Below are 72,089 nucleotides of genomic sequence, written 5' to 3'. Positions count from 1 at the left end.
AGAGCAAGAGAGAGAGAGTCAGAGAGAGATAGAGATAGAGGAAAGTGAGAGAGAGAGAGAACATGTGAAGAGAGGTGTAAAGCGTGAAGAGAAAAAAAAAGTGAGTCAAATGTTATAGGGTGTATGTGAACAGAGAGAAAGAGCATTTGTGTGTAGAGGGAGAGAGTGAGTGTTTGTGTGAAGAGGGAGAAAGAGAGTGAGTAAAGGGAGAGAGAGAACGTGAGTGAAGAGAGAATTTATCTCTCTTATCTCCTTCATTTTTACTGATAAAGTGAGTGAAGGGAGAGAAAGAGAGGATTTATCTCTCTCCAAATCTCTGCCTCTATCAATATTTTCTCTCTTCCCCTGGTTTTTCCATCCCAACCTCAGGGTCCAGACATAATAACCCAAGGATGACCATGAGCAAGGGGCCAGTTTCCAGGATTATGAACAATTCTTTTCCATGATTATTCTTCCATTTCCATACATTCTCAGATGAAATATTGGAACAGTGGAATTCTCTTATGTATCAAATTCACTGATTAAGTGATGTAATATCAATTATTCGGTTGAAATAATCATTTAACATAGAAACTGCGATTGAATGAAAATCAACCGTCACATTCAATGATGAGAGAGACACGGATGGCCAGCGATAAAGAATAAAGACAGAAAAGACGGAGTAAAGAGCCAGAAGACTTAAGTTAAAGAGTTATACAGGAGTATAGAAAGAAACTCAGAGAAGAGACAGACAGTGAAAGGGAAATATAACCGTAAGATGGAACAAGACGGACCAAGTTAGAAGAATGAGTCAAAAGGGAAACCAACCGTTAAAGACCATTAAATGTCAAGCTAGCAAAAAAATAGTACAACGGCATCTAAGTAGCATAAGCCAAACAACTCCGTTTAGAGAGATAGATGGGGATATGTATGTGTGCGGACATACACATGCATAAGAGAGTTGAGGACTAAGGAAGATGCGAGACTAGATGATCATGACAAGCTGGAGATAGTGCATGAGATAGGGATAGAGTGAGATTGCGGGAGAGAATGAAAGATAGAGAGATAGGGAGTCGGGATGAAAGATATATAGAGGGAGATTGGGACATGGAGTGCCAGATAAAGAGATTATAAAAAGGAGTGAAAGATAAAAAGAGATAGACAGAAAGAATGAAAGGTATATACCGAAAGATAAATAGATAGATACATAGACAGATACATAGATAGAGAGACAGAATGAAAGATAAATATAGAGAGAGAGGGATAGAGAGCTGGAGTGAAAGATAAAGGGAGGGAGATAGAATGAAAGGTAGAGAGAGAGAGAGAGAGACAGAGAGAAAGGTAGATAGATTGAGAAGGAGAAATATGGAGAAAGAGGTAGAGAGATAGAAAGAGATAGATTTGGAGAGATAGGGAGGGAGAGAGGGAGAGAAATAGAAAGAGAGCTAATGAAAGAGATTAAGATATAGAAAGAGCGAGATGTAAAGAGATAGAAACAGTGCTAAGGAGAGAGATAAAGATATATAGAAAGAGAAATGCAGATAGATAGAAAGAGATGTAGAGAGAGAGATAGAAAGAGTGCTAATGAGAGAAATAAAGATAGAGAGAGAGATGCAGAGAGATAGAAAGAGATGTAGAGAGAAAGAGAGAGATAGAAAGAGAGCTAATGAGAGAAATAAAAATAGAGAGAGAGAGAGATGCAGAGAGATAGAAAGAGATGTAGAGAAAAAGAGAGAGATAGAAAGAGTGCTAACGAGAGATAAAGATAGAGAGAGAGAGAGATGCAGAGAGATAGAAAGAGATGTAGAGAGAAAGAGAGAGATAGAAAGAGTGCTAACGAGAGATAAAGATAGAGAGAGAGAGAGAGATGCAGAGAGATAGAAAGAGATGTAGAGAGAAAGAGAGAGATAGAAAGAGTGCTAATGAGAGAGATAAAGATAGAGAGAGAGAGAGATGCAGAGAGATAGAAATAGCGATGTAGGGAGATAGAAATAGTGATAAAGAGAGAGATAAAGATATAAAAATAGAGATGTAGAGATATAAAGATATAGAAATAGAGATGTAGAGAGATAGAAAGAGTGCTAATGAGAGATATAAAGATATAGATAGAGAGATGTAGAGAGATAGAAAGAGAGCTAATGAGAGATATAAAGATATAGATAGAGAGATGTAGAGAGATAGAAAGAGAGCTAATGAGAGATATAAAGATATAGATAGAGAGATATAGAGAGATGTAGAGAGATAGAAAGAGTGCTAACGAGAGATATAAAGATATAGATAGAGAGATGTAGAGAGATAGAAAGAGTGCTAATGAGAGATAAAAATATAAATAGAGAGATGTAGGTAGACAGAAAGAGTGCTAATGAGAGAGAGAGAGAGAGTGAGATAAAGAGAGCGAGATACGGATAAAACGACCGAGACGTGGAGGGCAAGACTGAGATAGAACGAGAGAAAATAATGAGAACGAGACAGATACAGAAAGAGATAGAGATAGCAAGATAGAGGAGAGAGATGGAGAGATAAAGAGAAAGAGATAAAGAGAACAAAATATAGATAGAACGATATAGAGATAGAAAGCGAGAGATTGAGGTAGAAGGAGAGCGAAATAAAGATAGAGATATAGCGCTAGAAAGAGGAGAGAGATAGAGAAAGATAGCTAGAAAAGGAGACAGGTAGAGAGATAAATAGAGGGAGATAGAGATAGAGAGCTAGAAAGAGAACGAGATAGAGAGATAGAGAGAGAACGAGATAGAGAGATAGAGAGAGATTGAATGAAAGACGGATAGAGAGACAGAATGAAAGATGGATAGAGAGACAGAATGAAAGATGGATAGAGAGAAAGAATGAAAGATGGATAGAGAGAAAGAATGAAAGATGGATAGAGAGAAAGAATGAAAGATGGATAGAGAGAAAGAATGAAAGATGGATAGAGAGAAAGAATGAAAGATTGATGGAGAGATGGACAGACAAATAGAATGAAAGATGGATAGAGAGATAGAATGAAAGATGGATAGCGAGATAGAATGAAAGATGGATAGCGAGAAAGAATGAAAGATGGATAGAGAGATAGAATGAAAGATGGATAGCGAGATAGAATGAAAGATGGATAGCGAGATAGAATGAAAGATGGATAGCGAGATGGAATGGAAGATGGATAGCGAGATAGAATGAAAGATGGATAGAGAGATAGAATGAAAGATGGATAGAGAGAGAGAGAGATAGAGACATAGAATGAAAGATGGATAGAAAGAGAGATTGAAAGATAGAGAGACAGACAGACACAGAGAGAGAGAGAGAGCTAGAAAGAATGGGAGGTAGAGAGACAGAGATAGGGACAGAGAGATGGAAGGAAAGATGGATAGAGAGATATAAAGAAATATACAGATAGATAGATAGATAGATAGACAGACAGACAGACAGACAGACAGACAGACAGACAGACAGACAGACAGACAGACAGACAGACAGACAGACAGACAGACAGACAGACAGACAGGCAGGCAGGCAGGCAGGCAGGCAGGCAGGCAGGTAGGCAGGCAGGCAGACAGACAGACAGACAGATAGATAGATAGATAGATAAATAGATAGATAGAAAATGCAAGAAGATGGAAATCAAAAGCTTAAAAGAATATCAGGTGAAATATTTCCTTTTACAAATTTTCTTTAAAAAAAAAAATTTCTTTAACCTTTGTTTAACGTGATTGATCGATGCTCACACTGGCCCCATCCATTTACATATCCAAATATATCTATTCCTATAGCAGATTTTTAGTTAACATCAAAATTTTTCAAAACTATCATTTGACATCCCTTTACTCTATATCATGTTTAAATGACAATACCATTTTAGATAGTTAGCGATAAATTGCAGAGGAAACAAGATAGGAACTATGGTCTTCTATGTTTAATCTGGGAGTGGCAGGTACTAGTCATTCAAGGAATTAGAGCATGATCTGAGTCAATTGTAACTCATGTTGTAAGATTGGGCCAATGACGGATGTAACCAGAACAATAGTCAATGAACGAAGGAACCAAAATCAGAGATGAAAACTGGGAGGAGCCTATCAAAGTTAAATGGGGAACCATCACCAAGGAATGGAGTACAAATGAAGAAAGCAAGAAAGTAAGTGATGAAGCTATCTCCAAGAAAAGGAGCACAGAAGTATGGCGCAAAGAGAAAAAAGAAAAAAAAAGAAGGTAAAACCAAAAAACGAAAGAAACGTCATAAAACTGCTATTACCAGGGAGAAGGAGCTTACACATGCAAGAAAGTAGAAAATATTTCTATCCAAGGTGGCAAAGGTCTTCTCTTCAGTATCAATAAGATTCTCAGTCATTCATCAAAGATCGACGCTAACCTTCTTCAAAGACGTTTGGCTTTGGGAACTGAAGTTGGGGGAACAGGAGTACAAAATGAGTTTTCATTTGATTCAAATCATGCTCTAGCGATTGGTTGACAACATACAGGTCTATACCTGAGAGAACATAGGTGAAATATGGATCCGTTCTGTTTTTAAAATTCATATATCTTTTATTCCGAAAATTACATGATGGCATGAACTAATATCATAAAAAGAGTTAAATTTTGTAAAAGGACTTGTGAAGAGTTTGTCCACAACTGTTTTAGATACTTCTCTATTTCACAAGTTTGGAATTTTGTGCAGATAACTGAATACACTGGAAGACGACATAAAGGAGGTAGAGACATCCATATTATCTGGATGGTAATGTGACGAGGAAGAGATGGAAGAAGAATTAAAGCTAGATGAAGAGATAACAAAGAAGAAGAGGTGCCAACAGAAGCAACGTCAACACAAGAGAATTCAGATTATTGTCTAGAGTGGAACGCCACACAAAGATTGCGTAAGGGACATCAATGCTAAATTTATAATAAGAAAGGAAGTTGAAGAGTTAGAGGAAGAGTTCAAGCCAAATGAAGAGATATCAAGAAGAATATATGGAGCCCAAGCAAATTCAACCTAAGAGCAATGCAGGCAGCAGAACAAAGCTACATGATATGATGAAGACTGACACAAAGGATAAATGTCGCAACAGTCAATTGCACATTTGAAGAAAGTGGTGAATGCTAAATTAATGTACACCAGCATAAAGAATGTAATACCTATGGTGTTTATGCCTAAGGGCACTATTAGACAATGTATTGCCATGTTTATATCAATGAAATGTCTGTTACAAAAAAAAAAGGATAGATAGATAGCAAGATAGATAGCTAGATAGATAGATATATAGATAGATAGATAGATAGATAGCTAGATAGATAGATAGATAGCTAGATAGATAGATAGATAGCTAGATAGATAGATATATAGATAGATAGATAGATAGATAGATAGCTAGATAGATAGATAGATAGATAGATAGATAGATAGATAGATAGATAGATAGATAGCTAGATAGATAGATAGATAGCTAGATAGATAGATAGATAGATAGATAGCTAGATAGATAGATAGCTAGATAGATAGATAGATAGATAGATAGCTAGATAGATAGATAGATAGATAGATAGATAGATAGATAGATAGATAGATAGATAGATAGATTGATTGATAGATAGAGAGAGAGAGAGAGCGCGAAAGAGGGATAGATATAGACAGATAAGGACGGAGAGAAAGAGAGAGACAGATAGATAGATAGATAGATAGGGAGAAGGGAGGACCACTGGAGTTGCCTTGGCGCGTCTGTCACGAGAAAACGCAGATGGGACATGACGCCCGTAGAGAGCAAATATGATGAATCCCGCGGGGATAGTTTCGCGCAGCCGTGTGTGCCCGCCCTACCAGCTACGGCGTTTCCGTCGCATCTTCAGTGGACAAATCTTCCTCGTACAGCACAATTTCACCCTTCCACCGCAGAACCACATGCCTCTCTTCCACAGAGAAAAGGCAGGGAAAGACCCTCGTGAAACTCTCTATGAAACAAGGAGACAGAGAAGGAGATTTGGTGGTATCTCTTCTTGTTCTTTACTGGTAGCTTTACTATTGGATATGATATCCTTCAATAATTTATCAAAACTTAGGAATTATAACCCTCAAATATTTTGTGGAAACCTCCAGGTTATGTCTCCACAAGTTTATTTATATATTAATCACATAATATAAATTAAAACAAAGAGATAGGGAAGGAGATATGGTGGTATCTCTTCTTGTTCTTTACTGGTAGCTTTACCATAGGATATGATTTGATATCCTTTCATAATTCATCGAAACTTATGAACTATAATCCTCAAATATTTTGAGGAAACCTCCTGGTTATGTCTCCACAATATTTTTATTTATTTATCACATAATATAAATTATGGTGGTATCTCTTCTTGTTCTTTTCTGGAAGCTTAACCATCGGGTATGATATGATATCCTTCAATAATTATTCAAAACTTGGGAATTATAACCCTTATACATCTTGAAGAATCCTCAAGGTGATACCTTTTTTATTTATCCCATAATATAAATTAAAACAAGGAGACATGGAAGGAGATAGGGTGGCATCCCTTATTGTCTTTTCTGTAAGCTTTACCATCTGATATGATATGATATATGATATCCTTCAATAATTTTTCAAAACCGAGGAACTATAACCCTGAAATATCTTGAAGAAGCCTCCAGTTGATGTATCTACAAGTTATTTTTATTCATCACATAATGTAAATTAAGGAATTTCGTGATCATGTTGGCAAAGGCTTCCAACTATGCAGTCATGCTTTACCTTTAACTGTTACCGTAAATCAGTACCGTCCTATCACTTCTCTAAAGTTTTTCAGTCGTATTTGTGCTTTCTTTGCACAAACAGTAGGGATATTTCCATTCATTCGGTGGATGAGTATAGTGCTATATGGCTCAGGAAAAAACAACATTATAGAGGATTTTCTCCCACCATAAAACGGTTAAAAATGCATAACTTTGTTGTTTAGAAGTGACAATGCATTTTGACATGACAGAACAAACATGAATAAGCGTCATAATAACCGTCCAAATTAATTTCCTAATCACACATGAGGAGACGATTTTGTTAGGTCTTTTTAAACTTAGTTAGAGAATTAGTGATTCTTAGATTATACCTCATACTGACCAAAGAAATCCGAATTGCCTCAGGAAGACAATTTTAGTGTTTGAAACTTTGCACAAATTGTAACCCTTGTTCAACAAACAAGTGTTCTTATTTTGTCGTGGATGAAAATCTAGATGATGTTTCTTAAATTTTTACGTCGAAAAAAAGTTAGGGAATATACAGCGTTTTTCAAATATATGTATATATTTTAAGTGGAACTCATGGTGTGCACAAAAAGTATACGAATCGACTTTTCAACAGTCAACAAAAATGAAACTTAAGTTCTAGAACTCAAGAGCTTCCCCATTTATACTATTTATCACATAATATAAATGTGGAAGGAAATCGCACTAGGATGATCTTCCTCCCCACGAGTTAAACTGAAATATATATAAATAAAGTATTATTTAAACTGCAACTAATAAACCTCCGTTTACCTTCAAAATATTTTAAAGTCGTATTTAAACTCTTATTAATACAGTTGTGTTTACCTTTAACCATACGTTAATGAACAAATCTTTAAATACAAGAAACAGAGAGACAAAATTCCTCTGGCTTCATCATTGGTCATGGTTTTGAGTAAAGTATTTTTTAAACTCCTACAATACAATTACGTTAACCTTGATATCATTCATCAACGATCGAATCATTCAAATGCAAGAGGCTAGGAGACAAAATCCCTCCGGCTTCACCCATGGTCATGTTCTGCTAAATTATTATTTTAACTCCTAAAATACAATAGCGTTTACCTTCAAATCATTCATCAATGTTAGAACCATTAAAATCCAAGAATCCAAGAGACAATTCATCCGGCTTCACCTTTGGTCATGTTCTGGGTAAAGTATCACTTAAACTCCTAAAATACAAGTTTGTAAACCTTCAAATAATTCATCAACGATTGCGTTTAATTCCTAAAATACAATCTCGTTTACCTTCAGATCATTCATCAACGATCGAGCTATTAAAATGCAAGAAGCCAAGAGACAAGATTCCACCGGCTTCGCCTTTGCTCATGTTCTAGGTAAAGTATTACTTACACTCCTAAAATACAAGTTAATCTTCAAATAACTCATCAACGATTGCGTTTAGCTCCTAAAATACAAGTAAGGTAACCTTCAAATAACTCATCAACGATTGCGTTTAACTCCTAAAATACAACGGCTTTAACCTTCAACACATTCATCAACGATGGAATCTTTAAAATCCAGTAGACAAAATTCATCCAGCTTCACCTTTGGTCATGTTCTGGGTAAATTGTCACTTAAATTCCTACAATACAAGTAAGTTAACCTTCAAATAACTCATCAACGATTGCGTTTAACTCGTAAAATACAATCACGTTTACCTTTAAATCATTCGTCAACGATGGAATCTTTAAAATGCAAGAAGCCAAGAGATAAGATTCCTCCGGCTTCAACTTTGATCATGTTCTGGGTAAAGTATCACTTAAACTCCTAAAATACAAGTAAGCTAACCTCCAAATAACTCATCAACGATTGCGTTTAGCTCCTAAAATACAACAGCCTTAACCTTCAGATAATTCATCAACGATGGAATCTTTAAAATCCAACAAGCCAAGAGAGAAAATTCATCCGGCTTCACCCGTGGTCATGTTTTGGGAGAATCAACGACGACGGTGCAAGCTCTACTTGCTCTACGGAAGTGTAATCGAAGATGAATCGTACTAATTCATCGGCGGGATCGTCGACGCGTATCTCAGCCTGTTTGAGCTCCGCAGGCCCAATGAAGAACAGCAGCAGAAGTACCGCCGCTGCTGCCAAAGTGATGAGGATGGGCTCTACCGCAAGAATTATCGTTGTTATCTCCAGCGACAACGTCATCTTGAATAAGAAGAAGAATCTGGTGCAGATAGATAGATAGATAGATAGAGAGTTTTTTCTTCCTGTATTGTTGGACTCATATTTGTAAGGAGGATGAGCGAGAGATACCCATGCATTGAGCTCTTTTCTATCTCGGACAATGAAGATCTAGAGAGAGAGAGAGAAAAAGAGAAACCTTCTCTTTCAGAGGATTCTAGTGTTTACGAGAGGGAAGAGAAAGAGATCCATGCTTTAAAGTATCAAATGAGAATAAAGCGACGGGCATAGAGAAAAGAGAGAAGAGAGAAGAGAGAAGAGAGAGAGAGAGAGAGAGAGAGAGAAAGAAAGAAAGAAAGAAAGAAAGAAAGAAATGAAAGAAAGAAAGAGAGAGAGAGAAAGAGAGAGACAAAAAGAGAGAGAAAGACAGAGAGATGTTCTACACAAGTCTCGTCAGAAGCTCCCCATGAAATACGTGAATGTAAAGTTCAAAAGTCAAGATAAAGAAAGTGTATATATTTTATCGCTTTCTTTCTCTTTCACATTTTTTCTTTACCTCTCTCTTTTTCGCTTACTTTCTCAATTATTTTCTTTTTACTATGTCATTTTCTCTCCCCGGCTCCAAAAAATTCAGCCAGTGAAATTATTCAGGTTGGCTTGAGAGAATTTCGATGGTTAAAGTGAAGCTCTTAGCATGTAAAGAGTGTGAAAGGAAGAAAGGAAAACTTCAGCTAGGAAGGTATTCCAATAACCATTTGTGGTAGGTGATTGCTCAGGTATCTATCTTTTCAATTTATTGAATTTCAATTTTCGAGGATTACAAGAGGGATTTTTTCAAGGTAATTTATATGTTCTTGGGATAGCTGAGAACTATGAACCTTAAATCAGGGCACTATCGGTTGGTTGACCTTCTCTGATGGCCAGGTTAGCAGCCTCCACCAAGGTGCCATGTATTCCACACGAATAGCTACAAAAAAAAAGAATAGTCATTTAAAAATGGGATCGTTTGAACTAGAAAAGACTGAATTATTTTGTTCATTGAAATGTTGGTCATATTTTCTTGTATAATTTTATTTGAAGCTGTCTTAGAAGTCCGCAAAAAACGGAAATAGGGTTTACTTAGTACTTTTATAAATTTAATAAATATTTTCCTCCTCTTACACTGCTTATCAGCTTCCCTGGACAAATTATTTTGGTTAGAATAGTCAAATCTAACTCATATTGTTGAAATAATTATTCTTCACTTGAAGATAAAAATATCCAGATACCTCGAGTTTTTTTCTGACTATTAATATCTTTAAGACTGGGCATCGAAATTGATAATTGGTATTGAAATGAAAATTGATAATCTTGTAATAAAAACCATCAAATTAAAAATTAAGACTATTTTGAATAGACTTTTATCTGGCCATTCATTAAGATTTTAATATATCTTGGGATCTAGGGATTTTTGGGATTTAAAACCACATAACAATTGCGAAGAAGTTAAACCACCTAGACAACTCATGTACACAAATATGATACACAAATAATAGAATTAATTAATAATATTTAATTAAATATTTGATTTTTAATCCCCTTGTTATTATAATTCTAGCTTTGAGTTCTGTCATGGCTTTGATACCGATTTAAAATTGGCATATGCCTTTTGGTTTTTATTTTCACAGCTATTTCTCACTTATGATCCATTGTGAGATTTTTTTCATGATAAAATGAAGTTATTAACTCAACCGTCATACATATATTAAAAAATGAAAAATCTTTAAATTTTTAATCAGTATTTCTCACCCATTCTTCAATCACATAGAACTACACTAATTTTGAAAACACAGTATTCAATCATTAATTATTGTAGATAAAACTCATTTTTTACTTCAATATCAAAGTTTCAGTCTGAAGTTAAGAATTGTTATTTGAGCTATATTTGAAATTTCCGGAAAAGTTTAACATAAATTCACATTTTTTCGAATTTTTATAAAATATAAATATTATACCTGATCCAAAATTTAAATCCCTTCAATTATTATGAGCAAATGAATAATAATTTGGAACAAAACGTGAGTTTATGATAAAAAGTTCTGTAAATTTCAAATATAGTTTTTGCCCTAAAGTGTGATATAAAAACTTCACCTAAATTGTATTTATTGTAATCAAGATTTGATTTTATTTCTTATTATTTTAACAGTGTCAAATTTGTAATAAAAACCAAAATGAATGTACATGTGTTTTACTCAGTTATTAATTTGACTGATATTTCTGTTTTAACTATAAACTACACATAAAATATATGAAATAATAAATAAAAATATTACAAAAGTTATGGAATCAATCAGGATTGAAAATAATATATTCTTTAAGAAATTGAATAGTTGTGATGATTTTATTTATGAATTTAAATATATTAAGAGAGAACACATAATTTTAGCTTTAATAACTAATATTTATATACATCATGAGTCTGTGGTCATTTTATCATGCATGAAAAAACAGAAATGAGCGATGGAAATTTTATAAGATTTATTATGAAATATGATGCCACTTTTATTTATTTTAGAAATGTTTTTCATTATAAAATTGTGGTTATGACAATACATATATCTATATAAATGAATCCTTTAATCTATGAAGACAATCAATAGATTAATTGGAAACTCCTCATAAAATAAGGGTACAACATTAATGCCTCATTTTTTATGATCACGTTAACTGCAAAAGATACAGTGATGTGATAGAAAACATGGAAAATAAGACCTCATTAGATTATAAGTTGGTATTTTGACCTTGACTAGCCACCCACAAAACTAATATAATAATCATCTCTTGACAACATCACATGCATACACTCCCGTTTAGTACTAGGCTACACTTTGGTATGAACTATCCCGACGCATTGACGATATTGATTTTACAAGATAAACATATTTGTATTGGTGTTTGTTCAAGCCAAGGACCTATCATACAACACATGCATGTTGAATTTCTGGAATACGCAATAGAGATAAATTTTCCTGCCCAGCACTATCCTGCATTTTGGCATGAACCTGCCCTGAAATTGCTCAAATAAATTCTTTATATCTAAAATATAAGAGTAATCAATATTTACCAAGAAGACCAATTTTATGACATATTATCGTGATCAATAACGCAAATTAAATTAAGAATTTTACTAAATTGGATATTTTGGCATGAACCTTCCCCCAACATTGCTGAAATATATTATTTATATCTAACATATAAGAATAATCAATACTTACCAAAAAGTCCAAATTTTTTTACTCAGGTTCGCTTTGACTTAGGGTTGACCTTATCTAAATTTGAACTTTGGCATAATCACGTAAGGTTAACCTGTGACCTAGTTGATCATTGACTTATGGCTGACTTTTGACCTGATTTTATCCTTTTACTTTATTGAGTTTTATTGTGTTGAACTTGGATCAGGTTGATCTTGACTGATTGATTATAACTGGGTCGACTATAATCTTCCAAATGTTCATAGCAATGAGGATTACATCGATTCAATAGTCTCAATGAGATATCACATATTCAACAATCAGTTGATATTTAACCAATAATCAAGGAGATAACTAATATTTAGAAAAAATAGATTTATATAATATTTCGAAAGTCTTCAGAGATGTCATGAGATAAATATTGATAAAACAGGGCTAGCAATTAATCTTCTGAGATGTAGATTATAAAAATATGGGTGTGTATGTGTGTATGTGGATTTTGATATACTGAAATACGAATATAATATCAAACAAACAGAAAAGTATGTTTAAATATTGACTAATCAATACATGCGCAAATACTCAACACATAAACAATCAACCTTGTTCAATACACCTTACGATCAAGAATTACGTAGAAACCAACGAGTGAGATAGGTACGAAAAGGTAGAAAAACTCTAACAGTTGCCCCCATTTACAATGATGTAAAAAATATGAATGAGAAAGAAACCTTTTGAGTATTATACAATGAGAAGGTACAAGGGATAAAACTGGGTACATGTCTAATATTAATTGGAAAAATCCTTTGATACACAGATCAATCAATACGTACAGAGAGAGATGAACAAGATGGAAACGACAAATTTTTGTTGAAAATTATAAATAGAGAAATACAGATGCAAAATCAAAAACTGATGATTTTTTCTAATCGTTCAAACTAGAAATAGATATTTGAAACAAAAAAAACTACTAGTGTCTAATCATTCAAACTTGAAATAGAGATTTCAAGCAAAAAATAATTTAGTTTTTCTAATCATTCAAACTAAAATTTGGAAATGAAAAACCCAACGACTGGTTTCTAATTAATCAATTTATAAATAGAGATTTGAAAATGAGAAACCCAACAGTTTGTTTTCATTATAATCTTTCGAACTAGGCATGGAGATTTAAAATTGAAAAATGCAGACACTTAATCAATGTGAATATTGTGGTTTTTGTTTTGTTTTGATTCTAATATTTGCAGGAAGGAGCTTTTGGGGACCTTTTGAGAGCTGAAACATGTGATGTAGAGGGAGAAGCGACATGAGAGGAGTACAGTTTGTTTTAGCATTATTTTTATCTATTTTCTTTTATTTATTTATCTATTCAACATTATCTAAACATTTCTTAATCCAAAGAAAAACAATGTTATTGAAATTTTAAATTAACTGATAAGAATGAGTTCGGAAATTTTATCATTTTTATCTCTCTCATAGGATCAGGATTACACCATATATGTAGACAACTCAATGCACAAAGTTCATCAAATAATGAATTAAACCATTATATTATCAATTCAAACAATATTACATAAAAAATAGATGTGTCAACAGTTCTTCTCACCATTCAATGACACAAGAAGGAGACCAAACTTTCAAGAGGGTGAGCATAAAGGGGAGGAGTATTATCCTTCATGGGCACCTGAAATGGTTGCCCCCTTAGTTGTACTCCTCTTAGTCATTTTCATAAATATCCACCAATATCCAATTATTTTATGAGTGTGTCCTTCAGGGACCATAGATAATTTTAATTAATAAATTTAATGGCCTACTAAAAGTTATTGATCAACCTTATGAATTAATTATGGCTGGATATCCATTAATTAATTAATGACTAATTTAACCCAATCAGTAAGTTCAGTATCTAGACCGTAGGGTATCAAGCTAAGCCTTGTGCTCTAACAGATACAGAGCAGTGTATCAACTCTCTCATGGAACCTTTATTGCCATCAATAATCGTGTATGTACTATCCTTCATCTGCATTAGACTCCAAATTGACTTAGGGAGGTTAACCATCAAAATATAATCAATCATTCTAGTTAGTTCTGACACATAATGAAGATAATTGGAGAACCTCTTCTAAGGTATCTCCACTAACCTAGCTGGTGAATTCAATGCATCTTCTTTCTTGAGTCAATCCCATCATGAAGATCCAATCCTCTTCATGGACTTTCTTATTGTACCCAAGTTAACTCTAGTTTCAATCCTGCGATTAGGGATTTTTAAGTCATAGCCAAAACATAGCCTCCCCATCCTCAACATGCCTTTGGCTAGCCAAGTCTGAGTATTTGCATGAATATTTATGGAAATTTTAATCCCCAAATGTTCTGGTTGTGCCACATGCTCTAACCTTCAAATTACATTTATCGTGATTTTAATCACTCATTTATTATCTTGATGCCAAGTTTCCTGTAGCTTTTTGAAAAATAGGTTGTTATGACATCAAGATTTGTGATGCCATAATGGCACATTTTCTAAATAACCGGCACATCTGTAAATTTTATGCTACCAATTGTTGTTTGTTCTTCAAATAAATGAGATAGCGGCATGGGGTGCGAGGGCATAAAATCTCCATAAGTGCCAGTTGTCTATTAAATATTTTAAATAAAGCCCTAAAAACATGTTCCACTTAGAAATTGTCTTTTTTCAAGTATGATGTCAGAAAATTCCATAAAATCCCAAAAACTCCAGAAAAATCAGAATATCGGTATACAATAGATTTTATCATTTTAAGCTTGATAACAAGGATATATACTCTAATTTGAATAAAAATAAACATATAAATTTTAGGAGATTAAGGTAATAACTAGTGTGTTCTTGCTATCCAAATCTTCAAAAACTTCCCTTTGAACCCCATAGGTGGTAATCGCAATGCAAATTCCACTCTTCTTTGACTAACAAGACTTGACTGAGGATGTCTCCAAAGCTTTTGCACAAGCTGCTCTTGCTGGAGAATATTGTTAAAATTTCAGCAATTTTATCCAAAGAAAAAAGCCAAAGCAATGCCAAAATTTGTATTATAATAATCATTGTTCAAAGCTTATCCGGGCGTTGGGTTGATGGTTCTTGTATCACATTTTTAAATAGTGACGATGGAGCTTTTTTTGATAGAAAATGGAGTTAATATTTTATGTTGCACGGTTTTTGTGCATCATGTGGTCATACTAAAGAGATGAATATCCAATAAAGAAATAGCACTTATCTGAAGGAAGAAAACTAGAACAGGATGGATCAAATTTTGGAAATAATTTTTCAAATTTTGTTCACTGCGTGTTCTGCCTTTAGGGATAAGATGAACATTTTTAAAGCATGTCAACATGTTAAACATTATAATTCTAAAAAAATGGCAGCAAACATATAGTGGTTCTGAATTGTGTTGGTGTATTCTTACACATAAAAATTAGAAATCATTCATACTTCTCTGAAAAATTGCATAAGCCTTTGCTTTCCTCAGATTTTTGGAATTGTATTTACGTGAACTAAGAAACAAAGTTAAGAGAGAAAAGAAAGCCAAAGAGAGAAAGAGAGAGAAAAAATTCTATTTGGTGCAGCTCTGCAATTTCACCTTCTCAAACAAGATGCAAATCCTAGAGAGAGAGAGAGGGCCAGAGAAGGATATTGAACGAGAGAAAAAGAGTAAGAAGAGAGAGATCAGTATCAGCTTAAAAAGAAACTCTATGAAGTTTCGAGGGAGAAAGAGATAGAGAGAGAGGGGGGAAGAGAAAAAGAGTATGAGAGAGATTAGTATCATCAGATTAAAAGGAAAATCAATGAAGTTTAGAGAGAGAGAGAAAGAATAAGACAGAGAGAGTAAGAGAGAGAAAAGAAGAGAAAAAGAGTAAGAGAGAGAGAAAGAGAGAGATAGAGAAGAGAGAGAGGGAGAAAGAATAAGACAGAGAGAGATAGAGAAGAGAGAGAGAGGGAGAGAGAGAGAGAGAATAAGAGAAAGAGTAAGAGAGAGATAGAGAAGAGAGAGAGGGAGAAAGAATAAGACAGAGAGAGATAGAGAAGAGAGAGAGAGGGAGAGAGAGAGAGAATAAGAGAAAGAGTAAGAGAGAAAGAGTAAGAGAGAGAGAGAGAGAGTAAGAGATAGAGAGAGAGGGAGAGAGAATAAGAGAAAGAGAGAGAGTAACAGAAAGAGCAAGAGAGAGAGAGAATCAGAGAAAAGAGTAAGAGAGAGGGAGTAAGAGAGATAGAGTAAGAGAGATAGAGAAGAGAGGGAGAGAGATAGAAAGAGTAAAAGAGAGAGAGAGAGAGAGAGAGAGAAAAGAGAGAAAAGAGGGAGAGAGAAAGAGAGAGGAAGAGTAGGAGATAGAGAGAAAAGAGATGAAAAAAAGAGTAAGAGAAAAAATATCATAAAAAAGTATGCTCAACTTGAAAAGATTTGTGCCCTCAAATTAAACAGGTGTAACTCACAGGGAGAGAGAGAGAGAGAGAGAGAGAGAGAGAGAGAGAAGAGGAAGAGTTGGAGATGGAGAGAAAAGAGATGGAAAAAGAGTAAGAGAGAAAAAAAGATCATAACAAAGTAGTCCCAACTTGAAAAGATTTCTGCCCTCAGATTAAACAGCTACAGACATGGTCGTTCTGTTCTTTTGGTGCGAATTTGTGCGAATTGGTCGTTCTCTTCGAATTTCCGAACAGAACAAAAACAAATTTGAACAGAACATTGAACAGACCCGTGTTCTGTTCTTTTGTTCGCTTTGTGCGAATTTTAGTCTAATTTTGTGCGAATGTGCGAATGTGCGAATTTTGTTCGTTCTTGTAAAAGAAAAAGAACCGAACAGAACAGAAAGACCATGTCTAAACAGCTGTAACTCGCAGGGAGAGAGAGAGAGAGAGAGAGAGAAATTCATCTTATAAGTTTAAGGAGGTAAATCAAACGTTCTCAGCAGGCCGGCACTTAGCCAAGTCAAAGACATCTAGAGAGAGAAAACGAGATCTAGAGAGAGAAAGAGTACCGACGCTGTCACAGCGGATTCACAGGGGAGGGAAGGCTCACAAAGAGAAAGAGGAAAAAAATTCTAAGGAATTACTACCATCTAGGAATATAAGAAAAAAAGATAGTGAGCTGGCGAAAATGGTAGAGAGAGAGAGAGAGAGAGAGCTCGGGGCAAAGATGAGCAAAGGGCTCTTCATCTATTCCTCTCAGAGACCGAAGAAGCCGAGCTCGCTCGCCCTTTCCTTCTCGAAGGTCTCGAAGTATTGGTAGATGATGGTGACTGCGAGCAAGATTCCCGTGCCGGAGCCGATGGCGCCCATGAAGTCGGCCAGCACCGTCAACGCCCCGATGCACATCCCCCCGAACGCTGCCGCCGTAGGGATGTACCGGTTCAGCTCCTTCTGCAGGTTCGACTCCCGGTGACCCGGCATCACCATTTGTTGTTCCTGCGTTTGGTCAACGCTTTTTGGTTCAGTACTTGGTCAAAGTCAACATTGATGGCATTGACTCAATGGTCAAAGTCAACATTGATGTCATTGACTCAATGGTCAAAGTCAACATTGATGTCATTGACTCAATGGTCAAAGTCAATTGAATACTATTGACTCTTTGGATTTTATTATCATGGTTAACAGTCTTGACGACAATGACGATGATGATGATGTTGGATGATGATGATTAAGTGCAACCATCGTCATCACGGTCAACGTCGATTAAATCAGCCAGCTATGATTGACGATGGACCTCTCAATCAGCTATGACTGATGATGATGATGATGATGATGATGGTGATGATGATTAAGCGCAACCATCGTCATCACGGTCACCGTCAATTAAATCAGCCAGCTAGGATTGACGATGGACCTCTCAATCAGCTATGATTGATGATGATGATGATGATGATGATGATGATGGTGATGATGGTTACACAGAACCATCAACCAACTGAACAGAACAGCTAATAATAAGAACTCGGCACTCGAGTTCAGTCACCATAGAAGTTAACCACGATTTATAAGTCAACGGTAATGATGATGGTGATGGTCGTTGGCCAGAATCCTCACCACCACTGTAGTCATCATCATCATCAACTGAATTGGGATTCGTGTTCACTATTGGTATGGTCAAAGCTGATGATGGGTCAAAGTCAACGGATATGATGATGGAGATGCTGGTTAGCCCGAACCATCATCATCAATAGAATAAAATTAGGATAGATAAATTGAATTTGCATTCATGTTATGTTCATTCTCAGACCAGGTCAACGATGACGATGGGTGTACAAATAATGATTTAAAGTCAAGAGGATGATGATGGTGCACATAGTTATCCCCAACCGCTACTATCATAAATCATCAATCGATTAAATTTGTATAGAATGAATCAGAATAAATATGCATTCGTGAACACGCAAACGATGATGATGAGCTTCACAGTCAACCTAAACGGGAATGATGATGATGATCCAACACACCAAATGATGATAATGATCATCATCATCTTTATCATAAGAAATTAGGAAATGTTATAGCATATTACCTTCAGCTGTTTGGCTACGTCCCTGGCGGAGGAGCCGGACACCTCAATCCAAGTTTTTGAGAAAAGCGCGCAGGCAGTGAGCATAAAAACGATGTAGAAGAGCGCGTGGAATGGACTGGCCGCCATCTCAGCCAAACTGCAGAAGAAATTTCACAAAAAGTAGACAAACATTAGCCGAAATATGTTACCATATGGTATTTTCGACATTATTAAAAAAACGGTTACATTAGCAAAACGGCCCAGAAATAAATACTATTGATAAATAACAAAAAAGGAAACAGTCGTAATACATTACCATACATATAAGATACGATTTGCTTGTGATATATAGGATATGATTAAAAAATATTACTAGTTCGTTTAAGTAATTCCAAAATCAGAAAGGAAGATCGCTTGATGTTCTAGGAATCGAGTCGGATTTTTCCATATAAAAAAAAACATTTTTTATTTTTATATGATACCTGGCAGGTGCGGTGATGTAGTATGCAAGACCCCCAACAGGGATAGACTGACCGCTGCCATACTCGGATTCCTTCCATTTACCGAGGAGATTCACCAGGAAGTTTCCGCTGTATCTCCTGTAGAGCAGCTGCACGAACAAATATTAAACAAAATTAGGACATTAATATCGAATCATAAACGATAATATCTTAATTAACGTCGAATGATACCTGAGAAATAAAGTAGAGATTGGAGACGAGAGCCGACTGCAAGATGATGGGCATGTTGGAAGTGTAGAACAGCTTGATGGGGTAAGAGCCCTGCTGCCCGCGGGCGTTCTTCGATCTAACGGGGAGAACGACGCGGAATCCTTGGAAGTAGATGACGATGAGGAAGACGAAGACGGTGGCAAGGAGATTAGTGACGTTGGGGAGGTTCTGGCGATAGAATGCTTCTCGTAAGGCGCGGATCTTGTCGGTTCGGGTGATGAGGAGGTGGAAAAGAGCGATGACTGCGCCTTCGAACTCTGCGCCCCGGCCAGTGTTTATGGTTGTGGGGCTGAAGGCTTTCCAGATGATGTTCTCGCTGGTAAAATAAATTAAATTAAATTAAATCAAATTGAATATTTTTCCTTTCCTACAATCCTATATACAGAAAAAAGAGTTTTCCAGATCATATCTTTCTTATGGAGTTTCAGTTTAATGGAATATATTTAAACCCGCATAGATTTTTGAGAAGAGGCTAAAGAATTTTCAGATGATTTCCTCCGAAATAAAATTAACTTAAAACAAGTGAAGGAATGTATCTTGCTGAAACCAATAATAAGTTTTCAATTTAATAGAATATAGTTTAATCCCCATAGATCTTGATAAGAGGGTAAAGACTTTCCAGATGATTTTCTCAGAAATAAAATAAATTAAATTACGTGAAAATAATGAATATTCCTGCAACCAATAAACAAGTTTTCAATATCCTATCTTTCTTTTTTTCAAAAAAAATATATATGCTATCTTTCTTCAGGATGTTCATTTGTGCAGAATATCTTTAAACCCGCATAGAACTTTGAGAGTAAGGTGAAGGCTTTCCCGATGATGTTCTCACAAATAGAATAAAATAAATTGAAAGGAAAACACTAATTCCACATGATTCTCCGAGTTCCCATTAACTAAAAAAATTCAAGAACATATCTTTCATCAAGAGGTTCATTACGATAGAAAATTTAGAATCAGATCCTAGACTTCAACTTAGAATTCAAGAATCGCCTAGACTTTTTTAGAATTAGCTCTTTTTTCAGGAGGATGCTGATGAGGGAATCAGCCAACTCACCAGATGTTTGTGGCGATGAACAGTGATATGCCAGACCCAAGTCCATAACCTTTCTGGAGCAGTTCGTCCAGGCAGATGACTATAATACCGGCAAAGATAAGCTGCAAGATGATGAGAATAGCATTGCCAGTACCCAGAAGCGCCACGCTTCCGTACATCCCAGACAGGACATAAGCAACAGCCTCGCCCACTGCGATCAAGATGCCCAGGAGTTTCTGCGCACCATTCCTGTAAAAACCACGGCATGGATCAGAATTTAACATCATAAAAGAGTGTTCTTCCTCATCTCCTCTCTCACTTATACGTATAAATCTTTACAGGAAGTTGACAGAACTAGGCATTAAGAATCGTTTGTGTGGCTTCGGAAATAAAAACAAAATTGTCATTGTGAACGTGGAAAGAAATATATAATTTGGTGGATGGTAAGAATCGCATATGAGAGGAAGATCAATCAGATATATGGATGATATGACTTCAATTAGAAGGTTGATGAAACTAGGGCACTTCGGGGTTTTCGAAAAGAATCCATTTTTTATCCCACTATGCGCATCTGGCGAAATTATTTTCTCAAAATCAAGTTTCTCACTTAAACCCAGACATGCATGATCTGTTCTACAATAATTACACTCTTGTGACTCCATCGAAGGGAAATCTGTCGCGGATAAACCCACAGAAATAAACGACTACGATAAAAAAGAGGAACAATTTCAAGAATACTCACAAAAGGGCGCGGTCCTCCCGCACGCTGTTGTCAACTTCGATGATCTTTGACCCCACGAGCAGTTGCATGACGAGGCCCGATGTAACAATGGGGGTGATTCCGAGCTCCATGACAGTCCCACGGCTAGAAGCCATGATAACACGCATCCAATAGAACGGATCGGCCCCCGTCGTCGAGTGTATCCCATACAAGGGAAGCTGGCTGCATACCAGAAAGATGAAAAGAGAGATCACGGTGTAGATCACCTTCTCTCTGAACGGGACCTTCCGATCGGCGCTCTGAACCTCCGGCAAGAACGCCAGGAACGGACGGACCAGATGCAACACCCTGAACCCACCCGCCATCTTCCTGAAACAACAATTCAATCGCAGATCCCAAAACGCGACAGAATCAGTCCCGAAAAGAGATTATTAAGATAAAAACTTCAAAATCGGACTCGATTAAAGATCAGATCCACAATTCCGAGGAAAAAAACAGCGAAAAACAGATCTAGAAACATCCGACCGCTTTTCGTCAAGAAAAAGCCCTAGAGAGCAAAATCCGCGGCGGAAAACAAAAAATCGACACTCAGCGAACGCGGCCGAGATGAACAGAGAGAATCAAGAACGAAGAAATTACCTTCGTAGCGGTGATCGATCCGCCGCCGGGCTGCGATCTCAGAACGGCGACCACGAGATTTAGGGGAAACAGATGAGAGAATTAAATATACGAAGAGAGAGAGCGGAAAGGGGGGGTTTATATAGGGGCGCCCGGCCACGTCTCTACTCCAATGAGAAAAAGCCACGTGGAAGTAAGTGGACATTCGTCGAATTGAACTGGTCTAAGTTTGCATCTCGCGTTCACATTTTGCGGAGGTGAAGTCACCGGCGAGTGAGGTTACCGCCCGTGTTTTTAGATCTTCTGTTCGATGACGCGGGACGCACGCGGGACGGGATGTGGGACGGAACACGGGGTGGGATGCGCGACGGGATGTGGGACGGAACACGGGGTGGGACGCGGGACGGGATGTGGGACGGGACGTGGGATGGGACGTGGGATGGGACGCGGGATGTGGGGCCCACGGGTATGTGTTCAATTGTTTACCTTTTCATCTGAGTAGACTCAAGGTGTAAGATCGTCTCGTCCCCGTCCCATTTTTTTGTTTGTCTGAAACTAGTCTAAGTGTTGGTCTCCCGTTCACATCTTCTGCACATGCCTTTAGATATTCCGTTCGGCCACGCAGGACGGGACACCGGACGGGACGCAGATGGGCATAAAATTGTTTACATTTTCGCCTAAGTAGACTCGAGTTGAACGGTTTCAGATGTAAGCTGTAAGTTTGTCTCATCCCCCGTCCCATTTTTTAGATCATCGTACGCAATCTCGTCTGGTGTGCCTCTGGTGTCCCCATTTCAGTCTGAAGTTGGGAATAGAAAATCATAGATTTTATAAGTCACAGTAGTTCAAAAATTCAAGAAAAAATCATAAAATGGGATTTTAGTATATTAGTCTAGTCTGTCATCCCACAGCCGGTGGTCAGGGTGGGAAGAAAACCATCCCGTCCCCATCGTGAAGATGAACTCCCGTCATGGCCTTGTCTGTGCACCTTTTGAATCACACGTATAGTGCATGGTTGCAGATGGGACGGTTTTTTCATTCATGGGATGTATAATCCGCGCCGTCTAGGGGCTTAGATTTCAGACAAGACAGATAATGTCAGGCAGAATAAGAATGGGACAATTTTTTTTTAACAAGATGAGAAACCTACTCCATCTATAGGCATTGGACCAATCTATTAATTTTTCCATTTATTATTTTTTAAAAAAATTATAATTTCAATGGACCAGTTCATCTATCATTTTCCAGTTCCCCCATGTCATACTAGATTGGGAATACAAGGATGGGTATGTTCCCCGACAAGATAGTCTTTGGATGGGATGGTTCCGGACAGAATGGTGCCCAGACGGGACGGAGTTGAATGGGATGGTTCTTGACGGAATGGTTCAGAGACGAGAGGGATTCTGGGCCAGGACTGTTTCGAACAATCCAAAAGAAAGGGAAGTGCGACTGAATGAAAACTGTATGGAATTGCCAGCATCCCCTCCTGACGATCATGCAGTATGCTAAGGCAATGACGGTTTCAATCTTAGTACTTGTTTTCTGGCAGAAGCCTAAACCAGTACATATACTTCGGTACAGTCTCACTTTAGCCAAAGATCAGTTTTGGTTTGTTAAACATTAAATTCAATATCTAAAAAAATCATAATGAAAGTCTAATTAAAAGAGTTAAATGATGGACTTTTGTATGTAAATACTCTGTTTTTTCATGGATTCACTACACAACTGAAGACAAACTGCATGTCTGCATATTTACATTTATTAATATCTGAATTTACATCTATCTTTGTGTTTGTATTTAAGTATTTACATATTTAAATATTATATATATTTACATATATGTTTTTACATATTTACATGTTAACAATATCAGTTCAGTCCGGTTCTTCTTGTAAAAAATGGCAAAATATATAATTAGCCCTAACTATACTTTCATCTCATGAATCACGTGTGGGCCCAGAAATATATAACGAAATATCTCAGATCCGTTCCGTCCCGTTCCCGGCCCTAAAAAGAAAAATATCTCAGTTGCGTTCCGTCCCGTCCGTCCCGAATCGCGTCCAACCGTCCGGGACGGGACGGGACGGAACGGGACGGGTACAGGTTCTACCCCGCATTAAATCAGATCTTACTTACTGACTCGGTAAATTAAAATATTCAGATTAAGAAAATGCATTGTCAGAATGGATTTTCGCAAGGGCGGTACACTCACCGCCGAGTCGGGTCACCGCCGCCGGCTAAATCCGCCACCTGTTCGCGACTTTACCGGAACGCATTTTGAAAATGGATTTCGCGTCAAGTTAGAATGCATTTTCGGAATGCGTTTCAAAACCCGAGAAGAGGTTTCACCCGGGAACGCATTCCACGAACCTTGGGAATGAGTTTTCACCCGGGAATGCGTTCTCGAAATTGGCGACGCGGTTTGACTGGGGAGTTGACCGGCCGCCAGAGTCAATCTCTGAGGTCGGCGTTCCTGAGAAAGTCGACGATAGGGAGCATGAGAGAGATAAGCAGTCAACGGGTACGAGGCGGCAAGTCAACGTCACGAACCTGCTGTCGCTTATGGCCGACATCCTGTAGAGGCAGACAAAGACGAGGAGGTGGAGCCCGATAGAGTAGAAGAAGATGAAGGTCCGCGCATGCCTGAGATATAAAAGTCAACGGTTAATAACTCCTAGTCAACAGGTTGCTCAATGGTATAGTCGCCCCGGACGTGGACGAAGGACGGGACGGGACGAATTTCGTCCCGTCCTAATTAATATATTAAGCTGTATTAATATATTAAGCTGTATTAATATATTAATATATGTTAGCTCAGGGACGAAGGACGGGACGGGACGAATTTCGTCCCGTCCTACGTCCGATGTTAGCTCAGGGACGAAGGATGGGACGGTTTTTCATCCACCGACAAAAAAATCGTCCCGTCCAATAATGTGGGGACGGTTTTTTGTCCCGTCCTGTCCTCCTGGGACGAATTTTCGTCCCGGAATTCGTCCCGGATGAAAAAATACATTTTATATTTTTAATATATTAATACAGCTTAAAATACAGGACTTTGATGCAGATTGTCATTACGAGGCCACGTGACAACATCTCAACATCCGGCGGTTTTCCGTCCAGATTCATCCGGCGACCTCCGGACGGACAATTTTTTCGTCCCACGGTACCAAAACCGTCCCGTCTGGTGGTCCCCGGGACGACTTTTCGTCCTGAAATTTGTCCGGTATCCTCGGATGGGACGATTTTTTCGTCCCGGAACGAAAAAATCGTCTCGTCCGCGTCCCTGCGCAATAATCACTGGGTTACGAAAAGTCCTAGAAATCGATTGACCCAAGACTTCATCATCTTCGTTGACTTCGTAACATGAATCTCGGGTCATCATCCTTATTTTTAAAAATAATAATAACTCCTTGTGGACGAGTAAAGTCCCAAACATTCATTAAAGTTGGCATATATTGTTTTAAAAATCGTGACGCATGGTTTTAGAAATCGGGTTTTTGAGAAAAATTCAAAGTATAAAAACGGTGAAGATATTGGTTCTATGCTATGAATATAAAAGCTAAAGTTTTCCGATATGTTTAGTATTTTTTAGGTCTATGGTACAAATATTGATTTTCCAAGACAAATGTGCGAATTATGTAGAGTGATTTTGTTTCAAAATTTTCAAATCGGCGTATCTGATAATTAAACAGGATAATTTTTTCTAATAGAGAAATGGAAAAGAATCTATACGGAAATTTTAAATAAAATTACTAGCATCACGGATTGGTTATTTAAGAAGAAGATGATGATGATAGTGGCATACTTGTTTCCGAGGAGAAATCGTCCACTGCTCAGCGTGATTCTATCTCGAAACCCAAGATCTTTGTACCTCTGATCCCTCTCCTGGAGAAAAAGATAAATAAATAGATAGAAATCAATAGAATTAACTGAAACTACAACTCGGAAAATTTTGAAATATTTGCCAACAAACGGTTCTATAATAAGACAGAATTATTAATATTTCAATCTATTGCGCCACTACGTATAATTTGCTTCATTTATTTGGGAAATAAAATTCTATGCGCAATGTCCTCTTCAATGTGTAATCCTGAATAATAAGAATTTTCAATATGTTTAAAAAAAATGAATGTTCAATCATTCAACCATTTCTTTTGCCAATTCAACTTCGACCAAATTAATCGAAATTTCTATTTTTCTATGCAACAAGTAACTGCTAATTAACTGCTAATTACTAATATTATTCCGGATACGGAAAAAATAATTCCATTCAATCTAACAAGTAACTTCTTTGATAAATGAGAAATCCTCTGGCTAGAATCCATTATGTTCATTGCATCGGAAATATCAGTAACCACGTAAAAAAATTTTGAGATGTTGAAAGCATAGAGAAATAGGAATTATAGAAGCGGGATATTTTTGAGGTTAGATCGCAATTAAAATCTTTAGGGTTTTTTTCATTCTCTGGCGAGTGAATAATCTGCTCTTGAAATCTAGTATTTGATTGAATCTTTCTCTTATTATCAAATCCGAAATAGTTTGAGATTGTGTTCGGCATCAACGATGATGATCATGAGAGGACAACGATGACGAAGATGATGGATAATAATCGTCATCAGTATCAGTGTCTGGTTTCCAAGAGCCATCATTATCAGCTTTTGGCCTAATAAGACGAATTTGAACATGTTCTCGTCCTCGTGATAGTCATCTGGTTTTTTAGGGCTGTTATCGTAACCATCATCCACATTCTTCATCTGTATCATCATTCGTCCTCTCATGATCTTCGTTGATGCCAGAAATTTGGAGATGACGCAACAACAAAGACAACAACAATGATGATGATGAATTCTTCATCAACCAGCTACCAACGGTGTCGTGTCGTGTCGGCTTTGTTAGATTATCAGCTACCAACGGCAAAAAAATTACCTTCTTCGAGAAAGCAGCAAAAGGATTGATGTCCTCCTCATACATCTTCTTGTACTTGGATTCGAAGTCTGAAGTTGACCCACCTTCAATATCTTCAGAAAACTGAGAAAAAAGAAATTAAATAATCCTCAAAGCAGAAAACTCATAAAAGAGAGAGGTAGAAGAAATGAATCTTATGGAAACAATTGCTTACCCTCTTCGGTCCTCTGGACACCAACTTGTCGACACTGTTATAGTCTTGAACATATCGAATTTTCTCATACAGCTTCACATTATCTGCTTTCGTTTTCTCAAGCTCGGAATTGAGAGATCCTATCTTTTCTTTCAGTTGCCTCACTTCCTAAGAATATTAACGAGATGAAAATTTATTAAAAAGAGAGAATTTCCCAAAAGCACTAGATCGCTTTAACATACTTCTTCTGATTCTCGAAGGCGACTTCGGAAGCGATCGCGTTGACCACATATCACCTTGAGCATAGAGCTCTGATCTTGATCAGGAGAAGCATGCTTTTGGTCGGAAACCTGATTTTTGGGAATAACACAAAGCATTTATCAGGGAAATGTCATTTTTTAATTTAAAGCACTTTCAGAGCATATGAATCTAGTCTCCAAGAGCATAGATGTCAATTCGACGGGACATTAATAGAAGATCTGTCATTTTTTTAAGCAAGGAATATGTCTTAACTAATATATCAGTCATGTTGGAATTTCCTACATTGTAATACTATATCTTGTCTCAAAGGGCATAAATGTCATTCATCATTCGATTCAAATGACATCAATAGAAGATCTGTCGTTTTTAAATAAGGGAAATTCCAGAAAAAGAAGATCTGTCTTTTTTTATATAACGCATCATATGAGTATATCCTGTCTTAAAGGGCATAGATGACATCCCGCATTCAATTCAAAGGGACAGAAATAGAAGATATGCCATTTTCAAATTATGGAAATATCATAAACAGAATATCGGCCATTCTTTATGTTAACTCATCAAAAGAGTACACCTTGTCTCCAAGGGCATAGAAGTCGTTACACATTCAATGAGAAGGGCATAATATGTTACCATAATTTAAAGGCCTACTTATGATAAAAAAGAGCCCAAAGAGGCCTTCTTTTTAAAGGCCTATTTAATGTTCAGTGGAAAACCGTCAATAAATTCTTGAACTCATTGGGGTATAGACTCCCCGATTGTATGGAAAATTTCCATGTAGGTTAATCACTTGATGTTCTTCAGTACAGTCCGGCTGTATCTGACAATCGTAGAGATTCTAAAGCAGCAGTAACGTGAAGAAAATATTGAGTAGCCAAAAACTGATATACCACTCAATTTAAAATGAGATATCTAGACCACTGACAGTTAAATCCTTTGAGACAATGTCTTTTGACGAGACAACTCCGCAAGTAATTGCAGAGAATGACATATATGACCGAAGATAGATTGACAGGTTCCTCGACTATTAGAAGCCCTGCATAATATAGATAGAAACATAACTCAAAAAGGGGTTAGCTTGAGAAATGTTTACCTCAGTTGCCTCAGCTGTCCCTGCATCCTGGATATCCCAGTCATGCAGAATGGGCCCTCTGTGATCTGTAGAACTGTAGCCCTACATCAAAATAAAATGAACTGTTAATGCTTTTCCAGAGCCGAGAACCATGATCCATTAGAAGTACGAATACTTAAAAAGAAAAGTTAATAAGAAACTGAAATTTACAGGAATAAGCATAGGTCCTGTCCATTCCGTGCAATCCATTGAATGAAGAATTAAAATAAAAGACCTCAAATAAAAACTTTTTCAATTTGTTGACCATAACATGCACAGCTCAATATGAACTGTGGATCAGGTTATTTCCCTCACCTGAATGATTTGAACCTACGAATATAAATTTTATTAGAAAAACTGAAAATTGATCGTCTGATATGATCCTATATCCCCTATGCCCCTCCTTGGGGCACTTTAGTTCTTTTCAGGTAGATGTTTCCTTTTAAATAGGGTATCCCTCCCTGTAGGAGGGTTGCGATGAACATTGTGGCAGCTTCTATTCTACGATGATGTCTAAACCCTATCAGCAATGGCCTTTCTATCAGGCCCGTCTCCTCAGTCCATCTCTTTCACAATATGAACTCCAGGGTTCATATCAGCATCCAAGAACTGAACTTATCTTTGACATCACGATATGTCGGTACTGAAGAAGAATGTCTAATTTTGAAGCACTGCATCCTAGGCTACAAATTTCAGGGCTCACACAATACAGCTGAGAGCTCACACAAACAGCATGATCAGGCCTGGCCTCAATCTGACCCAAATAAAAACTTCTGGTGGCTCTAAAGCAAAGAAATGTACCATCTTGCATCCTAATCATACCTCTCGAATAACCCATCATGAGTCGGCAACCTACAGATAATATCTAGAGCCAATTACAGAGGCTGAAACTCTTCTGCTTCCAACACCGGATCTACTTCATTACCAAATCATTGTCAGGCGTTCTGCATGGTTCAGCCTTTATTGCCTTACATTCATTCATTGTTTAGTCTTCTCCTGCGCTAGATGATCTGGAAGGCCAACGGGATCCTCCAGGTACTCATGCCTCATTGAACAAATGGTCAAGGACATTTAAGCCAACTAAAGGGCCTGATCAACAAACAATCAAGGCTGACGGCCACCTGTCAATTTTGAAAGATCAGAGGGAGATATTAACAGATACGATTCCACTGAGGATGTATCAGATACGAGACAAGAAAGAGAGTAACAGTGAGTAATCCCTCATTCATTACATAATGAGGGTATTCATACCCTTATAAGCCCAAGAAATGGACCAAAGAGGATTAAATCAGAATATATCATGGAACTTGAGCATCTGACAGACAAATAGAAACTTCTAGTAATTTTCAAATTAAAGCCACGGAACAAACCTTGAGAATGTCATCTTCAAGCTTTGCAATCAACTTTTGTTGTTCATTCACTTTCGCACTCAACTCCACAATATTTGCCTCAGCAGCCGCCAACAGGATTTCTTTCTCTGAAACTTTAACCTTCAAAGTGGAATTGGCAAATTTATTTAAGCAGAAAGCCTACTGTGATAGAAATCTAACAGAAATTCAAGACAGAAAAGGAAATCGTTTTCATTATTAAGAAAAAACAATACACGAATGTGATAGCTTTTGGCAAGAAAAAGTAACGCATTCCTGGTGGTCAGTGGAAGATGTATTATTATCATACAAAAAATGATTATCCATTAGATAATGTAACTTTGTCAATTTCCTGTTCTGATTTCATACCTTCAACTGTGTCAGTTCGTGCTCCATTTTTCTATTCTTGTCAAGCAGCAAAGACTCTAACTTGCTCATTTCTTCACCACTCGTAGCAAGCTCCCAATCTTCTGCCTCAATCGAATTGTATCCAACTGCCTGCACAATGGATATCAGATTCAGACAGCTCTAAATTCAACTTATATGTATTTAAAAACTCTCATAAAAGACGGGAAAAATACAACAAAGACATAAGTACAGATGAGAAAATTAAATGAATAACCATTTTTTGGATTAATTTTCAAGACTCACAACATCATTAAGATAAATGATACCCCAACTTGTAAAGAAATACGTTCATCATTGAAGCCATATTCAAGCATGAACTTAACGGAAACTGAAGCTTATTCTCCATCAACACCATCATCCACTTGAAGTCTAAAAGTTGAGAGAATTCAAAAGGCGTGAGTGCAAGCCTACGTGGCAATGGAAAATCCAAGAATGTTAGGTGACGTATGTGGTCCTCCTCTACCTTTTTGGCTAGGGAGAAGAAAGTGGTGTTGAGAACGACTTTAGCGCTTGGCATGAATTATTGCAAGAACATTGAGAAGACGAGGGTCAAAAAAAAAGCCAGTAACAAAAAGTTTGGCGTCTCTCTCCTCTCCATCCCTCTTTTCTACGACACATATTTCTTTGTAAAAAGCCTACTTTATACACTTTAATTTCAATAAGTCAGAAGCGGCTCAGGTTAGGAGCAGGAGATTCTCTCCACTTCCCGTGAGGAGGAGAAGCCTATCTCGCCAGATCCTCTCTATCTTGCTATCTCCTATCTCTCTTTATCTTCTCAATTCTTCCATCTGGTCGGAGCTCACTATTTGATCGAAGTTCTTGAAATGAATTGCACTTGATTCATGTTTGGGAAGGAAGATTACAATTTGTTTACGTAACGTTCCTGTGCTTACTGAGGGGCATAAAAATTACGAATTGGTTATTGTGAAAAGTTTCTTCCAGCCTTGAGCATCTGATAAATAGATAAACACAGTTGAAAGGAAAACACTTTCTATTGCACTAAATGAGATAGAGCTTAGATGATTCTCGGGATACCCATCATTGAGGTAATCCCCCTACACATGAATTCACGATGGGGAAATAATATTTCATTAATTCGTAAAACCAAATAGTCCTATTCTGAGAGTAATTTATAATTTGAGGCACTTGAAGGATTGAGCCCCTTGTCACAGTCGTGGACATAAACTTAATTACACAATGAAAAAGCCAAGGGAAAATAATATGGATGCCAGTGCCACGCGTAGAAAACGGTATTCTGCAACTCATTTTTTACTTGACTTCCCTGCTAGCCTATGCAAAGTGCGTTGCTTAAATTCAAGAAAAAAATCATTAACAAAGTGATTAAAAAGTAGATAGGCATGATCCATAGCACATCCTTCGTGCACATACCTGTAAAATCTTTACTTTCTTGCGAAGATCCTCCACTAGTTTTTCAGTTGGTCTTTCGTTTATTTCTTTCCTCAGTTCATCAATTAAGCTCTCCTGTCAAATAGGTAGACTGTAAGAGCGCACAAATAAAAATGACATCAAGGACAAAAAATGTGCTTCCAAGCTTTATAATCCCCGAAAAATAATGAGAATTTTTCTCCCGAAACATAAAATGATATTTGCTCATCCTCTTTGAAACAATAAGAATTCAACAAATGAGAGAAAGTTATTTTGCCTGAATTCTTCAGGGCAGCTGGGTATCACCCTCCGCCCTGCTTCTCCAAATCTAGCTCTCTTCCTGAAGGAATGTTTTTCTTCATAACTTTGATTTGTTGTATCATATTCCAACCGTCCAACGTATGTACCCAAAAATATCAATATGGGAGCTATAGTCCTGTGTAGTGGATTAAGTATCCCTACCAATATAAACTTCTTTATAGGTTGTCAGACATCAGCTTTTCTCTTTCATGATGGATATGTGGCAGAGAGAGATTGGTTAAAGCTCTGCCTAAGAGATCATGATTAAATAACCAATTCACTTACACGAAAATCATCGATAAATTTTCATTATGGTGGAGAAATTCTCATTAAATGAGCTGAAATGGAAAATCAAGATTCTTTCAACATAATAACAGAACATGATCAATAGCATGTAATCAAACTATAAAATTTCCACGCTAACAATCCCAGCATAAGAGTATAAAGAAGTGAAAGAAGGAAACCCAGACAAATAACAGAACATGAACGGATGGTTCCAAATTCAATAAAGTAATCCATCAAAAATAAGTAGCCAGAGAAAATAACCAATAAAATAACGTAAATATTTGAATATCAATCGTACATGATAATTCATGTATGATGATAACATGATCTTAACATCTCAAATCAGTTTGCTAAAAGGAACTATGGTTACTGTTGACATTATTGTCTCCTTTCCTTTTTTTTTCTTCTTTCTATTATTAGCTCCTTTCTATTATTAGCCCAATAAGGGCCCTTTCTATTATTAGCCCATTAGGGCTCCCTATAAAACCCCTTGTAATCTCTTTGTTTGACAATCAAGAATTGTTCTTTCTTCTTGTCTTCATGGTATCAGAGCCCTAACCCTAACCCTAATCCGGGTTCCTGGGCTCGACCGTAGCTCCGATCTCTGGCGTTTCTACATTCGCCACGATCTTGAGCTCCTTCTCCTTCCGGTTGGCTACCTGCTCCTGGCGGCGCAGCTTCTTTCCGGCCACATTTCGGCTTCCGCACCGCGCCCTCCTCGGCTGTGCTTCTCTCGGCAGCGCACGCTTCTCTCGACGCGCCTCTCCTCTCGGTCGCGCCGCGCTCCCTCCTCGACTCTTCAGCCGCGCACGCAGCCAATAGCCGCGGGCGTTCGTGCAGCCGTGTGCTCCTCGTGCGACACTTCATTCTGTGATCAAGATGACGGAGCCTGTATCGGTTTCCGGTGTGACGCCAGCATCGACGCCAGCATCGACGCCACCCAGTGTGGGTCAAACGTCAAATGCTTCGGAGGCACCTCTTGAGTCGGGGAATTGGTCGGCTTCACCTGGACCGTTTTCTCTGCCTCGGATGCCTCCAGATGGGATGTTCACCGGCTTTAACCTTCTTCAGTGGCAGCAATATGTCCAGATTACTCTCAAGGGATGACTGATGCGTCATTTACTTGAAGGGCCTTCCAAGACAGACTCCAAGTACTATGACTGGCTAGACGTTGAAGGGGTGGTCCATCGATGGCTTTTGGATAGTATTTCACCGAGTATCAAGGGTGAATTTCTGTCTCTTGAGTCTGCCCGGGCCGTGTGGGAAGCGGTCCTTGACAGCCACTCCAAGAAAAATAATATTGCCACACTGTATGAGCTAGTGCATCGGGCCGCCAATCTGCGTCAAGGAGACAGGACGATCATGGAGTACAGCACAGAACTCATTTCTCTGTGGAATGAGATTGATCACTACATGCCTCCGGACCCTCACTCGGTGGATCGCAAGTACACTCTTCAACTTCGGGTTTTTCAGTTCCTTATAGGACTTAACCCGGAATATGAAGCGGTACGGGCTCATCTTATACACTGGGAGAAAGAGCTTTCCTTCAAGGATGCGCTTTCAGCAGTCCCAGACGCCGGCTTCTGCACTTGTAGCACATTCGTCTTCCTCCACGCGCTCCTCGGTGACGACCACATCGACTGGAGCAGGAGCTTCGTCTCGTGGTCCATCTACTCGGACTGAGGAATCCTCCAAAGGTGATCCTTCTCTTTTCTGCAATTACTGCAAAAAGCGGGGTCACTCCAAGGAGACGTGCTTTAAGCTTCAACGGAAGCGAACACAACAGAGCAATCTCGCTACGGTTGCACCTTCTGTCAACCAAGTACCGATGCCTGGTCAAGTCCCTCTGTCCTATGGTCTTCTTCCAAGTGGAGCGTCTTCGGCAAGTGCTTCTCTTCCCGGCTTTACACTTGAAGAAGTGGAACGTCTTCGCGATTGCTTGACCCTCCAGTCGTGGGCTCGTGCTCTCAGCTAACGCGGTATGTCCACCATTCCTTCTCCTCCTCCTTCACCATCTCCGTCGTCATCATCATCCACTTGGCTTCTTGACTCTGGTGCCACTGCCCACATGACACCCAATCCTAGAGCTTTTGTGACCTATGAACCCGTTTCCGGCTCCTCCACAGTTAAAACAGCTTCCGGTGATCTTCTCACTGTGGCTGTGATTGGTCGTGGTCTCTCTCTCCTTCGATAAACCTCACTAAAGTCCTTCATGTTCCACGGCTTGCTCATCATCTTCTTTCTTTATCCCGCCTTGTTCGTGATCTGAACCAAGATCTTACATTCACTCCTAATACCTGTTTTTATCGTGATAAGGTGTCGGGGAGGACGATTTCCATTGCTGAGGAGCATGAGGGTCTCTATCTTGTTCGATCTCCCTTGTCTCCCCTCGCTGTTGCTGCCGCTGCAGTTCCCCTTTCGGCGTCTCATGAGCGTTTGTGGCTTCTCCATCGACGCCTTGGCCATCCATCCTTTGCTACTCTTTATCGCTTATTTCAAAACTTTTCCAAGGCCACTCTGTGGACCGCTTTGTTTGTGATGCTTGTCGAATTGCTAAACATCATCGTACTCACGATCCTATTTCTTCTTCCCATTTGACGACTCCTTTTGCTCGCTCACACCGACGCGTGGGAACCCTCCTGTTCATAGCACGTCCGGTGCTCGTGGTTATGTATATTCATTGATGACGCTACTGCTTCACGTGGGCCTATCTCTTGAAAAATTAATCAGAGATCTCCTTGTTATTCCTCAGTTCTACTCTCTCATTCAAACTCAATTCTGCACTTCTATTCGTCGCCTCGCTCCGACAATGCCCGAGACTATGTCAATTCCACGTTAAGTACTTTCTTCCAAGAAAAGGCATCATCCATGAAACCACATGTCCTTACACCCCCAGAAAAATGGAGTTGCAGAACTAAAATTTCACACATTTTTGAAATGGCTCGGAGCCTCTTGTTTCACATGCCTGTGCGAGAGTATTTTTGGGCTGGAGCTGTCCTACCTGCCTTTCTTCTTCTCAACCGTCTTCCGTCTCGCGTACTTAACTACTCTACTCCCATTGATTGTCTCCAGCATTCCTTCCCCAACATTTCTCTCCGAACCAATCTTACCCCTCGTGTCTTTGGGTGCGTTTGCTTTGCTCCTAACAACCATCTTGGTCGTGACAAGCTTGATCCTTGGGCCATCCAATGTGTCTTCGTCGGCTATGCTTCTACTCAAAAGGGTTATCGATGTTATCATCCACCCTCTCGTCGATTTATTGTCACCAAGGATGCTACCTTTGACGAATTCACTCCAGATACCCTCTTCTTCTCCACCTTCTCCTTCTTTACCACCTCAATCAAATCCCCTTGAATTTCTTATTCTTCCTAACTCATCTCCCTCGTCACCAGTCCCAAGTCCTTCCTTGCCTGTTCCTCTCGATGAGCCTCCATCTGATATTCCCATGAACACCTTGTCCTCTGATCCTCTGCTTGCACCAATCCCAAATCCACCTGTCCTTACTAAAGATCCATCCTCTACTTCATCGAACCCTCCTGCAAAGTCCCCATCGGATCCCTCTATCCCACTATGTTGTGCCCCTTTACCTATACGCCATTGCCCGCCAGAAAAACGCTATGGTATCACTCTTGCTCGTCGCAAGCCTCGTGTTCCTCCTACCCCTGAAGCTCCCTCATCCTCCTCATCCACTCCTCTTGAAAATCCTTCATTAGCACTTGTGTCTTGCCCTCATCCTTCTCCATTGTATCCATTAGCCGCATCCATCTTATCTCATTGTCTTTCCCCATCCTACCACGCTCTTCTCACCTCCCTTGACACTATCTCCCTTCCAAAGACGGTGGACGTAGCCCTCTCTCTTCCTCATTGGCGTCGGGCAATGGAGGAGGAGCTACAAGCACTTGCCCTAAATGACACATGGGATCTGGTTCCACTACCGCCGGGCAAGCACTTGGTTGGCAGTCGTTGGGTTTATGCTGTAAAGCACAATTCTGACGGCTCTATTGAAAGGCACAAGGCACGTGTTGTGGCGCAAGGGTTCACCCAACAGTATGGCATTGATTATCAGGAAACGTTTGCCCCTGTGGCCAAGATGAACACTGTCCGGATTCTCTTGGCTCTTGCCGCCGATCGGGGCTGGATATTGCAGCAATATGATGTCAAGAATGCTTTTCTTCATGGTGATTTGACTGAGGAGATCTATATGGCCTTACCTCCTGGATATGCCTCCTTAGTGCTGTCTACTCCGAGTTCAGTTGTTTGTCGCCTGAAGAAAGCGCTGTACGGTTTGAAGCAATCTCCTCGTGCTTGGTTTGGCCGTTTCACCATGGCCATGAAGAACCGGGGATACCGTCAGTGTAATGGAGATCACAAGCTTTTCTACCGTCATTCCACGTCCGGGGGAGTGGCTATTCTTCTCGTGTACATGGATGACATTATCATCACGGGTGATGATACGGAGTCCATTACTCAGTTGGCTATGTATCTGTCGTCGGACTTTGCCATACGTCATCTTGGCCCATTACGATATTTTCTTGGTATTGAGGTGGCTTATTCTTCGAGTGGGATTTTCATCTGTCAGCTGAAATATACAGTGGATCTTCTTTGCGAGCTGGGAAAGGAAGACTCCAAGCCTATTTCGACACCGATTGATGTGAGTCATCGACTTGGTGCGGATGAGAATGAAGATCCGGCTGAGCCCGGACAATATCGAAGACTTGTGGGCAAACTGCTCTATCTCACCCACACCCGTCCCGACATTGCATATACAGTGGGTGTTCTAAGTCAGTTTATGCAGAACCCTTGAATGAGTCATCTTCATGCTGCCCATCGCCTCCTCCGTTTCTTGAAGGGCACCATTGGCCGTGGATTAATGTTTCGTCGTCACAGTGGCTGATCGTCGGTCGACCTCTGGGTACTGCACCTTCTTGGGAGGCAATCTTATTACTTGGAGGAGTAAGAAACAGAAAGTGGTCTCTCGATCAAGTGCTGAAGCGGAGTTCCGTGCCCTTGCGCATGGTCTTTGTGAAGCACTTTGGATTACCCAACTGCTTCGTGAACTAAGGTGTCCGGTTTCTTCCCCTTTTCAGCTGTTCTGTGACAACAAATCGGCTATCAGCATTGCTCATGATCCCGTCCAGCATGATCGTACAAAACACATTGAGATCGATCGACATTTCATTAAAGAGAAGCTTGAGTCGGGAAATTTCTGCATGCCATATGTTCCGTCAGCTGAACAGGTTGCAGACATCTTCACCAAAGGGCTTCATGCCCCTCGGTTTGAGGATCTCTGTTCCAAGCTGGGTGTGGAAAACATCCACGCTCCAGCTTGAGGGGGAGTGTTGACATTATTGTCTCCTTTCCTTTTTTTCTTCTTTCTATTATTAGCTCCTTTCTATTATTAGCCCATTAAGGGCCCTTTCTATTATTAGCCCATTAGGGCTCCCTATAAAACCCCTTGTAATCTCTTTGTTTGACAATCAAGAATTGTTCTTTCTTCTTGTCGTCAGTTACAAATTTTGATCAACAAATAAAATGAATCGGCACCAGATCATTGAATAAATGGCATATTCTCGTTCAACAACATAATGCCCATTCAGTACAGGCCACTTTAATACCCACAAGCAATGGGAATCAAAAAAGGATTGTCCTCGCGAAAAAATCTCATATTAGCATCATGAATCTTTACTTGATCGAAAAATGAAGACTAAAAAAAGGATCCCTGAACCATACCTTCTCAATGAGTAAGGAATTCAACTTCTTTATCTCACTTAGGTGTGTCTCTCTTTCACTTGACAAGGTCGATTCAATCTGATGAAGCTCCATGCTTAACTCAGAAATCACCTTTTCCTTTGCATTTAACGTACTCTTGAGGATCTGACTCGTGTCCAAATAATCACTGCCATCAAGCATGATAATTAAATTGCATTCATACAAAGGACAAAACTAGAAATTAATCATCAATGAATATGTCTTCTAAAAGACTTCCTAGGTACATTCAATTAAATAAACCCATGGTTTATGACCCATTTCTCTTCAATAGTGATGCGCATCCAATGTGTTGCCCAATTCAAGGAGGCCCCAAGCCAGTTCCTCCAGAAAAAATACACCATCATACAGTACACTATCACAAAATCAGCCTTTTGGCAGAAGGTAAACAGAAAACAAAGTACAAATCAAACAGCCTTCTGAAGAAGGTTGCTTTTCTATACTGTGCTGTCTGGTGTGGTAGTTTTCGGAGGAACTGGCTTGGCTGGAGAAAGTGGTTGTGGAAGTGGGAAAGATGTTAAAGTGAAGTGAAAGGATTATCACTGGATGACATGGGAAACAAATGGAGAAGAACAGGGAAGGAGGCGGTCATTTAGTTTGATATCATAGAGAACTAGGAAAAAAATGAGGAAGCTCCTGAAGGAGCCAGATGTAGACCTTGATTTAGGTCTCTATCGAGAAGGAGATCCCTGATGTAGACCTGCTGCAGATTTAGTGGCACCTCCACGCTTCTAGGGATTGTCTCCCGTATTGAACATCCCTCTCCTAGGGAGCATCTCCCATACAGCTCCACCCTCTCCACTATGCCTTCTGCTTCCTCCCTCTTTCCCCCCTTCTTGAAAAATCTGCCCCAATCGGGGAGTGATCGGGGATCACATCGGTGTCCTACAGTCCTTGTCAAACTGTCTGTGGCGCATCTTTTAGAAATCACTATTTCGTGAGGAATTGATGCCTCCACAGATGGGGAATGAATTGCCAGGATCCAACAACGCTGCTCTTATTATATGGATCACCTAGGTATCCAATTTAAGTTGTGGATGACCAGCAATGTGAATGGGCTCTCCTAGGAGTACTGAACAGCATCTTCGTTCAAAAGAAAAAAGAGTACTGAACAGCATATAAATCAAACGCTGACCCATCATCAGGGTGATTTCTCTACAAGAAGGAGACTGAGTATACCTCCATGTAAGGTCTTGTCACATGAAATCATTAGATGGGACACAAATAGATAGACTTGGTCCTATACTCTTTGAACCCTACAGAATGTTAGAGCCCGGAAGGTCTGTGGTCCACAGGCTGTATATTGTCCCTTCACCCTCTACCAAGTCTTTCATAGATCATAAATCGAACTAGCCTCATGCTTGTAGCATCTTCCAAAAGAAATTCTGAAGGACTCTTTTCATAAGCGACATTAGCTGGTGTATCCAGAACTAGGATTATCTGACTGCTATTCTACGACTGGACCAAAAGTCTTAAACCAATGGAAGAATTTACCTGAGTTAAAGATTCATAGAAATCAGGAGGGACCATTAGACGTCTAGTCCCTGAATTCGACCTTGAGGATGAAGTGAAGTTGAAGAGGGGGAGTAATGTTATCAACCCAAATACATATTTAAAGAGAGTAAAATGATGATGCAGCAGACAGAATGTGTATAACAGAGGTTTTTTCTGCGCCATCTTTAAAGAATCGGAGGCAGATGATGGAGGCCACTGCAAACATTACTCAGGAGAGTTACAGCCGAGAAAAAGAGAAAAGTAAATAGTCAGGGGGACACAAGCTAATGGGCCTTTCCTTATAAAAGATGAGGTAGACTCTGGGCCTTGCATACTTAAACCAACAAAATGAAAGCATTAAAATTCACACAAAGGACATTTACACCCTAATATTGCACAGTATATATTAGATCACTTGTACCAAATAACCCTGATATACCTTGTTTTTTCCTCATTTTGTTCCGTGGCTGACTGCAACTGTAAGCGCAACAGGCCCTGGGAAGAAATTCAGTTCACAATGTATTTTTTTCTTGTAACGAAAAATCAAAAGGCAGATTACGAATCAGTTCAGAACGTTTTCCATCAATTTCATTTATAAAGTGCCGATAATGATAATCACTTTACAAGAAGCTTTTCTTTCGAGAGAGCTGTTCACAGAAAGAATTCCCTGAGAAATATAAAGAAAACAGCATCCTTTAAATGGTTTCTTCCAGGTCAGCCACATGTCTGACACTAGATTTAATCGTTTATCCAGAAATATTCAAATGGTATCATTTTTCCAGTGTAACTAGTAGAAATATTAAAAGTTTATGTTACGAATTAAAAAAATATTTTTTAAGGACACACCTAAATGAAGCATGTTAATATTCATTCAGTTAAAACAGTGAAAACAAATTTTACTCAGATGACGTCTAAGGATCACACTTCTTTAGCAAAGCATAATACCTTCTCACGTTCAAGAGAGACTAATCTTGTTTGAGCCCTTTCGACTTCATCCATAAGAAGATTTACTTCGGATTGCTTCGCATCCCTCTCCTCCTCTAAAACATTTCAAATGTTCATCTCTTAGACCATAAAAACAAAAACATACTACATATATATCAATAAATAAATAATTTCCGAAAAGTGGAAGGGGAAGTCACCCGATTAGGCGGTGACCACCACATATTCAATAAACAAACATAGACTTGATAAAGTAAAAACTTTTATAATCCCATAAACTTGTATTTGTATGTTTAAAAATCAATTGAAAAATTATTGTTCAAAGCATTATTGTTCTAGTAAGTATTTATCATTTTTTCTCAGATGATGATAATGTGCGTTGTAATCTGGATTCAGGTAAAAAGAAGAGTAATTAAATCAGGCAATCAAGTTACAGATATCTTCTTCAGAGAGTTTAATTGTTCCAGGAAACCCTAGATTGGCCATTAAATCAGCTTCGGCATTTTCTAATATGTGAGGGTTCATAAAATCCATTTATCTGTATCTTATCCTCAAATTCCCAAATGATAGCCTGGGTGGGAGGGGCCTGGAGGGGGCCGTCCATTTTTCAATCGGATAATGGATGGTGTCAAAATCATCATCTTTCGAGCCATGCTCCGACAAAAGTGGAGTCCGAAATCTAAAGGTCATCCTATAATTCATGTCTTCCATTGAGGGGCACTATCTATAATGATGACGATGAGAGGAAGATGACGAGTATTTATCATCATCATCATTTATATGACCTAGGATGATGATGTTCATGATGACAAAGTCATCGCAGTTGTAGTCATCATCGTCATCACAAGGACGCCATCATCATCACGAGAGTAACAAATGATTGCAAAATCGTCGCCATCATCATCATAAGGCAGACTTTGTGCTTGTGGAAAAGGAAGAACCCAATTTTAAATTTGAAATAAACGCAGAACCGAAATTTTGTGATCCATGCAGGGCTGAATTCGTCGATTCTCAAATATATCAAATAGAACACTGATACAGGTCTCACTTGGACATACTTGGAGAAAAGGAAGAAAAAGATAAGTCGTCTCACACATGCCAGGTCAGACAACAAAAGGAAAGGAATAGGCAGGGAACCTGCCTATAAATAAATGGAACGAGGGACCATTCGCCCTCTTCTTAAAAATTTAGGAGCAGCCGCCTCGGCTGAGTTGAAGATCTTCCTCCTAAGAGGAAGGCGAGAGCTATCTGCCTCACCTCTCCATTCTTATCTCCTTATTCCACTTCTCGCCCTCCCTAATCATTCTCTCTAGACACTGTTCATGGTATGCCCTCTCCAGTGACAGTTCTTGAACGACATTGCTATATCTGGAAATCATTGGTATTCACTTTGAACTTTGAATTGTGATTGTCACTTGCTACATTGATATCCTTCAGGGAGCATATCAAACACATAAAACTCACCTCTCCAGTAACTTAGATGTGGTATTTAAAATTAATTCCTAGATATGTTGTGAATCTTTTAGATAAACCACAAACGAAATGACTTGGGCTAGTCTAGTGCAATGTGTGATTTGATTGAAATTAGCGTTTACATATTTGAAATGAGAAACTGATTGGTATGGCCCTTTTTTGGCATGTCTGTTGGAACCAATAGTGTGAAACTCAGATTTATGAGTACATTACCGTTTATAAGTTTATCCTGGGATGATGAAACCTCCTATTTGGGGACCATTAGACATCTACAATTGAAATCACCATAGTAGAGACTCATTTCTTGGTACAGAGTTATAAATTCATGAAGTTTACTTGGCCTATGCAGATGTGATAGATTCTTTTCAGACATACCTGACTGGGCACGCAGTTCGAACATTTGGCCCTGAGCAAACTCATGCAACTTTTGCATGTTGGCCACGCTATCCTTAGCTTGTCTTAGTTGGTCTTGCAGCAAAAGCTCCCTGCGATAGTGGATACCAAATAAACAGAAGCAAGAAGTGCTAAAGATTAAGAGATTGATAAATAGGCAAACTTGAGAATCTGGCAGTCGTCCACAGAAAACAGAGATCAATGACCTGACACATAATGAATCCAATACCTTTCCTTTAGAACTTCAAGTGTTCTCTGATTTTCCTCTGTAAGACTACGTTGTTTCATCTCTACCAGTTCCCTCACCTTCTCCTCCATCTGTAAAGCATTCTCTAATCAATGAAGAAGAACTTCTGGATATGTATTTGTGAATAGTAACGAAAAAAGACTACACAACAAAGCCCAAAATTAGAGTCGGAAGCTATTAAGAGCGATCAAAACCAAACATGAGATGTGAAAACAACGGGAAGGGATGGATAATTGATGCTAAAATCACATGAGATATATCACGGGCGACGAAAACAGAGCAGAATCACTGATGCAAGACTATGGGAAAAAGTAACATCATAATTGCATTTAAAATTTTCAAAATATGAAAATTTATGATTAGACAACTAATCAAATATTGGTACCATCAAAATTACAATAAGTAAAAAAAATAGGATCGTAGTAAATGGACTTAAAATACAGCCTTGAATAAAATAAATATTAAATAAAACAAGATTTTTAAGGTGATTTCCTCTGTTTTTCTAGCTCATAATCACTAACCTGTTGTTCTAGCTGGCGATTCCGATCCTCCAGCCGCCTTATTGTGGCTTGTTGGTTTCTCAAATGAGTAGCCTCTGTTCTGTACTCCTCAAGTTCAAGTTTCATTTTTCTATTCTCAGAATCCAATTCAGAAGCTCTAATTTCGAGGTCCTAACGACATAAAACAACAACAGCCAGGATCAGCATTTAATATGAATATTTGAAGTAAGGATATAAAGTAGAACGTCATGATAAAGAATAAAAAGATAGGCCATTAAGACCAAGTATGAGGACATGCAGCTGATTTTAAACAGAAGAAGTCGAAGAGTGCAGTTCAAGGTTGACAGTACAGATGAAAAACAAAGATTAACGACATTGATTTCTCACAAGAAGACAGTGATTCATTTTTCATCAATTTCTTTTCCAGAAACAGGATATTTGATGCCTAGGATTACAAAGAATCCCAGAGTTCCATGTAATTTTCTAGTTTCGATATGTTGAATGTTCCGTCATTGAATTTATCAAGTACAAATAGAAGATAAATTGGGCACAAGTTGCACTCACAGAAGTAGAAGAAAGGGCTGGATATGGATCAGGGGCCTCATAAAGCTTCTGGTAAACATTTAGAAATGCATTTTCTCCAAACTTTGCCCTTTTCGTCAGATTGTCCACTTCTTCTTGATACGCTTTTAGCAACGTTTGAAATGAACTCAACTTCTCATCTGCCGTCGCTTTCTTAAAATCTGCATCCGTATGCAGAAATTCCAAAGGAAATTTCATCATTTAGAGTTAATTTCATCATTTATAACACGAACAGACAAGATAAAACTGAAAAAAAAGCATCAAATGAGAAACTATAAGTACCCCTGGTAGCCTCCGCCAATTTTCGTCTATTTTTCTGACTGTTCTCCTGATTTTCAGCTATTTTAAGCCCTTGTTCATCCAAACCGCTCCTTTCCTTCTCCAAATCAAAATCTGCGGTCATTAGAAAGAAAATTACCAAATGAATTAACTCAAACAAGAATTACAAATCCGGAGTCCTTCACCAACACTCCATGAAACTCGAAGACACTTCCCTCTCCATAATTCACAACAATTATAAATATAGTAACAAGAATTACAAATGCGGTGCCCTTCTCCGTCGAATATCCAACTACTTACACCCAACGGCATAAGAAAAAACACCAACTCTCAACGAAATTCGAAGATACTCACCTTTCCAGAATTCGCAGATGACGGCGATCGAGGAGCGAGAGCTCCCCTTCTCCATCTCCGCTCCCCCAGGGCCACTTTCCATGCTTGAACAGCGATTATGACGGTCGACGATGCGTGAAATTCGAGATCTGTAATCTTTGAAGGATCAATTACAAAGATGTTAGAGATCGCGCCTCGAGATTCTGCGATTCGAGCTCTGTCCCATGGCGTAGACAGTGGCAGCGTTCTAGTAGCCCCTTCCTACCTTCTGTTGGACTGGGCCTGCCCATATATAAATATGGTTAGTGTTAGTTATTACATACATATTACGATGACGATGACAGGATGATGGTGATGAGAGAATGATGATGATGATGATGACGATGATGATGATGACGATGACGATGACGATGACGATGACGATGACGATGATGATGATGACGATGACTACCGGATGATGATGAGTCGTCTTCGTCTCGGTCATTCGTCATCGCCAAGTCGGAGATATCAAAATTTCCCCCATTATTTGTCTAGTCAGATGATGATAATGAGCAGTCTCCGCCGTCTGTCGTTGCCAAGTCAAAGATATCAAAATTTCCCACATTATTAGTCCGGTCAGATGATGATGATGAGCCATCGCCATAGCCATCGCCGTCGCCGTCATTGGACATCGCCAAGACGGCGAATACAAAATAGCCCCCATTATGCATCCCTCCAGACGACGATGACGAGAGGACAATGATGAGTCGTCATCGTGTCTATCCTTCGTCGTCGCCACAACGGAGATATAAAAAATTCCCCATTATTCATCCAGTCAGATGATGATGATGAGCCGTCATCGTCACCGTTGCCGCCTCCGTCGTTGGACATCTCCAAGATGGTGAATACAGAATTGCCCCCATTATGCATCCCTCTAGTTGACGATGACGAGAGGACAATGATGAGTCGTCATCGTCTCCGTCTTTCATCTTCGCCGAGATGGCGATAACAAAATTTCCCCTATTATTCGTCCCGTCAGATGGCGATGATGAGAGGATGATAATGAGTCGTTGTCGTCTCCATCTTTGGTTGTCATTAAGATGGAGATGAAGAATTGCCCCCATTTTTCGCCCTTCCAGATGACAATGACGAGAGGATGATGATGATGAGTCACTGCCATCGCCGCCATTCGTTGTCATTGAGATGGTGATAACAACATTTCCCCCATTATTCATCCCACCAGATGTTGATGACGACATGACGATGATGAGTTGTCGTCTATGTCATTAGTTGTCGCCTAGATGGCAATGACAAAATTGCCCCCATTTTTGTCCCACCAGATGATGATAGCAAGAGGATGATGATGAGTCGTCGTCATCTCTATCATTGGTCATGGCCAAGATAGCGATGACAAAATTGCCCACATTATTCATGCCGCTAGATGACGACGACGATGATGAGACAGAAGCATTACTATCTCTTGTTTGTCGTCCCTTTTGTTACCCATGCTCAGGGGACAAGAGACGATGACGAAGGCATCACCGGTACGGATGAAGATGATGAGAGGATGATGAAGAGTCATCAATGTCATCATCATTCATTCCTCCAAGTGACGATGACAAGACAAAGTTGGTATGTCTCTCCTCAACCACACTTGAATGACGAGAGACGATGATGAAATCGACATTGTCATCGACATTTGTATGTGAATGAACATAACCATGATGATGACAAGTTTGTCTATGCCACTTGAGCTAAAGACACTAATGATGATGATGACGATAATGTTTTAAATGATGATGCTGATTTTCATCATTATCTTCAAACACTATGTCTAGAATGTATTTGTTTCATGATCGGCTGGTGTTTGTTAGGATAATGCCAAGAAATATGAATTATAATCCAAGTTCATTCTATTGGGTTTTGGCCACAATTGACGTTCCAAATGAGATTCGTGAATCAGAATAAATATGAATCAAATCAGACCTTTAAACTGAAAAAACAAAAATACAAAGGACTCGCCTCTTTACATCTACATGGTCCTTAGCAAGTTGGATCTTCTTGATCAGTGTCATCAAATATTGGAGATGATCTTCTCACCATTCCAAATCACACCAAGATAGAAGGGTAGCCATGGAGAAGGGATAAGAAGAGGGAGCCCACAGAGAAACTTGCATGGGTGTATCTCACTTAGGACATATGATCTATTTATATTTCATAAAACTTCTCATGAAAGACCTTCATATTAAGTATCTTACGACGTCCAATGAACCGTAGGCATGTGACCCTCCACGTAATTACTCCATTAGTTCGATGACACTCTATATGTATCTCCATTGACCAAACTTAACAACAATTGATCAACGTTCATTTAAACATTGATCACTTCAATCCAATTATTTATTTGAGTCACTAACAGCTGAGTGCCTAAGATACATTACATTTCCAAAGGTACCATGCATATGCAATCCCTCATTTGTGTGATACTCCTAGAATGATGCATTGTCCAAAATCCTCATGTCATCCTAATTGGAACTGATACATTGAACAATATCTTTTCTAATATATACACTATTGTAGGAAATGAATTTACCAAGATGGAAGGGAAGTTGATCAAACCGTGGCCTCACAGTCACCTTGATGGACTTTACATCTGATATAAGATTGTATCTAATTTGCAACACGGGACTCGATTTTGTTCAAGACACAACTATCCCTTGGTATCTCAAGTGTAAGGAAAACCTACATAATTAGGACTTTAATTGACGTGTGATGATTAGGTATAAAATAATCCAAGGATTTATGTTGATCAATTCAATTAACTCTTTCCTCCAAAACTGGGCCTGATATATATCCTCAGTGTCTTCACATACACATTACCAAATACCCATCTTCATCAAATAGCCAACAGTAAAAAGGTAGTAATATATATCTTTTTATTTATTTATTGAAGATGCTACGTAGGATTCACATAATATATACTCATGCATGCAAAAGGCTATGCATGTGTACAGCAGTACAAGTGTACATCTGGATATTTTGATATTTCAATGTAAGAGGAGGACGGACATATAAAAATAAAAACTAAAAAAATAAGCTAATCAATGTAAGAGGAATGGTAAAAAATGAAAGGTCATCCTAAACACAATGAGAATGATCGATTAAATCAAGGTCACTGGAGAAATTAGACCACATAGTATTCTGGCATGCGATGACAATACATATAGTTTGGTTAAATTAGTGAATTTATGATTGTAATATATATGTATATGATCACTACATCACTGTGTAATTGGTGGTCATAGAACTAAATGATTTGCTAAAACAGTATGAAATGTTCTCTCTTTGTGTAACTGCCAATAATAACCCCAAACATAAATTACTTCTCCATCCAACCCAAACAGGGACAGAAATGATCTAATTATGAGCATGAAGATCGATCAATCAACAAAAAATAGAGAGACTAACAAAAGTCTGATAAAGATAGCAAATATTGACCCTCAGAAACTATTTTTATGAACGATTGAATCCTATCTAATTACAGCAAGATGAAAAATTTTACGGTAGTAAAAAATAAGACTAATATGACTAAACATAAATGCTGAAAACTAAACAATGTGTTGACAAGAGGAAGTTCTGAACACATGAAATCAACCTTGATGTTGGGGTTATACCAAAATATTTAAAGTAGAAGCCAGTGAAATTAAACATGAAAAATGGAAATATGGTCAGACATCATATGTTAAGAAAACTAACTTGATTTTTATTTTCAGCATGTTGATGTAGAAGTAATATCTTTTAGAGATGAAAAGGCTGCAACAAAGGATTATTTTTTTTAGTTCTTGAGTTTAGCGCCATCCTGAAAAGTATTTTTTTAGACTCTTTGTTGAGATCTTATCCTCTTAAAAATGTATTATGTCTAAAGTATTTGTAGGAAAGAAGCATCAAAGAACAATACATAACTAAAATATTTATTTCTTGATTCAGAATTAAAATGCCCAATTTTCCTCTCGATATAAATATTATATGATCAAAGAAGAAATAAAAAGTATTTTCACAATTATTATTACAAGTAATATATATCATACATACTTGATCAAATATAAATATATTTAGTTTAATCTATAGTTAGATATGGAGGGAGAGTCTTGTCAGGCTTAGTTACAGTTACATGCTAATGTTGATAAATGACAAGGGAGACAGTACATAGAGAGAGAGTGTATGTGATTGTGTCTTGATTCCCTTTTTATAGAACGAGTGAAAGAAATATTATATTTTTAAAATTTTATTTTTTATGGAAGTTTCTGATTTTTTTTATCACTAGTGATCGGTTGTGATAGAGACAGAGACAGAGAAAAAAGTTCTTTATGATTAATTATGTTTTTCATTATATCGCACAGACTAGTATTTGATGTATCAATGATCAACCGAATGAATTTAAGACAATTAATTCTCAGGTAATATTTATTTTAATCAGGATAAATTGAAATAAAGAATTCAAATATTTTTTTATATTTTCAACTTTCAAGGATACTTTATTTTTTCTTAATTTTTCTTAATAAATCAAGATGAAAATAATAAATCTTAATCAATTATGAAAGAGATAAAGAATAAAACAAAAACTAGGGTTTATGCTTTTTTTTTTAATTTAGCACTAAGAATAATACTTTATGATAACTTTCCACTCAATAGTCTATTAATGATGTAGAGTGAGTAATAAGTCCATGGGGAAGCAGTAATTCAATTTCAAAAATTTAAAAACCCTTGAAATGAAATGTGTAATCTCCCAAGTCAAAACTATATGTTTTAGGATATATCTGGAGTTTATAGAATTTATATTCAATAATAAAATGGGTGGATAGAGATAGAAGTGATGTAAAATGAAGGGGAACGGGATCGGAATCACGATGAACTTTAGATCTAGGTTCCTAGTGTATTTATGCTCATGTATTGAGCCCTAAATGCATGTTACTATACTTGGATCCTTAATTTTTTCCTGGATCAGGTATTTATCTATGTATGAAAAGGATGAAGAAAGAAAGAACACTTCAAAACACTTACTTCAACCAGGTTGAACAAACAAGATCCTATAGCGCCGTGCCCTACTGAATAGCCACTTCTAGAGCACTTCCAGAACAAGGTGGAGAAAGAGAGGAATATAATATTTATACGTAAGGCATGAATGGCCTTCTAGTCTCCTATTTTCTCCCCTTGACATTCTTTCCTCTTTTCTCATTAGTTGAATTTGCATTTCTGGAACTCCATCATTTGAAATTATTGGTCCTCATAAAAGGGAAGTTATAAGGAAGTATGGAGGAACCTAGAATGTTTCCCACACCTCTCTAATTATGCCTTGAAGCCAAAAATCAAAATTTATCTAATTTGACTGTCTTCACAAGGAGATGATTGATAACACCCTAAATTTGGTCTTTATTTCATGCTACTAATACAATTTTATGCATTTAAAGAGCTTAAAATGGGGTCGTTATCATGTATTTACATAAAAATACTGTTTTCAAGTGATTTCTGATTTTTCCCTAATTTTCTGTTAATTCTATGAATTTTAAGGGATTTATTTGAGCTTGAAATAATTATTTTGGAATGAAAATGGCAAGTTTGATATTTAATTTAGAGATTCATTAGTACAGGGATAAATCAGTGAATTTTCTAGGATTTTTTAGGATGTTATTGGATTTTTCTGAGATTTATTTGAGGAAGAAATGCATTTTTTCTAAGAAAAAAAAGATATATTTATAAGAACAAAATGAGTATTAAGTTTATTTTTTATCTTTGAAGGGCTTTTTGTAAATTTTTGTTGCAATGATGCCCTCAAAAACAGCTCTCGGTCGTGGTTGCAGGCGTAAAGATATCATTTAAATTATTCTGGGATTTTATTACAATTATTTAATATTTATTTTAATGTTTTTAGGAGAAACCAGAGGAGAGAGAATGCGCAAGGGGTATATACACATTTTTTTTGGGCGGCATAGGGCGGCAATTTTACGTTTTAAAAAGGATTTATGTGTAAAATGACGGGGCGACCTTCGTTCGCGACGACGTGGCCTCATCACAGCCGTTGGATGAGAATTTGACGGCGGGTAGTGATAGCGGCCACTGGGCGGTAAGTTTATCGCCCGTGCGGTGCATGCAAAGCTCATGCACGGGCGGTGACGTGGTGAGCTGCGAGTGGATATTGCAGTGAACAAACACAGCTTAGGTGCTTGGCAAAATTTACGGCGCTTATTTTTCTCACCTTTTCTCTTTCTTTTTTTATTTTCACTAGGGGGTACGTGGCACAGCGAGAACGCACCCGCCTGAAGAAGTTGAAAGGTCGCCGCCAGTGAGAGGACGACACCTCAGCAAGCGGTTTAAAGAAAAACTTATAAATAAATGATTTAAATCCAATGGTTAATATTGGTTTAAATTCATTTATTCATAACTTTTGATCCAGAAGTCTGATTGAGATGAATTTTTTATGAATTTGCTCATCTTGATCTCCTCTTTCTATCTGTATTATTTCATTGAGATAAAGCCTACATTGATAGATTAAAAATAATTACTCATTAGGGGTAAAATGGTAATTTTTACCATTTAACCTAAGTATAAAAGCCGAAATTCGAGAGGAGGGGGTCATTCTTGATGGTGATCTATCACAGCTGCAAGACAGAGAGTAGCTCCATCTTGGATCAACCTGTTTGGTACTTTTTCCTTCTTTGTATGTGAACTTTTGGTGTATTTTGGATGTTGTTAGTTGAATTTCTTAATCTTTCTTCTTGATCCTTATCTGAACTTCTAAATCGCTTGGCTTGAGCGGAATGTACAAGCCCTGACTAGGATTTAGAGGAGAAATTGAGAAATTTCCTAGCTATTCTAAATGCATATAAAAGAAAACTATAAAAAAACTTATAAAAAGGGTTAACATTTCATTATTCAATAGAGTAGTTATTACTGAATTGTCAAACCTAAAGAACCAACCAAAACACGTCTAAATTTTCTTCCTAATCTCTCTAATTGAATTCTTTGATCCTTTCAATTGGATTGATTAATTCAACTTAGTGCCCCTTATTTCATACTCCTCTCATCTCTTCTACCCCGCTTTCCAAATTTCTCATCTAATTAGGGTGATTTAATCTGTGTTGAAGATTAAATTAACCCCAATTAGGTTCAAATTATTCAAGAAGAACATTAATTGGATTCCTTACTAGCTTCCCTTGGACGACACTCGTACTTATCACTACACATCTTAAGTAGAGTTTTTATAAATTTTATTGTATAAGCTAAAATTGACAACGACAAGGTTTAAAATTGCATAAAATTTATCCTATTTTTGGCTTATCAATGATCTTAGGATTTAACTATCTCTAGATAGTAATTCAGGTTAGATGAGAAGGTATGCGCATAGAGTAGGATGTAGTGATGTGATTAAGACGATGAGATGAGAGGGGTGGTACTAACAATATAATGAGAATTTGAAAGTTGATAAGAGGAGAGGTGGGTAGGATGGCATGACTAGGAAGAATGGAACAAGGGAGTAAGATAGATGAACATGCAAGGGAGAGATGTTGGATGTGAAAGATGAGTAAGAAGGAAGGTGAGGAAGTTAGTGATTTTGGGTTTTCTGCCTTTTTATGGATGATAGGTCAATGGGTGTGACTATAATGATGATGAGGGTGTGCGATGGTGATGATGGATGATGATAGATTGTAATGAAAGTGATGAGATGCTCTAACTAAAGGATGTGATTAAGAGTGACTGTGTAAGACAAGATATTAACATTTGATCCCTACGTTCTACTAGGATCAAGAAAAATTTATGGTGCAGATCAAACTCCCCACTTATCTGTTGACCTTCACCAAGCACTTAAGGCACCAAGAAAACCGTGATGCAGCCCCCAAAAACCTAACTCTCTTTCAATCAACCTCTTCACGAGGAAGCAAACTAAAAGATTTTTTACAAATCTCTAGGGCTCATTTTATAGATCTAACCATAGAGATGGATAGAGGAGATAAAGAAAGGTTGCCCTCAAAATTTCAGCCTAATTGGCCCTATGAATCATCAGATATCAATTGCTAAAGTTGGACTATTTGTCACCATTGGTTCAACCAAAGATTTGTCTCTCCTCGTCCTCATTGCTGCAATCACATCACCTTTCAGGGTTTTATCTTTAGCTATGTATTAAATGCAAATAATTGGTCAGGATTATTCTACATCATTATCTATCAACGAGTCACGTTATTCTGTGTGTCCCTTCGCATATATGACAAAAGAATAAAATGACAAGACTCAAATATCTCTTGTCTGATATGTCAACGTATTTTCGTATGCTACGTCATACGTCGTGCCATCTGATCCAACCACTAGAACACAAATGGGTGCCACCTATACACCTTTGCCCCATGAGTATACATACTGGTGTAAACTTGTGACACACAACGGCGCAACTTTTGTTGACCAATCAAAAAGGAAAAATAAAATATCAATTAACTAATTTGGTCTTTATCAGTCTTTGCATCTCATTTATATTAAAAAAATCCAGCCGTAATTTAAGTTGTAGAACACTTGCAGTTAAAAATATCAAAATGTATTAGTAATGATTACTCATTGTGGCATCACTAATGTGATTGTTTCCATCATTAATGAGATTGAATGGTTGGTCATTGTTCAACAAATAAAATGGGGACACATGGCACAACAAAAATTAAAGTAAAAATACATTAATAAATTCATATTACATTGAATATAAACCCAAAAATACAAATAAATATATTTTAAGACTGAGGAAATTCATACCTTCTAGAATATAATGTAAAAGATACAGGAAATAACATATTTAAGTCGAAATAATATTTTATTCCATAATATAATATTAGAAAATCCTTAAAATACTTAACAATTCAAAACACCATCCTAGGCTTGATAACAAACATATATAGTCAATTTAGTTAAAAATGTGAATTTCATCATAGTAACCTACTTAAAGGCGTGGTATCGAAAAAATCTAGATAATGGCATGATAAATTTAATAATTATTTCATATAAAATACATAGAGTTATAGACACATTTATCATGTTATCACTTATGTTATGTATATTCATGTCTTGGTTATGTACCATTATATATAACTTTGTATTCTTAATAAGTATGTATTCTATAGTACAGGGAGACATGATATGTGTGCACAGATAAGTTATGGAATTTCCTCCAAGAAAGGCAAATAAATTCATTTTTTGCATCTTTCCAACTTTAATTTCTTCTATTCCTCCTCTTGATACATTTTTGCAACAGTAAATGCCTCCAACAGCGGTCAATCTTGTTCAAAGTGGTTTTTCTTGACCATTGATGGGTTATCTTCTCAATGACGACCAAAACCTTATTAAAAATTTGAAGATCATAAATTCTTGACATATCTTAGTATCATTGTCTTTTCATTTACAAATTCGTATATATTTATTCACATTGATATGCACATTTTGAACTAATGAGTGGCTGTTATTTTTACATGAAAAAACTATTTAACCCAATTAATAGATATTGAAATTCGAATCTCACTCCATTCATACCCTTGCAAAAAAAGATGCACCTATATTTAGTCATCAATCCATTTCAAAAAAAATGGATCATACCATTAATATATATTTGTCACAAGGGTAGTTTCCTCCCCCCTAAATGATATTTTATGGAACTCATTGAGGAGGAAAAAGTTGCGTGTCTCCACGAAAAACCTCAGCATGGTTAGGTCATTGACTTCTACTGGTTTATATACACCAAAATTATAGGGCTGCACTCTAGGATTATATATACCAACAATCTAGGACCCACTACAAAGGTCACTCTACCATCATATGTGAGAACAGTTAATGCATCCAATCTTCCTAAATCATATGTTGATCAATTTATTTGGGCACTGCCCTGGCCTCTATGAATTTACAGCCTTACAAACAGAATCATATATTACCAAAATCATCTTCATTTGCACAATTTTTCACTTGAGAAACATAACTAACATATGCATGACCTTAACTCACATGATTTCTTAACTCTTATTAAATTCAGGGGTTAAAAATCAATTGATATTTTTAAAGTCAACATGATCTAATTCATCAAACAGTGCGGATATTTATACAAATTCCATGAGTATAGATACAATATCGTACATTGTATAAAGATATGCAGTTAATGCGTTAAATGTTCAATCACATTTTTAGTCCCACAAGGTTTTGAAGGGATGTTTTGGGATCTTAGGTTGTGGTATTTGTGAAAATATTTTGGTTGAAAGTGACATTTACAGTGAGCAAACTGTTTTTTATGAGTGTATTAGATTCTAATGTATGAACCAACATTATATTTTTAAATTAACCGGAGGTTATCAAAATAAGACAAAAAATATGTATTCTTGACTACATAAGTCGCCCTATTCGTTTCATTAACCACCCTAATGGATGCAATTTAAGACTAACATAATTGTGAAATTATGTACATCCATTTCCCAAATCAAATGCGCCTCAAGCACTACGCACCATGAAAACTATTTCGATTACTATACTGTGTAATTGTAAACCTATTTTTAAATATTTGACTATCCAGAGACAGGTGCCTAGCTTTTGATGGAGTATACAAAGGGATCTTTTGAATATGACATATTCATCACTATCCCAAAAGATTCAATAATGAAGCAGAAATGTGGCTTCAAGACAGTGTAACGAACTATGGAGAAAAGGACTACCTCCCAACCATTCATGTTATCTTTGAAAAGCCTACTCGTTTATACATTTTAATACAATTTTCTCCCACTAGATATTACCCTCCAAAACATTACATCTTAAACGTACTAGAATTGATCATCCTTTATATATATGACACAGGAACTTTAAAATAATTTATATTTTTATAAGACGATGGGTTGAGATGGAGAGATGATGGAAAGAACAATAATATATAGAAGTGATAACGTGTAAATATTCGAAAAGAAGTGGGAAAAAGAATATTAATGCACTTTTTTAAAAGTAAAAGAGATTCCTCTTCCTCGTTATTTTATAATCGAAAAAGAATATTCCTTAAAATGACAGGTGCACGTCTTCGGACACGTCAGCGTCCTACCTGGCGGAATCACGGCGACGTGTTGAGATAAGCTGCCGCCTGCGCCACGTGGCAACGACCTAAAAAATACAGCTGTCGTTTTCCGCTACGTCAGCCGAGTCTTCCGCCGCCGCCGCCGCCGCCGACTTTTTAGATTCTTGTCCGCGTGGCAAAATGCGGCGACGTACGTGGCGGCCCGTCCCTCATCAACGACGAAGATCCCGCCACGTCAACAGAAGCAGCATGATCCAACGGTTATCAATGGATGACGTGCTACGAGCCACGTCGGCATCGGAAGAGGGACGCGGCGGCACGCAAAGCAAACTGCGGACGTGGCGCAGTCGTTCCCTGCTGACGTGGCTACGCGTCTTTTCTCTTGACTCTGATAATTTATTATTTCTTGGTATTTGTATTTATTTCAATGATGATGCGTTTCAAGCATCTCTGTAATTTTGTATCTTTATTTCGATGGCATTTTTTTATTTCAATGATGATCAAATTCATCTGACTGTGGAATCTTATGATTATATCTTACTTATCTATGTTGATGTTAATCTTCTTCTTTGTCCTGACTCGAAGGGAATTCAGAGTGTCAACTCTTTCATTCAACTTACATTTTTAACAAGAAACTAAGCCCAGATATAATTCAACCTACATTTTCTTGGCGTAGAACTCATTGTTCACCCAAATTGGTCAATCCATGCTGAAAAAAATGCGTAGTTTATATTAAAATTTTAGTAAACATATCTTTCTGATTCATTGTCAATAACACATTTTTCCAAAAACAATATATGTTGCTTTTCTTCTAAAGATAACATACATGAACACTTCAAATTTCACCACTCTTATGAACTTCACCTGAGTCTTCATAATTCTCTACTAACACACTTGATGACATGACCACATACTTTATATAAGCATAGCTGGAGACTCTTCGTATAGCCGGATATTACATATGCCATAAACAAAGTCTACAAGAACATGCTTGCCTTAATAATATTTGATTAGATATCTCTCAATTATCCAGTGAGTTATCTTAAAGGGAGCATTCTTCATAATCTCTTCATTTACATGCATTCTGATTTGAGATTTTTTACTAACAATGATGCCAGTTGGAAGAGATTTAACCTTGTCTGTTGATCTACAAGGGGCTGCTTTATATTCATCTCAGTGTTCTAAGAAATAACTGAGAATTGCAAGATCAAGCACAGAGCCCCAATATAAAACTCTATCAAATGTGGATCGGAAAGCTCTTCGAATCCAATCTCTACTCTTATAACTCTAGATTAACATCATGACAACGTCTCAACGTAATTGGAGCTAAGTACTTGGCAGTAAATCCATTATTTCATGCACAAACAAAGCATGCAGAAATTGATTTCCACTTCATACAAATATGTCAGCCATCCAATCACATATAACATAATTCACTCACCACTAACAAGTTGAACACGTAAACCCACTATAATAAACATTAGAAAACAACGCATAAACCAACAAGAAACATGCCCATTACCGCAATCTAACTTACTATATTTAATCACAATAACATATCTAAAACATCTATAACAACATAAATCAGTAACATAATGCACTTTTGGGTAATCTAATTCAATCCAACATTCATCTACGCACATAAATATATTACTTGTTCATCCCTCTCAAATTCCTTCAGATACCATCTGTCCTAGTCACCAAGATTCTTGTCCTACCTGGCAGATAATACTGCACACGTGGCAGAGGTAACGTCACGTCAGTCAGTAGAATCCAACATAATTGCCACGTCAGCATAGAGAGAGAATGACCCAATTTGCCCCATAAGCGTTGACCCTACCTCTGATGACGTAAGCTACAGTTGACGTCCACATCAGACAGTCCGTTAGTTAACAGTCAAGTCAACTTTATCACCCGACGTGGCGCACTTGTCGGCTTGCGGTCTTTACACAATTTAAGACTTTTGAAGGTTAATTTGCAATACAAAGAACTTATGTGGGAATAATCGCCAAATCTCTGGAAAAGATTAGGGTAGCGTATCGTCGCCTTCCTCAGCTTTCCGTCCCCGCCTACACTGCTTTCGGCACACCAAACAAGCCTCCGTCTCGTTCTCTCTCTTGTCCCCTCTTTCTCTCTCTAGATTTCTTCATCTGGGTCCTACGCCGGTGGGAGGGAGATGGAGAGAGGGAGCGCGGTGGAAGATTTACCCCCTTGAAAGAGGAGAGTTTGGCTGATATCCGCCTTTGATCCCCTCTCATCTCCATCTGGGCACGCGTGGATTTCGTTTTCGTCTTCTGGGTAGCTTCAAGCGAGGCAAATGGCGGTGGGGAGATTGTGATTTAGTGAAGCTGGTGGGTGGGGACGTGTAGAGAGAGAGAGAGAGAGTGGGGTGGGAGATTTACCGTAGAAAGAAGAGGGTTCTGGCCCCATTTTCTCTCTCATTTCCATCTGGGCACACTTGGATTTTGATTTTGGTTTGTGGGTATCTCCGAGCAAAGCAAATGGTGGCGGGGGGATAGTAAATCTCAAGTCTCTTTTCTCTGTTCTCCCCGCCCAAAGTCTCCCACAGGAAGAAGAGGATTGGGGAAGGGCGGTCTCGACAAGGAACCCAGGAGTTCTAGAGAGAGAAAAGCGTGTTGTGCCCCTCTCCTTCCATTTCTTTTCCTCCTCCTTTGCACGCCATCGTAGACCCCCGTTTGCCCAACAGACGTATGCTCGTTTCTTTCCCTCTGCCATCCATTACCTTTCCTCTCCATGGTTTCTTTATTCTCTGAGTTTTTCCATTAAGATCTCCTTTCTTGCTATCCATGGCGATGTTCTCAGATGCTGGATCTTCTTATTGATATGTTCTTGGCCGGATTTCATCATCATCATCTTCTTCTGTTCTTGGGTTCTTTGATGTTAATGGCGAGACCGATTTCTGCAGCTTAGGGGGAATAAATGCTTTCTGGGCAGTGCCTTTGTCTCTGAAGTCATCATCATCATCTTCATCTTGTTCTTTTGTTCTTGGGTTCTTAGATGTTAACGATGAGACTGATTTCTGATGGGTGTGGTGGAATAAAAGGTTTCTGGGCAGTGCCTTAGTCTCTGGAACATCCATTTGTTTCGCCCTCATTATCATCTGCTTCTTCTTGTTCTTGGGTTCTTAGGTTAAGTGTAAATAGGGGCTGCAGTGTGCTCCTGGGGGAAAATTTTTTGTGATTCCCTAGAGAGCCTGCAAGATCGCCTATAGATACATACATAAACATTTTTACAGTTTTTGGGAAATTTCCACCGAGAAGTAGAAATCAACTGGAGAGTGGAAGCTGCAGGTTTTTGTGAGCAGTTTTCTGATTTATGGGAGTTACCAAGGGAAGATCAGCTCTTGGTTTGCTGGGCAATTCAGGAATGTCTGGTTTGTTCTTGTGTCAGCTCTGCCATGGTTTGTTCTCAAGCCCACTGGTGGTTCGTTGCCGAGCTTGCAGCCTTATTCTCTGTGCCCAGTGCATGTCTCCAGCTCCATCCTCAGCCTGCAAACTCTGTCTTCGATCACTGGTCTCCGACGCAGAGGTCAAGGATGGAAGAGAGAGAGCACACTCCTTGGCTTCTCCCCATGACCAGCTCTCCCCACCATCTCTTCACTGCTCCATAAGGTCTGCCCTGCTGCTACCTTATTAACACATATTTAACATCTCTTTAATTTGGGGTTTAATTGATCGACGCATGATTTACTATTGCAGGAGCTATGATGATGATGATGATGACGACGACGATGATTGTAATGACAATGGAGAGGGCCCTGAGAAGAGCCTACGTAGCCCGTGTAGCCTGTTCTCTCAGGATGCCTCTGATGTAGATTCCAGCGGTTGTAGTGCTGGGAATGAGTTTTACAGTTTTAAATGCCAGAGCCCAAGTCCCCTGGACAGCCCTGACAGTGTTCATGAACCCCTGGATGATTTCAGACCATCTGAAACAGTCAAAGGGGAAGAGAAATTGACACACCTGGCCGGCAAAGACCTTGCGGATTTGAAGCTTTTCGACATTGAGAATGATGGCCGGCTTTGGCTACCACCGCCTCCGCAAGATGAGGGCGATGACGCCGAGAGTAACTATTTTGTGTGTGATGATGATGAAGATGGTGGAAGTCTTTTCGGCTGTATCCAGCCATCCGTCAGACCCTGTGGCGGCAGTGGCAACAATGATGGTGGCCCTGATGATGAGGACGAGGACGAGGACGACGATGGTAATGATGATGGGAACTGCAGTTTCTCGATGAGAGAGAGATCACATGATGTCCAAAAGGAACTTCTTCGAACTTCTGCATATGGCCACTTCAGGGCTTTAGTTTGTCAGTTGCTCAGGGGGGAAGATATACCTTCTGGGATCAGGGATGGGGAAGATGGCTGGCTGGATGTGGTTTCTTCACTTGCTTGGCAGGCTGCAAGTTTTGTGAGGCCTGATACGACTCGAGGGGCTAGCATGGATCCAGCTGACTATGTGAAGGTCAAATGCATACCATCTGGCCGGCCTAGGGAAAGGTGGGTTGTTTTTGTTGAATTTGATATCATGGATGTTTCAATTGTAAAGTTTAATTTAATTGCCATTTTTCAGCATTATGCGAAAGGCCCTCTTTTCTGGATGATTTGATCTCATCATTTCATTTTCTCCTCCAGTTTGCTGGTGAAAGGAGTAGTCTGCACAAAAAATGTGAAACACAAGAGAATGATTTCTCAACACAAGAACCCAAGGTTGCTGCTTTTAGCTGGTGCGCTGGAATATCAGAAGGTTTCAAGCAAGCTGGCATCTTTAGAAAATATTTTACAACAGGTATTTGTTATGCACCTCTTAGTCATTTGATCCCTGGAATCTGATGGAGACCTCGGTAGGTCTCCATTGGTAATGACTCTGGAAGGGAAATAGAGTGAAAGAAAACTCGAAGTGACAACAGTCCCTGATTGGTGCCTGTGCCCCCTCTAGGAGAATCTCCTGGTATCTATTCAACTGGGTCCTTCACTGCCCTCATTTTTGTGAAAATTAGTGACCATAATTTTCACAATTGTATGAGTTACATTGCTATGATATTTTATTCATTTTCGTCCACTCATTGTCCTTATTCATAACGACATCATCGTCTCCCAGTGGTGAACTCCATCAGTGTCATCCTCCTTTCGACTAGTTGTCGTCCTCATCCTCATCCTCATCCTTATGTTCATCATCATTACATGCGTCATCCTCAACAATGAGGATGACTGTTGAATGTCGATGTCTTCATCCCCAGATGACCTGTCCGATTCCATTGAGGATTAGTTTGGGAGGCTACAGACAGATAACACACCGTATGCCAACAATCTGGGATATCTCCTAGTCTCTATTCAACCAAGTCCTTGGCTGCCTTCTTTTGGGAAAGACTATGAGTATTTATAGGGAATTTGAAAGCGTTGAAAGCGTCAAAATATCCCTTATAGGGTTGAGGATGGTAAAAAAATCTGTTGTTATCTGAGCTGGGTTTTTCTGCAGGAGATTGATCATCTAAAGATGGCTGTTGCAAAGATTGAATCCCTCAGGCCAAATGTGCTGTTGGTAGAGAAGAGCGTCTCATCATATGCACAGGAGTACCTGCTAGCAAAGGAAATATCTTTGGTTTTGAATGTGAAGAGGCCACTTCTAGAGAGGATAGCCAGGTGCACTGGTGCCCGAATCTTGCCCTCTGTGGATGCAATAGCCTCTTCAAGGTTGGGCCACTGTGAGATTTTCCGCGTTGAAAGGACAAGTGAAGAGGGTTTGGCTGGGAATCTCCCGTGTAAGAAGCCCTGCAAAACTCTAATGTTCTTTGAAGGTTGTCCAAGACATCGTGGATGCACGGTAATCAGCATTTCTTAGATACTTTTCTAGGCGAATGAATTCATTATGATGCTATTTTTTTGAAATAAGATGCTTTTGTTGATCCTTCCTAGATTTGGCCTTTTAAATTCACTCGCAGTTTCATTAAAACTCCATTACATTTAAAGTTCGAATAGAGTCTAAGAATTCAGAGTTTGTGCTTCGATTTCATGTCTCTTTAGCCAAACTGGTTGCCCCGGTTTTATGTACATCATATCCAATTATTCCTCAAACATAATGATCTCTGAATTTGCTTTCCTTAAAATTTCTTTTGTTTCTTTGTTTATTATTATCAATTATTTTGTGCTAATGTCGCCACCTTTTAAGATTGACTCAATGAATGACCTTAATTTTTCTGTAGGTCCTCTTGAAGGGCCCAAATCTTGAGGAGTTGAAGAAGATGAAGAACATTGTTCTGTATGCCAGCTTTGCTGCATATCATCTCTCTTTGGAAACATCATACCTTGCAGACTCCGGTGCAGCTCTCCCAAAGTCGCCGCCGAATCTTCAAATATGCCGACCAGCGGCTGATTCAGCTTCAGTCGCCTTGAATTCTCCCGCAGGCACCTTTCCTGCTTCAGCTTGGGCCCAGAAAGGAGGGCTTTGCCCTTCTGTCTCATCTCTAGAGCAAGCTGCTGGCATACCAGAAGATATTCATGATTTTTATAGAGATAAAAAGCCTCAAGTGAACAAGGGAGAAGTTCAGGAAGAGGGAGCCCTTGGCTCTCCTTCTGGTGACCATGCCACTGCTCCTGAAAGCCATCAGAGCATCCTAGTTTCCTTATCGAGCAGCTGTGTCTCCCGGGGAATAATTTGTGAACGATCAAAACTCCTCCGCATTAAGTTCTATGGCAATTCGGATAAACCTCTAGGGAGGTACCTCCGGGATGACTTGTTTGATCAGGTAATCAATTTTTCTTTCTTCTGTCCCATGAGTATGTTATCTGTCACCAATGATGAATCATCATGGTCATTGTCATCCTCTCTCGCCTGCAAGTATTGATGACTCTGACGATTTTATGTTCTCATCACCTCTCAGTACTTTCCTAATTCAGATGATGAGAGACGATGATCATCATCCTAATCCATTTTTTGACAAGATATGTACATGTGGACAATGACAATGAAGATGATGATGACGGGTTTTTGATGACAATGAAAATTTTGTCATATTCAGCAAACACTTGCATGAATACTCTATCTCGAGCTGATCTAGGTTTTGCGCAGACTTTCGTGTGCCGATGCTGCGGAGAGCCACCAGAAACCCATGTCAGATGCTTCATCCATCAGCATGGTAGTCTCACGATAAGCATCAAACGGCTCATGTCGGCAAAGCTACCAGGTGAATCCGATGGTCGGATATGGATGTGGCATCGATGCCTTCGATGCGATCACCAGGATGGAGTCCCTCCTGCCACACGGAGGGTGGTGATGTCTGATGCGGCCTGGGGGCTCTCTTTTGGAAAGTTCTTGGAGCTCAGTTTTTCTAATCAGACTATCGCAAACCGAGTTGCAAGCTGTGGACATTCTCTTCAGAAAGACTGCCTTCGTTTCTTCGGGTAATTATTATTGATTCAGGAATCGTCATCAGCAGCAACATCATCTAGTTCATTTACGTGATGATCATCCTCTTGATCTTTGTTGAGGCCAATGTGATTGCAGGTTTGGCAACATGGTTGCATTTATTCATTACTCTCCAGTGAACATCCTGTCCGTCCATTTGCCGTCATCTGTGCTAAAATTTGCATCGCAGCGCCATCAAGAATGGTTTAAACGAGAGGCAGGACAGGTATATATCTATCCAATATGACATTTTCATGAATTTTAAGTGATATGGAAAAATTTTCTCATGTTGCAAATTCCGATATTATTACAGATCGCGATGAAGGTGGATCTTCTATTTGGGGAAGTGCTGGATGTGCTTAACGGTATTGAACATAAGATTGTGACTTATGTCGATCAAGCATCAAAGGGAAGCCTTCGGAATCTTCTAACAGAGCTGAAAGACTTGGCTCAAAACGAAAGACATAAATATGATGTACGTGCGCATTAAAGAGAAAAATACTGCTTTCTTCTTGGACTGTTAACCAATTCTTTTCATTCACCAACAGATCTTCCTCCGGTCAGCTAATCAGGAGAGCTCTGTGCTAGATCATCAGAGCTCGGACATACTCGAGCTGAATCAACTCAAACGCGCTCTCCTCATTGATTCCTATGTCTGGGATCGGAGGATCTACCTCTTAGACTCTAAGGTCAATAGCTCCTCCTCCGAGATCAATGTTCACCTCTTGGAGGTCTCAGTTCACAATGGACTGGTGCAGAGGAGTGGGTCATTTCCCGTTAACCGAAGATTTGAGTTTTCACCTCTTGCCAGTCCGAAAGAGTCAGACACAGTTGACTTGCTCTGCAATGAAGACGAAAGAAGTGCGACTACGGAGAAGTCGCCCATTTCATCCTCTCCAAGGTCAAGCTTGACTGACAGGATTGACTCTGCATGGGCAGGATCGAGTAAGTCCCTGAATGGGTCGCCATTGGCTGATGTCAATGACCACAGGAACACGACAATGGCCCCTGTCAGGGTCTACTCCTTTGATTCCTCGTTGAGTGTCCGGCCGAGGCTAGGGGACTTCATCAGTGATCCAGTCTCCTCTAGCTTCCAGAGGGCTTACTCTCACCATTCCACTGGCGGTATTGAAAACCTGAAGTTCCTCTTTGGCCGGTTGCCTCTCCACATATCCTCGACGGGCAAGATGGTGAGGGATGGCGCCAGACTTCTGCTCCCTCAGACTGGGCCGCATAATGTAGTCATTGCTGTCTATGATAAGGAGCCCAGCAGCGTTATTGCTTATGCTCTCAGTTCCAAGGATTACTTGGATTTCATCAGTTGCAGCTCAGACTCGGGAGAGAAGGACCAGATCAAAGACTTGTGGAATCTGAGCTTAGAGGATGTCCAAAACGGGGTAACTTTCTATCCTGTCTATTCAATTAAAGTAAATTAAAAAAAAAAAATTGAAGATTAAAATGTACACTCCACCTCCGGTGATTAGGATCAATCAATATCATGTTAACCATCAACGTCAACTGCCATCATTGACGATGACGATGATGTTGACAGAAAGTTTTCATTCCCATGCTCTGTTGATGATGACAATGATGCCTGTGATGGTTGACTCCATTAACGTCAAACTGTCAACATCTTGTCATCGTCGACTGGGTGTGCCAAACCCTATTGCTTGTAAGAGGGTTCTCAAGGAGATTTGATCTAGTAGTGGCTAAAATTTCTGTATTGTCTTGTTAGATTTGGCTTGTCCCAATGATGCTGACGTGCTATGTTGATCTCGACATAGACTAGTGGTTGACGATTTGCCGGTGGCATTGTCAGCGTCAACGGCTGGCAACATTAACATGGATGGCAACCATCCTTGGGGTGCAGCCATTGTCACCATTGTCACCATTGTCAATGGTTAACATTGACAAACCATCAACGTCAGACTGTCAATGTTTTGCCATCGTGGAATTGATGTGCCAAACCCTACTGCTTGCAAGAGGGATATCAAGAAGGACATTTGATGTATTGATGGTCTACATTGTCATCATCGTCGTCAACATCCAAAATAAGTCAAGGTCAGTATCATAGTCAACATGATGACTGTGATTGACTCTGACTTGATGTTGGCGCTATTGTCGACTGGCAATATCAACCATTCAGGAGACTCTTTGTCAATGTCCTTGTGTCCTCCCTTGAGACTGTAGATGACTTTGACAATGATATTATAGGGTACCGAACCCTACTGTTCTGTGACTGAGTTTCTTCTATGTAATGAACTTGTCTGATATGAGTTTGATTTTCATACCTACCAGTATTATGGCTCAGAGGAGGCGCTGTTTTCTCAGGGGAATATCTATTTGGATAGTAAGCAGCCACATTTCAAGTTCTCCTTTGTCGATGAGTCTTCAATCCCTGCGGAGAGGGCGAGGTTTGCAGTGACCTGTTACTTTGCCAAGGAGTTTGATGATCTTCGGAAGAAATGCTGCCCAAACATGCTGGATTTCATCCGATCACTCAGCCGGTGCCGGCAGTGGGATGCCCAGGGAGGGAAAAGCAATGTCTACTTTGCCAAGTCCATGGACGAAAGATTCATCATCAAACAGGTTACAAGAACAGAGCTGGAGTCCTTTGAAGACTTTGCACCTCAGTACTTCAAGTACATGATGGAGTCAATCACCTCCGGAAGTCCCACTTGCCTTGCCAAGATCCTGGGGGTTTACCAGGTAAGCCAGCATCAGTATAATTCCAAAGGTTATTATACAGTGGGGACCTTTATTACTTTTACTGAAGTGGACAATGGTGTTTGCTTTATCAGGTGGGGATTAAGAGTCTGAAAGGGGGACGGGAGGTGAGAATGGACTTGATGGTGATTGAAAATCTTTTGTTTGGAAGGAATATTTCTAGGGTTTATGACCTTAAGGGCTCTTCTCGCTCCCGCTACAATGCTGATGGCAAGGGGAGGAACAAGGTCATGCTGGATTTGAATCTGGTTGAGTCGCTGCGCTCAGATCCAATTTTCCTTGGCAGCAAGGCCAAGAGAAGCTTGGAACGAGCTATATGGAATGATACCTCCTTTCTTGCGGTAACCCACTCTGTGCTCTTCTTTCTGATGAATCTTAAGTTGTTCTGCTCTATTCTCCGTCTTTTTTAAAATATGGCAAAAATGTATAATCTTTTAATAGAGTCTTCATTAGAAGATAAATTAAAGTGGCTGATGTGACTGTGATCTTCCCATTTGGAAAAAAGTGATCTGCCACTGTGATTTCGATTGAGATCTCCACTGGTTTAGATCTCCATCGAACAGGGTTCCTATATTGTAAAGAGTTAGAGAGGAAGAAGAACCCAAATGAGAAAATGTCTGGATTGGTGCCTGTGCCTAGTTTTTGCTATTTACTAATGGTGATGATGTGCCGTCATCATCCCTGTCTTTGGTCCTCGTTAGGTCGATTATGACAGTAACAACATTATCATTACCATCATCTCTATTTGGCAGGTAGGATGATGATGTTGATAGTGTCTTGTCATTTGCTCTCATCACTCTTCCACTGTTAACCTCACTTAGACGTTGAAAGAGGGGAAACCATCATTAGCATTTTCTTCCAGCAGGATGGCAATGACAATGATGAAGTTGTATAGTCACTCGAGCTGGGGATGATGATGGGTTAGGATGGTGATGTCGATTTTCGTCGTTGTCTGCAAACATTGCCTGTGCTCTCTTCGATAGGATCTCAAAACTACTTTCATGATTACTTCTTGTCTGATCCCTTGGGGAAGCACTAACTACATTTATTGAGAAATAGCCCATGTGCAAAAGACTGAAATACCCCGAAGAGGATTTTCTCTCTCTTTCATTGTATCTCTCAATCCAAATTTTAAAAAAACTTCATCCTTGGTGCCTAAAAAATGAAAAGACTCCATGTTGCTGGACATTTATTTTATACAAAAGAGTAGAAACAACTCAAATCGCTTCATGATCTCTCATTTCAGTGACAACAAACCTTCATCACAGTCTGATTATTCTATCCTGTTTTTCCGCAGATGGTTCACGTCATGGACTACTCCTTGCTTGTGGGCATTGACCAGGAGAAAAAGGAGCTCGTCATCGGAATCATCGACTTTCTAAGGCAATACACTTGGGACAAGCACCTGGAAACTTGGGTCAAAGCATCTGGCATACTTGGTGGGCCCACCAATGCTTCCCCAACCATCATTTCTCCCAAACAATATAAGAAGAGGTTCAGGAAGGCCATGTGTTCTTACTTCCTCACCGTTCCTGACCAGTGGCTCCCCTGAGAGAAGATCACAAGAAAACAAAATTTGTAGAATTTTTAGAAGATTTTTTGGGTTTGTTCTGTTAGTAAGAGAGAAGTCATTCCTTGTAAGTTAGGGAAATCATTATTCTGTTAGCCCCTTTCTCCTTGCTTGTAATAGAGGGTAAATTATGCCCTGATGAACACATTACAAGCAATTAAATGGTCCTTAAACAATGCTTTTCCATCTCTCTTTGCTTTTTAGTCTGCCTGTCATATCAAATCTAATGTAAGGCACCAAGAAATGAAAGGGTAGGTTTCCATGGGCTTGTTCTGACCATCTTTCAATCTATAACCCAAGAAGCTTAGGCAGGCTCTCCACAAATAATGGATGTTTGCCACATTGAGATTTATCCAATACGACAACGATCCATTGCCATCTTTAGTCTGCTCTCTTCGATGCAAATTCCACCATGGTTTCTGGCACAGGTTCTGAAACAAAGATGTAGGAGCATTCCGCAGGAATATTCATGGACATTGTATTTTTATGATGAGGCATATCTTTAATCTGAAATATAAGCTTAATTGCTTCATACCCTTCTGCCCCCACTAAAATAGAATAATCAAGTGAAAAATGTTTCTTTCAGAAACCCCAATCTTAAGTACTTTTGTTATCAAAGATATTATATTCAGACACTTTCTATGAGTGATGCATTCTTTGTCTTGCTTTATCAACATGACATCTGTTCATTATGGATCACTAAATTCATTATCTCGAGTGATACGGATAAATACATGAGTTAAGAAAAGTGATAACATGCATTAAAATGTACACTTAGCTTATCATGCCATTTTAATGCATATTGAATCACAGGTTATCAATTATAAATTTGAATGAGCTGAATCCAATTTCTATGTTTCATTTATCAATCTTTTAAGTGTATGAAGAACCATTTATTCACTTATTGTTCTAATCCAGGGATGAATGTTGTTAAAAAGCTTTATCTATCATAGTTTTTTCTTAACTATTTTGAAAATTGAATTTTTTTATCCAGTCAAATAAATATGTTGGATTTGGAAAGCGACATAAAGAGACAAAAAGTGTGTGTGGCACTAATGGTACTCCATTAAGGGGTTCATAGGTGACACTAATATGTTCTCATATGCCACGTGTCATTAAATCACCCTTCAACATGAGGGCTGCCCATTTTGATGCTGAAAAGTTGTTAGAGAATTGAGGTAAGTGCTTTTAGTCAGTTTATTTTCTGAATAAATATTTTAGCTTGATGTCTGATATGAGACGCATATTCTTGGACTAAAATTTTGAAATATTTCTAGAACGCCCTTTGAATGGGTGATTTAACAACCCTTTCTAGGTTCATAGATAGTACAGATGTAGGAGTTCATCCAAAATTTGATAGCCAACTGGGGAGAGGGACCCTTGAAGAGATGATGTTGCAATTGCGTTGAGGAAAATGTAGATAAATCATATTGATGGAACCCACAATGCAACATTCTGAAGTCCGGCCACGACAACTACTGAGGGGAATGGAAAAATTTGCTTTTTTAAAAAATACACATTTGAATAGTACAGTGGAAAGCCAAATCCTCATCCTCTTCCATTCTCCCACTTATCCTTGTGAGAAAAAAAACTTCAGAACCAAACTGTATCATCTACCATAACTTAAGAAATAATTCATATTCATGAGATCAAATTTATAATTTTTGCAATAGTTTTATGTGTACCTTGTTTGGGACGTGAGACTTATCTATATATATATATCCATTTATCACATTTTATTTAGTCACTTGTCGACATGAATACCATTTGAATTATAACATAAACTTGGGGTACATTGAACAAAACTCTGGTAAAATATGGGGTCCAATGGGCTAGAAATCTAACTCTTCAAGCTAATTGATGATGCCATGTGGCATCCACAAGGTAAGTAAAGCCTTATAATTGACTCTCCCGGTCTCTTTTTATTTTTCATTTCACACTGAACACATCCTTATTTTGGGTTATTTCCTGACTTTTATGGTAATAGTCCAATATTTATTTTTAGTCAGAAAACCTTTTTTCTCTAGGGCCATCATCTTCTGATAAGTTCACCATTATTGATCCATTGCGCTTGCCATCATGGATATTTGGAGTAGGGAAGTACAAAAGCATTCTATAGTAGGAATAATGACAAGTACTAAAAGTGTTTGTCTTGGAAAATTAATAGAAATCATTGGGATTGCACACATCAGCAGAAATCGTTATCTTATCCATGGATTCACCCATGGCTTATTCCACAAGGTTGTAAATTATTGCAGCTGCAAAACTCCAGATAGAAACTTCTCAACCTTTTCTATTCTGATGGAGCACGAGATCCCGCTCCATTGAGGACGATGCCGAAACCCACGCCATCGCCAGAGACACCCGCCGGCTCGAGCCCCGCCAGATCGGCATGCCAAGGCGAAGGCCTCGCGCTCTAAACTTCGGGCCATATCCACGCACACGACCACTTTTTCCTTTTAGAATTTCTATTTTTTGTGTTTTTTTTATTTGTTGTATTATGAGGGCCCCTAGGCTTAATGAGCCCCCTCTTATGGACCTCTCTTAGAGGCCCATCACCATCAAGTCAGACTCAAGAAAGTCAAGGTTATTTTTGGAACAAAAAAGAAAAGAAAAAAAAGAGAGTGAGAGAGGAGGAACGGGAACGTGAAAAGGGTCGACGGCCGTCGCCTGTTCCCCGTTCACCCAGACCACCGCCTACAGATCGCCGCGCTGCCCAGGCCGCCGACTGCACCGCCCGGGGTCCATCCTGATTGTGACCCACGCCACCGACCGCCGCCCGCAGCGCCACCGACCATTGCCGCTGCACCACCGTCGACGGTCACCTTCACTGAGTAACCATCGGCCGGTGCGCTCTCGCGCAGCTGACCACCCTGGGCACGCGTACCGCCGTCTGCCTCCGTGACCGCCAGCGCCTCGCACGCCATGTCGCGCGCCGATCGCCGATGCTGTTCACCGCGATCGCCCGCACCACGGTCCACGCCACGCCGCCTCGCTCCTTCCCTGACTCAATTCCTACGTCACCGTTCCTAAGCTGCATTTCTCTGTCAGTCGAGCGATGCCGTGCCTGTCTTCGGCACAACTTACCTTCCCCGCCCGCTGACATCCCTGCATCTACAGACGTATGACTCCGGGACGACATCGCCAAGAGGTACCTCGCTCCTCTAGCCCACATGTTAATTATCTTTTGTCATATGCCTTTTTGATTGCACTCCACCGCGCTCGGGATAGATTAGGTGAGAGTATAAACAGACACGATATATTGCTTGTCGAGCATCTATCCTAGGTAGGGGATGAGCTCGTCCATTACGTGAGAGCACCAACGTACTCTGTCCATTTGGCACCGTAGACTCCTTCGTCTCTCTGACAAGGATCAGGAGATTACCGTCACTGCTGACGGTTTCCCGCTCGGGAGCACGGAGCCCAGTGAACCCCATGAGTCAGGGCCTGCATGTACCATCACCTAGGGTTTCATCGCATCACATAGTTGCATCTCCGTAGGTCCACACCGACGGACGACGTCTTCGACAATGTTCGCGTATCTCCCTGGTATTAGAGCATCATCTCGGTACCCCTCGGGACGACGAGCAACGTCATCCTGCGTCATATTTATTGGTTCATAAAAAAGGAAGTTTCTCACAGAGGGGCATAGTTTCTAGTTATAATCTTTGTTGCAGAATTCACACTTTCCTTTTCTAAGACACCTCGGGCTGACAAAAGGTCTTGAAATTAATGATCACTGTGAATTCTGAATTCTGACAAAAGGACTTTCTGAAATTAAGGATCACTGTGAATTCTGGGCACGAAGGTCATCTATCTTAGCCCAAAATAATTCAGGAGTTCAAGAAGAAACATGAATATGATAAATCAAGAACTTGCATACTTCACATGCTCCTAGCAACCTTCTCATAAAGGTCTTGAGGCCAATTCCTGGCCATGATTCTGGCCACAAAGCTCGATACCTGTTGTTGAGGTTTTTGTGTTTTAATGTACACTAAATTACATTAACATCATGAATTTATAATTAAGAAACTAATTTATAATTAGAGCTTAAAATATTTTAAGATTATGTTTTTTAAATGTGTTAAAACTATAAAATAAACTAGAATAATCATAAAGTACTTGGGAGAATGAAAAATGTTTTTTAAAGTTTCTGAAAATAGTTTTAAAGTATTAAAATGTTATTTTAATACTTTAAAATATTTTAAAAGGTCATTTCATATTTAACGTATGTTGAAATTATTTTCAGAAGCCTTAGAAATATTTTTAAATACTTTAAAAATATTATAAACATTTTTCTGAATTTTTTAAACAATTAAAAGTATTTTAAATAGTGCAAAATTGACTCCTAAATAAATTTCTGGCATTTTAGTTCATTTAAGAAGGGCCCAATAAGGCCTAAATGGGCGGAGCCCATTAGCCTTAGTGGCGGACCCGACGGGCGGATTTAACCAGTTAAATCCGAGGTCGGGTCCGCTACTAAAGTTTAAATTAAAAATATATATATATATGGGGAGAACGAGATTTGGACCCAAGACCTCCGCCTAAGTAATAAAGCGATTTACCACTGCGCCAGAAGTCATCTCTTAGTGTAGAAATAAATTATTTAGATATATCTACTTTGGACCCGAAAAATCGAATTAGGAAATTTGATTTATTCCAAAGGTCGGGTCCGACGGTTGACTTTCCAAAATCATTTCTTATTTCTAAAAATCATATTTTTTTCGACTTTTGAAATTCCTATATTAAACCTAACTACTTTAATTAGCATTAATTACTATAATTAATTTTTTAATTAAGGAAACTTTCTATAAAACTTTGAAAAAATCATAAAAAATTAATTACAGCTCCTTTTGAGGTCGAATTTTTTTTGAAATTCTCAGAAAATTATAATCTACCCATCTACCCCTATAAATACCCCTTCAGAGCAAGGGTTGAGGCATCCTCTTTGAAAACCATCTCTCTTGAGCTCTTTGTGTGTGAAGAAAGTGCTCCTCTTTGTGAAGTTCTTCCCCTGCAATTGGTGTGGCTGTGCTTCTCTACTCATAAGGGAAGTTTTTTCATTTTGATCATTCTCTCATTTAGTGAAAAGGTTGATAGATTCCTTCACAATCATAGTCTTAGTGGTGATTTTTCATATAGTATTGTGAAGGATAGTGGAATTTTGATCTTGATCTTTTGAAAGAAATATTTGAAGTTGATTTCTGTGATCTGAGAGAGATTTTTGATAGTAATTTGATCTGAGATTGAAAGAAGATTTGGTTCTTGTGCTTGTGATATTATCATATTCTCATCCATCATTGAGTGCGGTGATTGACTGTTGAATCAATCACGGGGAGTGGCATTGTTTTCCTTTTTACTAATCTGAGCAGGTGAAGAAGATTCAGAAGGCGGGGAGGTGA

At 38.8% G+C, this 72,089-nt stretch overlaps 3 protein-coding genes across 4 annotated transcripts; 1 reads left to right on the top strand and 2 right to left on the bottom strand.

The window, feature by feature from the left end:
• Positions 1–16,971: 16,971 nt before the first annotated feature.
• Positions 16,972–21,840, bottom strand: LOC144711494 (uncharacterized). Its single transcript, XM_078585509.1, has 7 exons — positions 21,718–21,840; positions 21,100–21,447; positions 20,379–20,606; positions 19,283–19,637; positions 19,073–19,200; positions 18,612–18,747; positions 16,972–17,518 (listed from the first exon to the last, which is right to left on the bottom strand). The coding sequence occupies exons 2-7, from the start codon at positions 21,441–21,443 to the stop codon at positions 17,279–17,281; spliced, it is 1,431 nt and encodes a 476-aa protein (XP_078441635.1). The 5' UTR covers positions 21,444–21,447; positions 21,718–21,840; the 3' UTR covers positions 16,972–17,278.
• A 1,984-nt stretch (positions 21,841–23,824) lies between these two features.
• On the bottom strand, positions 23,825–44,195 carry LOC144711100 (protein CASP). Its single transcript, XM_078585025.1, has 19 exons — positions 43,940–44,195; positions 43,589–43,699; positions 43,289–43,467; positions 42,746–42,895; positions 42,207–42,295; positions 41,960–42,069; positions 40,115–40,209; positions 39,609–39,664; positions 37,640–37,805; positions 31,328–31,420; positions 29,900–30,028; positions 29,534–29,653; positions 28,146–28,226; positions 27,037–27,144; positions 26,816–26,962; positions 26,623–26,724; positions 25,502–25,581; positions 24,247–24,339; positions 23,825–24,169 (listed from the first exon to the last, which is right to left on the bottom strand). Exons 1-19 carry the CDS (start codon positions 44,019–44,021, stop codon positions 24,148–24,150), a joined length of 2,013 nt encoding a protein of 670 aa, XP_078441151.1. The 5' UTR covers positions 44,022–44,195; the 3' UTR covers positions 23,825–24,147.
• Positions 44,196–57,038: 12,843 nt separating this feature from the next.
• Positions 57,039–66,863, top strand: FAB1C (FORMS APLOID AND BINUCLEATE CELLS 1C). Of its 2 annotated transcripts, none has more exons than XM_078584669.1 (12): positions 57,039–58,600; positions 58,688–59,485; positions 59,621–59,774; positions 60,465–60,809; positions 61,189–61,731; positions 62,055–62,386; positions 62,490–62,616; positions 62,704–62,865; positions 62,939–63,787; positions 64,722–65,099; positions 65,192–65,458; positions 66,415–66,863. In XM_078584669.1, exons 1-12 carry the CDS (start codon positions 58,305–58,307, stop codon positions 66,667–66,669), a joined length of 4,506 nt encoding a protein of 1,501 aa, XP_078440795.1. In that variant the 5' UTR covers positions 57,039–58,304; the 3' UTR covers positions 66,670–66,863. The 2 variants fall into 2 exon arrangements, with proteins under 2 accessions (XP_078440795.1, XP_078440794.1); XM_078584668.1 differs by having other exon boundaries at positions 64,689–65,099.
• The last annotated feature ends 5,226 nt before the right edge of the window (positions 66,864–72,089 follow it).

Source organism: Wolffia australiana, chromosome 13 (genome assembly GCF_029677425.1).
Source record: "Wolffia australiana isolate 7733 chromosome 13, ASM2967742v1".
In the NCBI taxonomy this organism is placed as follows: domain Eukaryota; kingdom Viridiplantae; phylum Streptophyta; class Magnoliopsida; order Alismatales; family Araceae; genus Wolffia; species Wolffia australiana.
Note: the sequence above shows the minus strand (reverse complement) of the source record. Positions and strands in the feature narration are given on the sequence as shown.

Coding starts and splice junctions, on each gene's coding strand:
- LOC144711100 (XM_078585025.1), bottom strand. CDS start 44,021: ATGGAAAGTGGCCCTGGGGGAGCGGAGATGGAGAAGGGGAGCTCTCGC. Junction 42,896..43,288: donor CAGCCCTTTCTTCTACTTCT/GTGAGTGCAACT, acceptor TTATGTCGTTAG/GACCTCGAAATTAGAGCTTC. Junction 26,725..26,815: donor TGTCCAGAGGACCGAAGAGG/GTAAGCAATTGT, acceptor CTTTTTTCTCAG/TTTTCTGAAGATATTGAAGG.
- FAB1C (XM_078584668.1), top strand. CDS start 58,305: ATGGGAGTTACCAAGGGAAGATCAGCTCTTGGTTTGCTGGGCAATTCA. Junction 58,601..58,687: donor TCTCTTCACTGCTCCATAAG/GTCTGCCCTGCT, acceptor TTACTATTGCAG/GAGCTATGATGATGATGATG. Junction 59,486..59,620: donor TCTGGCCGGCCTAGGGAAAG/GTGGGTTGTTTT, acceptor TTTCTCCTCCAG/TTTGCTGGTGAAAGGAGTAG.
- LOC144711494 (XM_078585509.1), bottom strand. CDS start 21,443: ATGGCGGGTGGGTTCAGGGTGTTGCATCTGGTCCGTCCGTTCCTGGCG. Junction 19,638..20,378: donor TTCATCGCCACAAACATCTG/GTGAGTTGGCTG, acceptor TTATTTTACCAG/CGAGAACATCATCTGGAAAG. Junction 19,201..19,282: donor ATCTCTACTTTATTTCTCAG/GTATCATTCGAC, acceptor TTGTTCGTGCAG/CTGCTCTACAGGAGATACAG.